General features: G+C 47.4%; 2 protein-coding genes across 3 annotated transcripts in view; one reads left to right on the top strand and one right to left on the bottom strand.

The window, feature by feature from the left end:
- Positions 1 to 2850, top strand: part of CD300LB (CD300 molecule like family member b) — a 10321-nt gene extending 7471 nt beyond the window's left edge. For both annotated transcript variants that reach the window (XM_054457482.2, XM_054457481.2), the window contains 2 exons: positions 270 to 342; positions 1017 to 2850. In XM_054457482.2, the coding sequence (XP_054313457.2) occupies positions 270 to 342; positions 1017 to 1179 (236 nt within the window). In that variant the 3' untranslated portion in view covers positions 1180 to 2850. The remainder of the gene's footprint in view (positions 1 to 269; positions 343 to 1016) is intronic.
- Positions 2851 to 43523: 40673 nt separating this feature from the next.
- CD300A (CD300a molecule) lies at positions 43524 to 62915 on the bottom strand. Its single transcript, XM_054459601.2, has 8 exons — positions 62596 to 62915; positions 55453 to 55791; positions 54639 to 54792; positions 51617 to 51711; positions 47772 to 47809; positions 47270 to 47371; positions 44070 to 44992; positions 43524 to 43595 (listed from the first exon to the last, which is right to left on the bottom strand). The coding sequence occupies exons 1-7, from the start codon at positions 62633 to 62635 to the stop codon at positions 44867 to 44869; spliced, it is 894 nt and encodes a 297-aa protein (XP_054315576.2). The 5' UTR covers positions 62636 to 62915; the 3' UTR covers positions 43524 to 43595; positions 44070 to 44866.
- Between the last annotated feature and the right edge of the window lie 3020 nt (positions 62916 to 65935).

Raw genomic sequence — 65935 nt, 5'->3', positions numbered from 1 at the left:
CCTCTCTCTCCCAGAATAAACTACAGTGCTTACTCCTATTTAATTTTTAATTTTTCTTGCCACACCTGAACATGATGGGGAAAAATGTCTGTGTGTTGAGATTGAAGTGACTCAGTAGAAGCACGAGGGGCTGTAGCAGGAGAGAAAAATCCTCCTACTCCAGGGAAAAGGGTCTTCTGGTGAGGGCTGGAAGGGTCGGGTGGCTTTGGGACCCATGCATGAGCTCCCAACTGTGCTAATAACCCATGGCTGACTTTCCCTGTGTCTAGAGGGAGCAGCTTCCACAACAGCAAGCTCACCTACCAACAGCAACATGGGGGTGTTCATCGGCTCCCACAAGAGGTGAGTCATGTGGTTCTTTCTCCTGCCCCTACCTGGGGTCCCTCCTAAGGGGAAGCCAAGCCTGGGAACTCCTGCCTGTCACCAAATGCCAGCACCTGTTCTAGCCAGAGTCAAGGCCCCAAACCCATCCTCCATCTCTCTCCTGCCCCCAACACTGCAATCCACCATCTCCCCACTCTAGCTGTCACCAGGAAACCACTCTGCAGAACTCTTCTCAGTGAGCATCATCCACCCAGTCAATCGGTCAACCTTGCATTGGTGGCCTCATGGGTGCCAGGGGGAGATAAGATACCACCCTCTGTGGTGCAAGACCTCAAGGGACACAGAGCAGAAGGGTGATTTACCAGCCTGGAGCTGGCATTAGCAGGAACAGAGGCAGGAAACACAACCTGTATTTGGTGACCTCTGGCACTTCTGTTGAGCTATGTACTTTGGGCAAAGAGGGTCCCGGAAGGTGATGTTAGAAAGGAAGACAGGCCCCGTGCAAAACCAGCCAAGGTGACTGTTGGAGGAGCCCTTGAGGTTGAACCAAGGAGGAGGTTTACAGGGATCTTCAGAGTGGGGCTGCCTGGCCCAGGGTCACAGGCTTTGGCTGGTGGCTCACAGGGTGAGGGGATGGGAGTGACATGGCCTGGGGATGCCCAGGGCTCTGACCACTGCATCCCCTTCCCCAGGAACCACTACATGCTCCTGGTATTTGTGAAGGTGCCCATCTTGCTCATCTTGGTCACTGCCGTCCTCTGGTTGAAGGGGTCTCAGAGGGTCCCCAAGGAGCCAGGGGAACAGCCTATCTACATGAACTTCTCTGAACTTCTGACTAAAGACATGGCTGCTTAGAGAGATGGTTCTGCAGAGCCTTCCTGCCCTGGACCACGTTTCCAGAAGAGGCTCGGGCTGTGGAAGGAACATCTCCGAGTCCTCAGGTTGCAGCGACTGAGATAGGGGCCCTGGGCCTCTGCCCTGGCCTTGGAGCTGGTGGGCACCTCCCTGTTCTGCACAGCTGAGGGACTTAGCCGGGTCCTCTCCCAAGCCACCATCACCTCCTGGGGTGCCAGCACCTGTTCTCTTGGTCGGGAGCTGTAGAGATGGAGCTCAAGCACTGGACGACTCTGTCCCCACTGCTGGAATAACTCGGGCACAGAGCATGGGACCAAAGTACAGAAAGAGGTTGGGGGAGACCCCCCAGCCCTAGACTTCCATCATTCCGGAGACCAACTCAACACTGTCTTTGCCTGAGAGCCTGATATATCCGTTTTTTAAAAATATTTTTTTCTAGCAAAGTTGGGTTTTAATGACTTATGTTCATAGGAAACCTGTCTGATCCCACACACAAGGAGGGTGATTCTGGGATGAGTTCCTGGTTCTAGGGCATGAGAAGCTGGATGGACTCTGTCCCCAGGGAGGACATGGCTCTGAGTCCACAGGGCTGAGGAGGCAATGGGAACCTCCCTGGCCCAGCCCAGTGCTTGGCCTCCCCCTCCCACCTCCTCCTCCTCCTGGATCCCCAAGCTCCCTGCCCACTCCCCCACCTCCGAGGGGCTGCAGCTTGGGAGCCTCCTCAGCGTGACAGCTCAGGTCTCCTCCCCAAAAGAGCCTGTTGGACCTCAAGAGCCACCTCCAGGTAGGGAAGGCAGTAACGAAAACCGTCGCAGGAAATGGCACCCTCCCTTTTCAGTGATGTCGAAATCTTGTTACTAATTAAAACTGTCCTAGGGAAGTGGTTCTGTCTCCTCACAGGCCTCACCCACGGCGATGAGGCCCCCGAATGTGGTCACTTTGTGCTGTACGGGTGAGGGGCCCTCACACCAAAGGGACCTTCCCATGTGAGATGTGTTCCCGCCCCCACCTGCCCACATGAAAACACACCACACATGTTCAGCATGTTGCCCTTTGGACACCCATGAGGACATCTCCAACCTGCTCTTGGTTCTAATAGGGAGTCCTGACTGTCAGCAGTGGATAAAGGAGAGGGGACCCTCTGGTCCCTAGCATGGCACCTGGAGCCTCCCCTTCCCACTGCGACTCTCTAATCCCCTCTTCTTGTCCTTCAGCCAAAGAGAAACTTTCTCTGACTTTGAACTGAATTTAGGGCTCTGGCCAATGATGGGCCTGAAAATTCCATAAAGGCCAAAGAGGAGAGTTTGAGCCCGGCTAAGATCCCCTCAGTCATTCTGTGAGGGACCAAGACCCACAGTCCACCAGCCCCGGGGCCCTGCCTCCTGGAATGCTTTCCTGGATCCAGCATCCCAAAGATCCGACCAGACGCAGGGAGGACGGCACCGCTCCGCGGGAGGGAAAGCCAAACCATGGTGCTTCACCAGCTGGACTCAAAGGGGCGAGGGGACATTGGCGCTTGTCAACGTGATGTCATTCTTTTCCCACCGTTTCTTCCTGTTGATATTCAATGAATCCCTCAATCTCTCTGGAGCTAGTGTGGCTGGGTTTTTATTCTTGTAGCTCTGTTAAGGAGAATCCACTGGAGTAAAGTAGGCATCTATTGTCTGTCTGCCCAACTACCACCCACCACGCATGCCCTTACACCACCACCCCTTGTACACATCTCTAGGAAATACCCCTTGGGGTTCCAACACAAGCTGACAAGCAAGGCTTGCCTAATACGCCCATTCTCTGGGGTAGGGAGAAAGACGGAAGTCAATAAATGAGTCACTAGTGCTGGCATTGCATTTTCCAGCAAATATGTTTCAGTTGGGAGCTTGGAGCCAAAGCCGTCATGCCCTTAAATAGCCACAGACCATGAGGATTTGGCATATGCTGATTTTCACACTTAATGGAACCAAAAGTTAGTGACGGGCTGGGCATCGTGGCTCCCGCCTGTAATCCCAGACCTTTGGGAGGCTGAGGCAGGTGAATCACCTGAGGTCAGGAGGTCAAGACCAGCCTAGCCAACATGGCGAAACTGCTGTCTCTACTAAAAATACAACAATTAGCTGGGTGTGGTGGTGTACACCTGTAGTCCCAGCTACTCAGGAGGCTGAGGCAGAAGGATCACTTGAACCTGGGAAGTGGAGGTTGCAGTGAGCTGAGATCGTGCCATCGCACTTCAGCCTGGGCGACAGAGGACAGAGCGAAACCCTGTCTCAAAAAAAAAAAAAAAAAAAAAAAAAAGTTAGTGGGCAGGTGTGGATCTTGAAAGAGCACAGCTTTTCCTTCCCCATGAGGCCCTTCCCACAGGCCTTTACTTCTGAACAACTGCACAGCCACACAGGAAGTTCAGAGCCGAAGGCAGCTGGCTAGGGGCAGTAAAGAGATAGCAGCGGGAAGGGCCCTCACCAGAGAGGCAGACATGGGTTCCTTCTTCTTCCCCTTTTTAAAAATTGTGGTAAAAAATGAACAAACAAAAAACACCTAACATGAAATCTGCCCTCTTAACAAACTCTTAGGTGTGCAGTAAAATATGATTAATTATATGCACATTGTTGTACAGCAGAGTTCTAGAACTTTCTCACCTTGCATGACTAAATCACGCCCATTGAATAGCAACTCCCTCTCCCACTCCTCCGCCAGCCCCCGGCTGCCACTATTTTACTTTTTGCTTCTATGAGTGTGACTAGTTTAGTTACCTCATGTAACCAGAACCATGCAGCCTTTAACCTTCTGTGACTGTCTCATTTTAGTTAGCATAATGTCCTCAAGATGCATCCATGTTGTTGAATACAGCAGGATTTCCTTCTTTGTTAAGGCTGAATAAAATTATATTCCATTGTAAGATAAAGAATACATGGCACATATACATAATGGAATACTGCTTAGATGTAAGAAAGAACAAAATTCGACTGGGTGCGGTGGCTCACGCCTGTAATCCCAGCACTTTGGGAGGCCAAGGCAGGCGGATCACGAGGTTAAGAGATCAAGACCATCCTGGCCAACGTGGTGAAACCCCATCTCTACGAAAAATGCAAAAATTAGCTGGGCCTGTTAGTGTGCGCCTGTAGTCCCAGCTACTCAGGAGGCTGAGGCAGGAGAATCGCTTGAACCGGGAGGTGGAGGTTGCAGTGAGCCAAGATTGTGCCACTGCACTCCAGCCTGGCGACAGAGCAAGACTCCGTTTAAAAAAAAAAAGAACAAAATTCTATCGCTTGTGGCAACATGGATGAGCTTGGAGGACGTTATGTGAATGAAATAAGTCAGGCACAGAAAGAGAAATACTGCATGTTCTCAAGTTGATCTCAAGACATAGAGAATAGAACAGTGGTTATTAGAGGTGGGGAAGTGTGTTGGGGGTTAGGGGATAGCCAGAGATTTGTAAACAGATACAAAAGTACAGCTGGACAGGCAGAATAAATCCTCGTGTGCTATAGCACTAGGGGGTGTCTATAATTGTCAACTTATTGTATATTTCCAAATAGCTAGAAGAGTAGATTTTGAATGTTTCCAACACAAAAGTGAGGTGATGGATATGCTGATTACCCTTATTTGATCATAATACATTATATACATGTATCAAAATATCACAATTTGCCCCATAAATGTCCGATTATGTGTCAATTAAAAATAGTAATAATTTTTAAAAGAAAATAAATAGAAGAAAAAACTGTGTTCTCAGCCTACTTTCAAGCACACTATAAAATATTTTTTTCTCATCCCTCACTAAACTATCATTCCATTGTGTATTAGCCTGTTTTCACACTGCTGATAAACACATACCCAAGACTGGGCAATTTACAAAAGAAAGAGGTTTATTGGACTTACAGTTCCACATGGCTGGGGAGGCCTTACAAGCATGGTGGAAGGCAAGGAGGAGCAAGTCGCATCTTACATGGATGGCAGCAGGCAAAGAGAGAGAGCTTCTGCAGGGAGGCTCCCGTTTATAAAACCATCAGATCTCATGAGACCCATTCGCTATCACCAGAATAGCACGGGAAAGCCCTGCCCCCATGATTCAATCATCTCCCACCAGGTCCCTCCTACAACGTGGGAATTATGGGAGCTACAAGATGAGATTTGGGTGGGGACACAGAGCCAAACCACATCACATTGTATGTACATATCACATTTTCTACAGAGCCAAACCACATCACATTGTATGTACATATCACATTTTCTTTATCCATTCATCCATTGATGGACATTTAGGCTGTTTCCATCTCTTGGCTGTTGTGAATAATGCTGCTTCCAATGACCATAGGCATGCAGATAGCACTTTGCGATCCTGTTTTCAGTTTTTCTGGATAAATACCCAGAAGTGGGACTTCTGGATCATATGATAGTTCTATTTTTAATTTTTTGAGTAACATCAATACTATTTCCATAATAGCAGCTACACCATTTTACCTCCCCACCAATAGGGCACAAGGGTTCTAGTGTCTCCACATTCTCACCAGCGTTTGTTGTTTTCTGTTGTTTTATACATGTTGTTTCTATACATATATATATATACAAATTCTCACCAGCATTTGTTGTTTCTGTTGTTTTATACATGTTGTTTTTATACACACATATATACACACACACAATGACTATTCTAACAGGTGTGAAGAGATATCCAATTGTGGCTTTAATTTGCATTTTCCTGATAATGAGTGGTGTTGAGCATCTTTTCATGTATTTATTGGCTATTTGTAGATTTCCTTTGGAGAAATGTCAAGTCCTTTGCCCATTTAATCGGGCTTTTTTTTTTTATTGTTTTAGGAGTTCTCTCTATATTTGGGATATAATTCCTTATCAGATATGTAATTTGCAAATATTTTATCCCATTGTGTGAGTTGCCTTTTTACTCTGTTGATATTGTCATTTGGTGCACAAATTTTGAAATTTTAGCCAGGCATGGTGGTTTGCACCTGTAATCCTGGCTACTCAGGAGGCAGAGGTGAGAAGATCACTTGGACTCAGGAGTTTGAGGCTGTGGTGCGCCATGATCATGCCTGTAAATAGCCACTGCATTTCAGCCTGGGCAGCATAGCAAAACCCCCATCTCTTAAAAAAAAAAGATATGAGTCAAAAATACATAATTTAAATTTTCATTAAGTTCCATTTGTCTGTGTTGTTGTTGTTGCCTGTCCCCTCAGCATCATGTCTATGAAATCACTGGCAAATCCAATGCTGTGAAACTTTTGCCTTGTGTTTTCTTCTGAGAGTTTTATGGTTTTAGATCCTACATTTAGGTCTTTGATCCATTTGAATTAATTTTTGGCTATGGTATTAGGGAAGGCTCCAATGTCATTCTTTTGCATATGAATTTCCAGTTTTTCAATTATTACTATTTTAAAAAAAAATCATTTCCCTTACTCTCAAGTAGGTAGTTTCTAGTCCAAGATTTTATCTGGGAGGTAGTGCCTTTGAGTATTCTGATCGTTAAGTGGAGTCTCAGACACAGCGCCCATTTTGGGTGGCCTAAGCCTATTGCTCCCCCAAGCCCTGCAGTTCATCCCCTAAATACTAGCCTCTCTGTAAGGTCAGCCACTGATCAGGGCAGCCACTGCTTCTTCTCTTGTTTCACTGTTAATTGCTGATTTGGGGCTTTTGGTTTGTTTGTTTGGCCTTGGTGGTGTCCTTGGGATTGGTTGATGCAAGTTCCTTCTTGCTCTGTGGTCATGGCCTCAGCACTGTCTCCATCCTAACGCAGCAGAGAGAGATCTCTGAAGTAGGCAGCAGAGAGAGATCAGCCCAGACACCAGACACAAGGACTTCTGAGGAAGAAAACCAGACCACTGATTCCAGAAGTTTCCCAGAGTCCCCCCCAATCACATCCCCTCGATGTCTCATTGGCTGCTTCAGACTCTGGTGACCACCCCTAGCTTAATCACTGACAAGGTGATTGGGACCAGCTTCCAGCTGGGACTATCTTCCCCTGATTCACATTTGGAAGGGTGGATGGCCAGACCTGGTGATGGCTCCATCCTGGAGTGGAGTTGGGTAGGAGGTGACAAAAACGCCTGCTGCAGAAGTCTTGCTGGACCCCGCCCCATTCTGAGCCTCCTCCTGGGTCTTTCTGGACGACTGTGCCTCCATCTTTGTGAACACAACAAGCTCCTGCCCTCACACCCTCTCCTGAGGCAGGTTGCAGGGGTCTCTGTGGGCTGTAGCATCAGGAACTTGACCCTTTCTCCCCCTCCTCAGCTTCTTAGCTCCATCTCCTCCAGGGCCACGGCAACTTTCTTTCTGCAAACAGAAGGCTCTGCAAGGGCACAGGCTCCTCATAGCTGAAGTCCTGTGCAAGCCAGCATCCCCCACCATCATCCTTTTGTCTCAGTACTAACCCAGGCAACTGTACCACTGGCAGAAAAAAAAAAAAAGTACTTTATGTTTAATACTGAATGTCAACTTGATCAGATTGAAGGATGCAAAGTATTGTTCCTGGGTGTGCCTGTTCGGGTATTGTCAAAGGAGATTAACGTTTGAGTCAGTGGACTGGGAAAGGCAGACCCACCCTCAATCCGGGTGGGCACCATCCAATCAGCTGCCAGTGTGGCCAGAATAAAAGTAGGCAGAAGAACATGAAAGACTAGATTGGCTAAGTCTTCCGGCCTCCACCTTTCTCCCGTGCTAAATGCTTCCTGCCCTTGAACATCGGACTCCAAGTTCTTCAGCTTCTGGACTCTTGGACTTACACCAGTGATTTGCCAGGGGCTCTTTGGCTTTCAGCTACAGACTGAAGGTTGCTCTGTCAGCTTCCCTACCTTTGAGGTTTTGGTACTCGGACTGGCTTCCTGGCTCCTCAGCTTGCAAACAGCCTATTGTGGGACTTTACCTTGTGATTGTGTGAGTTCATTTTCCTAATAAACTCCCCTTCATATATATATATCTATTCTATTAGTTCTGTCCCTCTAGAGAACCCTGAGTAATACAAGTACTAAACTTTATTCAGCTGCCAATTTCTGTTCTAAATCTATGTTTGTCAGGGAACAACTGGTCTGCAGATGCTAGTGGCTTTACCTTGGCTCTCCTTCCTTACTCACATGCAGGTAGTTTCTGGTCCACCATTTTACCTGGGAGGGAACGCCTTTGAGTATTCTGGCCGTAAGTGGAATCTCAGACACAGCTCCCCACTTTGGGTGGCCTCAAGAACATACCCAGGGAGGGAGTGTTCTAACCTCAGGGCATCCTCGGAGGCATCAATCAAAGACAGATGGGGCCGCAGGCCTGAGAGCAGGAAGCTGCAGAATTCTCCAAGGCACTGCTCAGGGTCCCCAGTCCAGAGGTCTCTTGTGTGTGGATATAGAATCTCGTGTGACCCTTTGACAGAGATGCCTCGTTGAGCCTTTGTGTCAGAGACACCACTTGTCATCCATTAATGATCAGCCATTTATCATGATGCAAGAGGAGGAAGAGAAAAGAGGGGGTTCCTGCAAGGCCAGAGCAGCCAGAGATGGTGAACGATGTCACCCAACATCTGGCTCCCAAGTTTATGCAGGAAGAAGGGAATGTTTTGCGTCTTCTGGCATTTCCTTTGGTAATATGTCCCTGTGGTGGCCCTTGGTGTGCTATGATGAGCCACCTGCAGCAGTCAGCACTAGGAAGCCCCAGTAGAGATTGTGTTACCAGTGTCGCAGAGAACTGACAGCCTCTCCCCTGCTTGGTGAACAGGTGCTCCCCCTGGAATCATATGACATCAATGACCCATCACATGATCACCCATCACGTGACATCACCCATCAGATGATCGCCCATCACGTGTGTCACCCGTCGCGTGATATTGCCTGTCATGTGACATCACCCATCACATGATCACCCATCACAAGATCACCCATCACATGACATCACCCATCACATGACCACCCATCACATGACATCACCTGTCACGTGACATCACCTGTCACATGACGTCACCCATCACATGACATCATCCATCACATGATCATGTGTCACATGACATCACCCATCACATGACTACCCCTACATGACATTGCCCATCACATGACCACCCATCACATGACATCACCTATCACATGATCACCCATCACATGACATCACCCATCATGACAGCACCCATCACATGACATCACTCATCACATGACATCACTCATCACATGATCACCCGTCACATGACATCTCCCATCACATGACATCACCCGTCACATGACATCACCCGTCACATGATCACTTGTCACATGATCACCTGTCACATAACATCGCCTGTCACATGACCACCCGTCACATGGCATCACCCGTCACGTGGCATCACCCGTCACGTGACATCACCCGTCACGTGACATCACCCATCACGTGACATCACCTGTCACGTGACCACCCCTACATGGCATTGCCCATCACATGACCACCCATCACGTGACATCACCTGTCACATGACATCACCTGTCACGTGACATCACCCATCACATGACACCATCCATCACATGATCACGTGTCACGTGACATCACCCATCACATGACCACCCCTACATGACATTGCCCATCACATGACCACCCATCACATGACATCGCCCATCACATGACCACCCATCACATGACATCGCCCATCACATGATCACCCATCACATGACATCACTCATCACATGATCACCTGTCACGTGACATCACCCATCACGTGACATCACCCATCACATGACACCATCCATCACATGATCACGTGTCACGTGACATCACCCATCACATGACCACCCCTACATGACATTGCCCATCACATGACCACCCATCACATGACATCGCCCATCACATGATCAACCATCACATGACATCACCCATCACATGATCACTTGTCACATGATCACCTGTCACATGATCACCTGTCACATGACATCACCCATCACATGACCACCCGTCACATGACATCACCCGTCACATGACATCACCCATCACATGACATCACCCGTCACATGACATCACCTGTCACTTGACATCACCCATCACATGACATCACATGTCACATCACATGACATCACATGTCACATGACATCACCCATCACATGACCACCCATCACACGACATCAATGTCCCAAAGATAAGCAGAACACTAAATTAATTCTGTAGAGTGAATAGGTGATGGAAAAATCCAACTCTAATCATACCCTACTCACCAAGCAGGAAAGACATGCATAAGCTTCACCTGAAAGTCTTATTTTAGGACATTGTCCTGACCACGAAGAGAAAAAACAAGGGCCTTGGAGAGGAAGGGCAGCAGGCCAGAGGCAGGAAGGAGCTGTAGCCAGGAGTCGGGAGCAATGGTGGGACATATGGGGGAGAAGGGGGACATTCTGTGGTTTATACCTGCATTCTGCTGATTATGTAATCAAGATGGAGCTCACAGTCCTATTCCCATCACTCTTTCAGCCAGGCTCTAAACATTTTATGCCACCGTTACCTCTCCTAATACTTAAAATTAATACCTAGCGGGAGGGGTGAGGGGAAAATGTAGGCAAAAGAAAACGACAAAGGAGACCCAGGTTGGAGATAGAAGGGCTTCATCACAAGCATCCAGACCAAGGTGGTGGCCACAAGCCACATGTGGCTCTTGAGCACCTGAATACATGGCTAGCCTGTGTCGAGATGTGCTGTAAGTGTCAAATACATACTAGGTTTTGAAGACATTATGAAAAAATAAGTTAATTTAAAATATCTCCATTATCATTGAAATGATATTATTTTGAATGCTTTGGACTAAATCAAATCTGCAATGGAAATTCATGTGGCTACTAGAAAATTTAAAATTACACACATGGCTGGCATTATATTTCCATTGGACTGTGCTGGGCTATAGACCATGTGGTGTCAGGATTTTGCAGGAACTGGAGGGAGGTTTACGAGGCTGCCCCCAATCCTACTCCCTTCCAGCCTCCTGGAACTGGATGGTGAGAGTGGAAGGGCCTGTCCTGTTCCCAAGTGGGGACATTTGGAAAGAAATGACAGTGACACAGCAACTCATAGCTGAGCACAGGCAGACTGGATGTCCACTGTATGCTAGACACTGAGCTGTGCTCTGGGGACAAAACATCATTCCCACAATCAAAGAGCCCACACCCACAAGCCATCCTCTTTCCAGGGTGACGAGAGCAAAACTCTGTCTCAAAAAAAAAAAAAAAAAAAATTAGATAGTGATGATGGGCACACAATTTTGTGAATCTTCTAAGAACTATGGAATCACATGTTTTAAAAGGTTGAATTCTATCTGTGTGAATATCTGTTTAAAAAATTTGCTCCAAAAAAATTAAATACAGTGAATTGGTTTGGCTGTGTCTCCACCCAGATCTCATCTGGAATTTTAGCTCCTATAATTCCCATGTGTTGTGGGAGGGACCTGGTGGGAGATAATTGAATCATGGGGGCAGTTTCCCCCATACTGTTCTCATGGTAGTGAATAAGTCTCACAAGATCTGATGGTTTTATAACGGGAAACCCTTTTCACTTGGTTCTCATCCTCTCTTGTCTGCCGCCATGTAAGATGTGCCTTTTGCCTTCCACCATGATTGTAAGGCCTCCCCAGCCACATGGAACTGTAAGTCCATTAAGCCTCTTTTTCTTTATAAATTACCCAGTCTCAGGTCTGTCTTTATCAGCAACATGAAAACAGACTAATACATACAGTAGTGCCAAGATTGAGAAACCTTACTCTAAACAAAGAATGTGGCTGGGCATGGTGGCTCATGTCTGTAATCCCAGCATTTTGGGAGGCTGAGGCAGGATGATTGCTTGAGCCCAGGAATTTGAGACCAGCCTGTGCTGGCAAGATCCCCCATCTCTATAAAACATTTAAAATAATAAATAAATAAATAAATAAATAAATAAATAAATAAATAAATAAGTAAATAAATAAATACAAAGGCTGTGATTCCAGGAACAGAATATTTGGTAATGGAACACAAAGAAAGACAAAGGCCAGGCAGGCCATTCGAGGCACCAGTTCAAGTCTATGCCCATGAGCTGCCTCCTGGCTGCTCAGGCAACCTCCCAGGTAGCTGAAATCAGAAAAACAGATGAGGGTCACAAGCACTCAGCTTCCTGGAAAGGAGTGTCCCCAAATAAATCACTTGAGTTATTGTAGGTTCTCAGTCTCTCTTCTTGTCTGGATGGTGGTCGGGTTCTAGATTTGCAGGAATGAGGACCAGACCCAGGTAAATTCACCAAAGTCGTATCCCAAGAGGAGATCTCCTAACCATGGCCTTTGCATCGTTTAACTCATCAACCTCAGAAGCACTGGGGGCATTGATCCAACCACATGAAACCAGGTTTCCATGGCCAATTTTAGGAGGCAGAATCATCCCCAGGGGCACAGGTAACATCTATCCATCTGCTGGGCCCCAAGCCCAGCACATTCTCCTTGACTCCCACCTCAATTTCACCACTACATGTCCTCATTAAATCCCACAAGAGGGAGGTCAGAAAGAAGTTCTGAACTTTTTCTGACCTCCCTGTAGTGGGATGAATTTGAGACTCAGCACAGGCAGTCAGGGGAGGGAAGAGGAACTTATATCATGGGTTGATAACAGCACTGCGTGACTTGTGCACTCGCCGCATTTTAAAGGCTGGCAGTACCCCATTTTCACAATGTCCATCTCATCTGTCCTCCCTGACAGCTCAGGGTGGTGGGCCAGGCTAGTCTTGAGTCCACACTGGACCAGGCTATAAATAGACTTGAGTCACCTTATTTGAGCTGAGTTCCTTTACCCGTGAAGTACCCTTTGAGTCATCCTTTGGGTACACCCCCTCACCAACCTAAACCTCAGTTTTTACAGCTGCAAGACGGATGGTGCATGACCTCCTCTTCCTCTTTCAGCTCCAACTTTCCATGACTCTGAGTCAGTTTCCATGACTCCCAGTTCAGGCCATTCCAGTCACCAACCAGGCTGGGCTGCCTCTGCCAGCACAGAATTTGAAGCTGGGGGGACTTGCTGCTTCAAAATATCTATAGTTAGAGAGTGGCTTTTTCTAAAGTCAACCTCTAAATCTCTGTCCCCAGGAGGAAGGATGTTTGCAATGACAAAGGGTGGAGGCAGGTGTTGGGCCCAGTACTAGGGCCCCAGTGATGGGTCCACATTTGAGATAACAGGGAGGCCAGAAGCTCTGCCCTTAGCACACCTTCCTTGCCAGGTGGAAGCTCCCAATGTAGGCTTTGGAGGTCTGTTCCCTCAGGCACATGGACTCAGGCTGTGCTTCATGCGTGGGTCTGGAGTTTGGAGCAGGCCTGGAAGAGACTGTATCTCAGATTTGTGTTCTCCAGGATGTTTCTCACCCAGCATTTTGGACACCGAGCATCTGATTGTGAGGATGGAGTCCGCACACTGAATGCATGTGATTCTCTGGTGAGCAGTGTAACTTGAACCCCAGTGGAAGACTGCCAGGCCATGGAGGTGTTGGCAGCAGCCTGGGACTTCAGCTGAAATGTGGCTCAGGCCACAGGGTCAGTCAGTGCTAGAAGTGACGAGAGGCCAAGCATTCCCCAGAGGCTTCGTGGGGGGCTGCACATTCACAGTGACCATTTTGGGTGCCAACCCTCATTACTATGGATGAGCAGCATGGGAACCTCTGAAGCTGAGGTCCAAGTGAAAGCAGGAGTTTCTCCCCAGTAAGTGATGAAGTATGAGGTTAGAAGACTCTGGGCCCCTTACTTCTCTAGGATTTTGGGAGAATCCTAGACTGCTGCCTAAATCCCTGTTCTTTCTCTCTGAGGCTTTTCTCTTCCACTCCATGGCTGGCTACATTAGAATGGGTGAGAAAATGAGGCATCCTAAACCTTTCAAGAGTAAGGTCACAAAGTCCCATTCAGGCCCAGGGACTTCCCTTCCTTGTCCCCTCAGTCTCATCCTGAGCCTCGTTCAGGATTCTGGGCCCAACTTCCCCTGCCTCTGAGGCTCCTAGGTCCCTCCAGAGGAGCAAAGACTGGTGAGATCTTCAAATCCTAATAAATGAGCCCCCAGGGTGGGGAGTAGATGCTTTGACATGTGGGCAGGGAAGATGCTGGGGTCTGGGGTTTTTCAGGGCCCTTGGATAGCACCAAGCAGAAGCAGCTGCCCCCTAATGAAAACATCCCTTCCAGGCCTCTCTCCTGTATGTGGCATCAACCTGAAAGCCCCTTCACATTAGGGGAAAGCAACAGGTTGCACATAGCCCTTGCTGGAATGCAAGTGACCCAGACTGGGTGACCCATCCTAGCAGTGTAAACCTTAATGGCTTGCTATCACATTGGTAAATCAAAGAGCAGGGATCAAAAATCAGGAGGAGGTGGAGCCAGGTGGCTGAATAAAAATCTCCAGCAGGCCAGGCACAATGGCTCACACCTGTAATCCCAGCACTTTGGGAGGCCAAGGTGGGTGAATCACTTGAGGCCAGGAGTTCGAGACCAGCCTGGACAACATGGTAAAACCCCATCTCTACAAAAAATAGAAAAATTAGCTCGGCGTGATGGCACATGCCTATAGTCCCAGCTACTCAGGAGACTGAGACACAAACATGTCTTGAATCTGGAAGACAGAGGTTGTAGTAAGCCGATATTGTGCCACTGGACTGTGCCTGGGTGACAGAGCAAGACTGTCTCAAAAAAAAAAAGAAAAGAAAAATGCCTCCAGGGATTATCCTTCCCCCCCACCACAGGAACACTAAATTGAACCACTATCCATACAAGAAAACACCCTCATAGGAACCAAAAATAAGCCTGGATGCCAGCTCAGCCACAAGGGGTAGAGCACCAAATGGGCTCCTGGGGTCCCCGATCACAGGCGTTGGGTCCTGGATGACATTTCTGGACCTGCCCTGGGCCATAAGGAAGCCCGCTTCCCTGAAGGGAGAGACTCAGGACTGGCAGTGTTTATCACAAGCTGACTACAGACCCCATGGGCCTTGAGTGAGCGTCGGCAGTAGTCAGGCAGTACTTGCTGCAGGCCTGGGGCAGTGGTGACCACAGGGAGAGACCCCTCTGCTTGAGGAAAGGGGAGGGAAGAGTGGGAAGGACTGTGTCTTGTGGCTTGGGTACCAGCTTAGCCACAGTAGAATACAGTACCAGGTAGACTCCTAAGGTTCCTGGCTCCAGGCCCTGGCTCTGGGATGGCATCTCCAGACCCACCTGGGGCCGGGTAAGAACTTGCCACCCTGAAGGGAAGGACACAATCTTGGCTGAATTTGCCATCTTCTGATTGTAGAGCCCTTGGGCCTTGAGTTAACGTGGGCGCTAGCCAGGCAGTGGTCACTGCAGGCCTTGGATGAGACCCAGTGCTATTCTGGCTTCAGGTCTGACCCAGTGCAATGAGTGATGGTAGCCATAGGGGTGCTTGTGTCATACCTCCCCCAGCTCCAGGCAGCTCGGCACACAGAGAGACCCCCTTTGTTTGGAGGAAAGTAAGGGAAGATAACAAGGGTCTCCGTCTGGTGATCCAGGAAGTTCTCCCGGCTCTTACCCAAGACCATCAAGACAGTACCTCTACAAATCTGCAAGAGCCACAGTGTTACTGGGCATGAGGGTGCCCCCTAAAGCCGATATAGCTGCAGTGACCAAAGACTTAGATCACAGCACCCAAGTCCTTTTGAATACCTGGAAAACTTTCCCAAAAAGGATGGGTACAAATGAGCCCAGACTGCGAAGACTACAAATAATACCTAACTCTTCAATGCCCAGAAACTCTTCAATGCCCAGACCCTAATGAACATTCACAAGCAAGACAATTCAGGAAAACATGTCCTCACCAAACAACCAAATAAGGCACCAGGGACAAATCCTGGAGAAACAGGGATCTTTCAGACAGAGAATTCAAAATAGCTGTTTTGAGGAAGCTCAGTGAAATCCAAGATAACTCAGAGAAGGAATTCAGAATCCTATCACGTAAATTTAATGAAGAGATCGAAATAATAAAAAAGAATTAAGCAGAAATTCCAGAGCTGAAAAATGAAATAGACATACCAAAGAATGCATCAGAGTCTCTTAACAGCGGAATTGACCAAGCCAAAGAAAGAATTAGTGAGCTTGAAGACAGGTTATTTGAAAATACGGAGTCAGAGGAGACAAAAGAAAAAGAATGAGAAAGAATGAAACATGCCTACAAGATCTAGAGAATAGTCTCAAAAGGGCAAATCTAAGCATTACTGGCCTTAAGAGAAGGTAGAGACAGATCAGGATAGAAAGTTTTATTAAAGGGATAATTACAGAGAACTTCCCAAACCTAGATAAAGATATCAGTGTTCAAATACCAGAAGGTTCCAGAAACCAAGCTGATTTAACCCAAATAAGACTATCTCAAGACACTTAATAAAAAAACTCCCAGAAGTCAAGGATAAAAAAAGGGTCCTAAAAACAGAAAGAGAAGAGAAATAAGTAACATAAAAGGGAGCTCCAAAACTTCTGACAGCAGGCTTCTTGAGGGAAATCTTACAGGCTGGGAGAGAGTGGTATTTAAAGTGTTGAAGGAAAAAACTTTTATTGTAGAATAGTATATCCAGTGAAAATACCCTTCAAACATGAAGGAGAAATACTTTCTCAGACAAACAAAAGTTGAGCAATTTTATCAACACTAGACCTGTCCTACAAGAAATGCTAAAGGGACTTGAGGTTAGGAATTTGAGACCAACCTGGACAACATGGTGAAACCTGTCTTCACTAAAAATACAACAATTAGCAGGGCATGGTGGCACATGACTGTAATCCCAGCTACTTGGGAGGCTGAGGCTTGAGAATCACTTGAACCTGGGAGGCAGAGTTTGCAGTGAGCTGAGATTGAGCAATGCACTCCAGCCTGGGTGACAGAGCGAGACTCTCCATCTTAAAACAAACAAATAAAAATAAATAAAAAAAGAAAGAAATGCTAAAGGCTAAAGGGAGTTCTTCAATCTTAAAGAAAATGATGTTAATGAGCAGTAAGAAATCATCTGAAGGTACAAAACTCACTATTAATAGTAAGTACACAGAAAAACAGATTCTAACCTCTGAAATTGTGTGTAAATCACTCATATCTTGAGTAGAAAGACTAGAAGAAGAATCTATAAAATCTATAAAAAATAATAACTATGCTTTTTTTTTTTTTTTGAGATGGGGTCTTACTTTGTCATCCAGGCCTGGAGTGTAGTGACATGACCTTGGCTCACTGCAACTTCTGCCTCCCTGGCTCAAGTGATCCTCCCACCTCAGCCTCCCAACTTGGCCTGAGTAGCTGGGACTACAGGTGCACACCACTACACCCAGCTATTTTTTGTATTTTTAGGAGAGACAAGTTTTTGCCATGTTGCCCAGGCTGGTCTTGAACTCTTGGGCTCCAGTGATCTGCCCACCTTGGCCTCCAAAAGTGCTGAGATTACTGGTGTGAGCCACCACACCCAGCCTAAAGCAACATTTAAGACATAGAGAGTATAATAAGGTATCAATAGAAACAACAAAAAATTAAAAAGTGGGGGGATGAAGTCCAAGTGTAGAGTTTTTTTCTATTAGTCTTATATTTGCTTGTTTGTTAGCTTGTTATTACAATCAGTGTTAAGTTGTCATCAGCTTAAAATAATGAGTTATAAGATATTATTTCCAAGCCTCATGGTAATATCAAATCAAAAACATACACATACAACAGATACACAAAAAATAAAAAGTAAGAAATTAATACATACCACCAGACAAAATCACCTTCAGTAAAAGGAAGACAAGAAGGAAAGAAAGAAGGAAGGAAGAGAAGACCACAAAACAACCAGTAAACAAGTAACAAAAGGGCAGGAGTAGTTTTTAGTCATCAATAATAGCACTGAATGTAAATGGACTAAACACTTCAATCAAAAGACATGGAGTGGCTGAATGGATTAAAAAGAAAAACTAGACCCAGTGATCTGTTGCCTACAAGAAACACACTTCGTCTATAAAGACATAAATAGGTGAATTAAAGGAATAGAAAAAAGATACTTCATGCAAATGGAAACCAAAAAAGGGTAGGAATAGCTATACTTATATCACATTACATAGATTTTAAGACAAAACTATAAAAAGAGACACAGAAGAACATTATATAATAATAGAGAAATTAATTCAACAAGAGGATATAGCAATTGTAAGTATATATGCACCCAACAGTGGAGCACCCAGATATATATAGCAAATATCTTTACAGCTAAAACAATATATCCTCAATACAATAATTGCTGGAGACTTCTACACTACACTTTCAGCATTGGACAGTGCATCCAGACAGAAAATCAACAAAGAAACATTGGACTTAATCTGTACTGTAGACCAAACAGACCTAATAGATATTTAAAAGAACATTTCATTCAGCAGCTGCAGAATACACAGTCTTCTCCTCAGCACATGGATCATTCTCAAGGATAGACCATATGTTAGGCCACAAAACAGGTCTTAAAACATTCAAAATAATTGAAATCATATCAAGTGTCTTCAATGACCACAAAGAATAAAACTAGAAATCAATAACAAGAAGAATTTTGAAAACTATACAAAATATGGAAATTAAACAATATGCCCCTGAATAACTAGTGGGTTAATGAAAAAAAGTAAGAAGGAAATTTAAAAATTTCTTGAAACAAATGAAAATGGAAACACGGCACACTAAAATCTATGGGATACAGTGAAAGCAGTATTGAGTACCTACATTAAAAAAAGTAGAAAAACCTCAAATAAACAACCTAATGACGCATCTTAAAGAACTAGAAATGCAAGAGTGAAGCAAACCCAAAATTAGTAGAAGTAAAGAAATAATAAAGATCAGGGCAGAAATAAATGAAATTGAAATGAAGAAAATGCAAAAGATCAATGAAACTAAAATAAATGAAATTGAAATGAAGGAAATACAAAAGATCAATGAAACTAAAAGTCATTTTGTTGAAAAGATAAACAAAATTGGCAAGTCTTTAGCCTGACTAAAAAAGAAAAAAATAGAGAAGACCCAAATAAATAAAGTCAGAGATGAAAAAGGAGACATTACAATTGATATTAACAAATTAAAAGGATCATTACAGGCTACTATGAGCAGCTATATGCCAATAAATTGGAAAACCTAGAAGTGGATACATTCCTAAACACATACAATCTACCAAGATTGAACCATGAAGAAATCCAAAACCTTAATAGACCAGTAACAAGTAACAGGATGCCATGATAAAAAGTCTCTGAGCAAAGAAAAGCCTGGGACTCAATGGCTTCCCTGTTTAATTTTACCAAACATTTAAAGAACTGATACCAATCCTACTCAAACTATTCTGGAAAATAGAGGATGAGGGAATACTTCCAAACTCATTCAACAGGCCAGTATTACCTTGACACCCAAACCAGACAAAGACATATCAATAAAAAAACCAAAAGTACAGGCCAACATCTCTGATGAATACTGATGCAAAAATTCTCAGCAAACTGTTAGCAAACCAAATTCAACAACACATTGAAAACATCATTTATCATAACCAAGTGGGATTTATCCCAAGGATGCAAGTATCATTCAGCATATGCAAATCAATGTGATACATCATATCAACAGAGTGAAGGACAAAAGCCACACAATCATTTCCATTGATGCTGAAGAGGTATTTGATAAAATTCCACATCCCTTCATGATTTAGAAAAACCCTTAAAAAACTGGGTATAGAAGGAAGATACCTCAACATAATAAAAGCCATACATTACAGACCCACAGTTAGTATCATACAGAATGGGCAAAAATTGAAATCCTTTACTCTAAGATCTGGAACAAGACAAGGATGCTCACTTTTACCACTGTTATTCAACATAGTACTGGAAGTCCTAGCTAGAGCAATTGGACAAGATAAATAAAGGCACCTGAATTGGAAAGGAAGAAGTCAAATTATCCTTGTTTGCAGATATGATCTTATATTTGGAAAAACCTAAAACTCCACCAAAAAGCTATTAGAACTGATCAACAAATTCAGTAAAGTTGCAGGACACAAAATCAACACACAAAAATCATTTGCACTTCTGTATGCCAACAATGAACAACCTGAAAAAGAAATCAAGAAAGTAATCTCATTTACAATAGCTACAAATAAAATACCTAGGAATAAATGTGAAGAAGTGAACGATCTCTACAATGAAAACTCTAAAGCACTGATGCAAGAAATTGAAGAGGATACAAAAAAATGGAAAGATATTCCATGTTAATCCATTGAAAGAACCAACATCACTAAAATGTCCATACTACCCAAAGTAATCTACAGATTCAATGCAATTCCTATCAAAATATTAGACATTCTTCACAGAAATAGAATAAATAATTCTAATATTTATATGGAACCACAAAATACCCAGAATAGCAAAAGCCAACCAGAGCAAAAAGAACAAAACTGGAGAAATCACGTTACCTGACTTCAAATTATACTACAGAGACATAGTAACCAAAACAGCATGGTACTGGCATGAAAACCTACACATAGACCAATGGAACAGAATGAAGAACACAGCAATAAATCTATATATCTACACTAAGCTCATTTTTGACAAAAGTGCCAAGAACATACAGTGGGGAAAGGACAGTCTCCTCTGTAAATCATGCTGGGAAAACAGTATATCCATATGCAGAAGAATGAAACTAGACCCTTCTGTTTTTCACCATATACAAAATGGATTAAAGAGGCCAGGTGTGGTGGCTCATGTCTGTAATCCCAACACTTAGGAGGCCAAGGCAGGCAGATCACTTGAGCTCATGAGTTCAAGGCCAGCCCAGGCAACATGGCAAAACCCCATCTAAAAAAAAAAAAAAACAAAAAACAGTTGGGCATGGTGTGTGGGCCTGTAGTCCCAGGAACTGGGGAGACTGAGGTGGGAGGATGGCTTAAGCCCAGGTGGTAGAGGTTGCAGTGAACTGAGATCATGGTACTGTACTGCAGAGAGGGCGATAAAGCCAGAACTTGTCTCACAAAAAAAAGGGGGGGGGGGGGGATTAAACACTTAAATCTAAGATCTCAAACTGTGAAACTACTAAAAGAAAATACTGAGGAAATTCTCCAGAACATTGGACTTAGAAAATATTTCTTGAGTAGTACCCCACAAGCACAGGCAACCTAAGCAAAAATGGCAAATGGGATCACATCAGGTTAGAAAGCTTCTGTACAGCAAAAGAAACAATCACCAAAGTGAAGCAACAATCCACAGAATGGGAGAACATATTTGCAAACACTCATTTGACAAGGGATTAATAACCAGAATATGTAAGGAGCCCAAATAACACAGTAGGAAAAAATATAATAATCCAATTAAAACATGGGCAAAAGATCTGATAGATATTTCTCAAAGAAGATCTACAAAAAGCAAACAGGTATATGAAAAAGTGCTCAACATCATTGATCATCAGAGAAAGGCAAATCAAAACTCAATGAGATTGTCACACATGTCCATGTGAAGAGACCAACAAACAGGCTTTGTGTGAGCAACAAGGCTGTTTATTTCACCTGGGTGCAGGCAGGCTGAGTCCAAAAAAGGAGTTAGCAAAGGGTGGTGGGATTATCATTAGTTCTTATAGGTTTGGGATAAGTGTACAAAGTACATTCTCAAGGGCAGGGAGAATATTACAAAGTACCTTCTTAAGGGCGGGGGAGACTATATTGTATCAGTTAGGGTGGGGCAGGAACAAATCACAATGGTGGAATGTCATCAGTTAAGACTATTTTCACTTCTTTTGTGGATTTTCAGTTGCTTCAGGCCATGTGGATGTATACGTGCAGGTCACAGGGGATATGATGGCTTAGCTTGGGCTCAGAGGCCTGACATTCCTGTCTTCGTATATTAGTAAGAAAAACAAAACAAAATAGTGGTGAAGCATTGGGGTGGTGAAAATTTTGGGGGGTGATATGGAGAGATAACGGGCGATGTTTCTTAGGGCTGCTTAGAGTGGGATTAGGGGAAGCGTGGGAACCTAGAGTGGGAGAGATTAAACTGAAGAAAGATTTTGGGGTAAGGAGTGATATTGTGGGGTTGTTAGAAGTAGCATTTGTCATATAGAATAATTGGTGATGGCCTGGATGCAGTTTTGTATGAATTGAGAAACTAAACGGAAGACACAAGGTCCGAATAAAAGAAGGAGAAAAATAGGTATTAAAGGACTAAGAATTGGGAGTACCCAGGACATCCAATTAGACAGTGTCCAAGGGGGTTCAACGTAATTATTTGCTTGGTTGGTGAGTTTTTGGGCTCTATCCTTGAGTTTTTTAACATTGTCATATACCAGGCCAGATTGATTTAGGTAAAAACAACACCATTCATTTAAAAATACACAGAGTCCCCTTTTTTTAGCAGTAAGTCGGGGCTTCAGTGATTTTGGAGGAAAGAGAAATGCAAAACCAGCAATTGTTTGTTAAAGAAGGATTAGAAACAGCTAAGAGAGAGTGAGTGAGATTGATAGTGTGGTGGAGACAGCTGCGAAGACACAGAGGGTGGCATAACAATAGGAACAAGAATAAGGTGAGTATAAAAGTAAAGAACAGGACTTCATCAGGGTGAAAGTATTGGGGTGTGTCCTGTCAGCAAAGATCATCTACCCACTCCAAGAGGGAGTCAAGAGTGGCGCATTGGGGATAGATTTTCACGATGGAAAGGAAATGAGAGGTTTTAAGAGGCAGGCTAATGGCTTGTAACCTACATGGAAGAAGTTATGAAATGACGACAGGAATAGAATGGGCCTGTGAGGCTGGAAGGAGTTTTTTTTTGTTTTTTTTTTTTTGTCTAAGAACCGTCTGCCTTGAGTGGAGATGGATTGATAGGTGGAAACTTCAGTGGGACAGTAAATAGGAGTGACCAATGAGGAGAAAAACTGGCCATGAGGGACAGAAGTTGGAACACTAGCTGCCTTTTTAGCTACCTTATCAGCATAAGCGTTGCCCTGAGCAATGGGATCTGATGCCTTTTGATGGCCCTTGCAGCGAATGACTCCAGCTTCCTTTGAAAGTAAAGCAGCTTTAAGAAGAGTTTTTATTAAGGAGGCATTAATGATGGAGGACTCGTGTAGTGAGGAAATTTCTTTCTGCCCATATAACAACATGTTGGTGCAGGATATGGAAAGCATATTTAGAGTCAGTATAAATATTGACACGTAGTCCCTTTGCAAGAGTGAGGGCCTGAGTTAAGGCAATGAGTTCGGCTTGCTGAGAGGGAGTGGAGCAGGGCAGAGCAGTAGCCTCAACGATAGATGTAGAAGATACTATAGCATAGCCTGAGAGATACAGCCGTGGGGGTCAGGTGTGGGATCCAGAACAATGTGGGAGGCCGGATTGAAGTCTGGGCCAGGAACAATGGTAATTGTGGGAGACTCAACAAAGAGTGAGTATAGCCGAAGGAGCTGGAGAGCAGAAAGTATATGCGTCAGGTATGAGGAAGAAAATAGATTTTGGAAGTTATGAGAACTGTAGAGAGTGAGTTGAGCATAGTTTGTGATTTTGAGGGCCTCTAAAAGTATTAAAGCAGTGGCAGCTGCCGCACACAGACATGAGGGCTAGGCTAAAACAGTATGGTCAAGTTGTTTGGACAGAAAGGCTACAGGGCGTGGTCCCAGCTCTTGTGTAAGAATTCTGACCGCACAGTCCTGTACTTCAGCTGTGTGTAATGAAAAGGGTTGGGATGAGTTTTTTAAGGAATGGAAAGAGGAGTGGGGAAAGGATTTAGGATTTATGGGGTCAGCTAGGTTTATCTAGAACAGAATAATGGGTTGCCGAGGGAGGTATTGAGGATAGGAGAGTATACAGGTTTGACATCACGGGGTGGATAGGCAAGACAATTTGGTTGATAAAGTGCAGATCCTGAACTAACCTGTAAGACTTTTCCGGTTTTTGGACAGGTAAAATTGGGGAATTGCAAGGAGAGTTTATAGGCTTTAGAAGGCCATGCTGTAGCAGGCGAGTGATAACAGGCTTTAATCCTTTTAAAGCATGCTGTGGGATGGGATACTGGTGTTGAGCGGGGTAAGGGTGATTAGGTTTTAATGAGAAGGTAAGGGGTGCATGATCGGTCACCAAGGAGGAGGTAGAGGTGTCCTATACTTGTGGATTAAGGTAGGGAGACACAAGGGGATGATGCGAAGGAGCCTTTGAACTGGGGAAAAGGGCAGCAATGAGGTGTGGCTGTAGCCCAGGAATAGTCAGGGAAGCAGATAATTTAGTTAAAATGCCTCACCTAATAAGGGAACTGGGCAGGTGGGGATAACTAAAAAGGAGTGCATAAAAGAATGTTGTCCAAGTTGGCACCAGATTTGGGGAGTTTTAAGAGGTTTGGAAGCCTGGTCGTCAATACCCACAACAGTTATGGAGGCAAGGGAAACAGGCCCTCAAAAAGAAGGTAATGTGGAGTGGGTAGCCTCCGTGTTGATTAAGAAGGGGACGGGCTTACCCTCCAATGTAAGAGTTACCCAAAGCATCTGTGATGGTCCAGAAGGCTTCCGAGGTACCTCATAAATATATATACCTACTATGACCCACAAAAACTAAAAGTAAAAAAAGCTAAAAAAATCAGGGGTCTCACTAACAGGCTCATTTTAACTAAAAGGGGGCAGCAAGGTGGACTTTTGAGCTAAACAGTGTTGTAGTCAAATGCTGAGTGAGTCACTTAACCTTCTTCCTTCGCTTCTGATCCAGCACAGTGGCGCCTAGGACTATGCATGGGACACGAGGGGTTACTCAATCAGTGATGTAGAGACGGCTGGCTAAGTCTTATACAAACTCAAGTTCTGTTCATACTGCACTCTGTAAGCCAAAATAGTTTCAAATGGATCAAAGATTTAAATACGAAGAAACTACAAAAGTTTTAGAATAAACTGAAATCTTTCTAAAGTTTTAGACTATTTAAAACTTTTAGAATAAACTGAAAACTGAAAGTTTCAGAATAAACTGAAAATATAAAATGAAATTTACAAAAGTTTTGGAATAATGGGTGAATTTATTAGAATCTTGAAATGGAGCATCCTAAGGAAAACTCAAACTTTATAAAGCAAACGATTGAGAAATCTGACCTCAGAGAAAATATGAAACATCACTGGGTGAAAACACCTTTGAAAGTTTTCAAAAAAATGACAAGCTATGGAGGAAATGTTGCAGGCATTTGACAGAGAGCTTATTTTCTTAATTTACAAAGCACTCAGAGGAACTCAGTAAGATAGATTAAAAGCTCAATGGCAAAATGGGCAAATGGATAGTTCACAGGAAAAAAAAAACTAAAATGGCAAATAAAGGAATGCAAATTCTGAAAATTATAAGGTATTATGTTCTCCTATCAGACTGAAAAGAAAATAGAGTGTGAAAATATCCAACACTAGCGAGAGTGTAGGGAAAGGGACACTGTTGAGCGTTCTTGATGGGAAGGTAAGTGGGTGTAAGGTACATGGATGTGCTTTGGTCAAGAATAGGTTGGCCAGGTGTGGTGGTTCACACCTGTAATTCTAACACTTTGGGAGGCTGAGGTGGGTGGATCACCTGAGGTCAGGTGTTTGAGACCAGCCTGGCCAACATAGTGAAACACCATCTCTACTAAAAATACAAAAAAAAAAAAAAAAAAAATAGCTGGGTGTGGTGGCTCGGGAGGCTGAGGCAGGAGAATCACTTGAACCTGGGAGGTGGAGGTTACGGTAAGCCGAGATCGCACCATTGCACTGCAGCCTGGGCAACAGAATGAAACTCCGTCTCAAAAAAAAAAAAAAACAAAAAACAGGCAGAGGCAAACATCAGGGCCAGCGTGACTCAGGGAGTCTGGCACACAGGAGCATAACTCCACTTGTTATATAATCTGTTTGTGCAAGTTCCTACCTGGCTCAGAGCCACTATTGTCTGTCAAAGGTATAGCTGCCCTGCTGACGCTGTACATGTGGCTTGGCATGGCTTGTGCCCAGAGGGAGAGGGTGAAAATGCTGACCCCGTAAGGGACAGCCAGCCTTGTAGGCTAGGGAATGCAGCTGTAAGCCTGGGAGCGGCAAGAGCCACAAAGCCGGAGCAGGCAGCCGAGATAAAGGTGAATCGTATGAGAAAGCTTCTGATGAAACTATCACAAGGACAGAAAACCACACACCGCATGTTCTCACTCACAGGTAGGAATTGAACAATGAGAACACTTGGACACAGGGTGGGGAACATCACACACCGGGGCCTGTCAGGGGGTTCAGGGCTGGGGGAGGGATAGCATTAGGAGAAATACCTAGTGTAAATGATGAGCTGATGGGTGCAGCAAACCAACATGGCACATGTATACCTATGTAGCAAACCTGCATGTAGTGCACATGTACCCTAGAACTTAAAGTATACAAAAAAAAGCTGCTGATGAAAAAGCTGCTGAATAAAACCATATTTTACCTGCCTACAGCCCCCTAAATATTCCTTCCGCTATTTGCCACCCATCCACCCACTGCCCTCAGACCTCAACGTGGGCTGGAACCTGACGCTTGGCGTGACAGTGGGCAAGAGCTTCTTGAAGGAAAATTTGTCAAGATCTATTAAAAAATGTCAATTCATGGACCTTTTGACTAATGCTCCACTATTGGAAATTTCTCCTAAACATATACTCAGATAGGCCAGGCATGGTGGCTCACACCTGTAATCCCAGCACTTTGGGAGGCTGAGGTGGGCAGATCACGAGGTCAGGAGATCGAGACCAGCCTGGCCAACATGGTGAAACCCCATCTCTACTAAAAATACAAAAATTAGCTGGGTGTGGTGGTGCACACCTGTAGTTCCAGCTACTTGTGAGGCTGAGGCAGAAGAATCGCTTGAACCCGGGAGACAGAGGTTGCAGTGAGCCAAGATCACGCCACTGCACTCCAGCCTGGGTGACAGAGCAAGACTCTGTCTCAAAAAAAAAAAAAAAGATATACTCAGATACATACCAAGATACGGGTACAAAAATACAAAAACATGGTCTGGGATGACCATTGCACATGGGTTTAATTTTTTTTTTTTTTTGTCCTGAGATGGAGTCTTGCTCTGTCACCCAGGCTGGAGTGCAATGGCGCAATCTTGGCTTACTGCAACCTCTGCCTCCCAGGTGCAAGCAATTCTCCTGCCTCAGCCTCCCCAGTAGCTGGGATTACAGGAGCTTGCCACTGCGCCTGGCTAATTCAATAATTTTTACTTTTCTTTTTGTGTGTGTGTTAAGAGACATCATCTGGATATGGAATGATACACACTTTTCTGAATTAATATGATTCTTTTTGTTGTTATTGTAGTTTGTTTGTTTTTGAGATGGAGTCTCGCTCTATCACCCAGGCTGGAGTGCAGCGGCATGATCTCGGCTCACTGCAACCTCCACCTCCCGGGCTCAAGCGATTCTCCTGCCTCAGCCTCACGAGTAGCTAGGATTACAGGCATGCACCACCATGCCTGGCTAATTTTTTGTATTTTTAGTAGAGACGGGGTTTCACCATGTTGTCCAGGCTGGTCTCAAACTCCTGGCCTCAAGTGATCTGCCCACCTTGGCCTCTCAAAGTGCCAGGATTACAGATGTGAGCCACAGGACCCGGCCAGAATTAATGGTATTTATTTAAAAGCAATGAGAACTATTTATTTGAAATTGGCAGAAGTTTAAATCATTTTTTTAAAGGTACCATTCCCAATGTTGGCCATGGGATAGGCTGAAGGATATTTCCATACCAGGCTGATAGGAGAATAAATTGCACCCAAATCCTATCAAATATACTACCCCTGGGCCGAGACATTTCTAAGAGTGTATCCTAAAGAAATAATTATGTGCAAGAATGGTCACACAATTGGTTATAATAGCAAGAAACTAGAAACATCCTAAATCCCCAACAGTAAAGATAGGGTTAAATAAATTACATTACATCCATAAAAGGAATATGATATAAATTTTAAGAGTATATGTTATTTGAACCCATTTTTATAAGGAAAAAATGTAGATATATGAACATTGTTATTTTCTTCTTTTTATTTGTCTGTGTTTTCTAATTTTTTTTACAACAAATAGATCTTTTTTCTATAGTTTTTAATATTCAAAAAAAATTTTTTTTTTTGAGATGGAGTCCAGTGTGTCATCCATGCTGGAGTGCAGTGGTGTGATCTTGGCTCAATGCAACATCCGTCTCCTGGGTTAGCAATTCTCCCACCTCAGCCTCCCGAGTAGCTGGGATTATAGGCCTGCGCCACCACACCTGGCTAATTTTTGTATTTTTAGTAGAGACGGGGTTTCACCATGTTGGCCAGGCTGGTCTCGAACTCCGGACCTCAGGTGATCTGCCTGCCTCAGACTCCCAAAGTGCTGGGATTATAGGCATGAGCCACCACGCCCGGCCTAAAAAAAACTTGTAACGCCTTCTAAATTGTTTACAAAATGAAATTGAAGCCTGTCAGTGAAGCTGATGTTCTGTGAGCTGGCCTCTCCCTCCGCCCTCACTTCCCACCACTCGAGGCCTCCCCTTTCTGCTCCAACAGGAAGGAGTGGCCAGCTCTTCCACCCCAGGCCCTGCCTCATCCAACCCTCTTGCCACGCACTTTGCTTTAGAGGCACCCGGCTTGCTTATCTTGTAAGACTCCATCCACCATCCAAGAGCCATTTTCTGGAAGCTACACAGGTGCCTACTTGCCCTCCACCACAGTGGGATGTGCCTGTCCTGCCTGCTCCCAGGACTCCTTGACTTTCTCTATCATTGTAACTCAGGACATTTTGTAGTAACATTTTGACACTTAATGTTATCAGGCTCCCCAACTGGTCTCCGAGCTCCTGCTAGACTGTGTCCCCATATAGGGAAAACATCATATATATTCGTTACTGGATGGATGGATGGATGGATGGATGGATGGATGAATGGATAGATGAATGGATGACTTAGTTCTTCTTCTAACCACTATTCCTGCTCCTGGCTTCCTGACAGTAACTACATGATTAGTTGGGTCTACCTACCTCTGATTCAAAATGTCTAAATAAGTTATTTATTCATAAACTTTTAAAAAATCAGAATGGGGTCAGGTGCAGTGACTCATACCTGTAATCCCAGCAATTTGGGAGGCTGAGATAGGAGGATTGCTTAAACCCAAGAGATCAAGACCAGCCTGGGCAACATAGTGAGACTCTGTCTCTACAAAACAAAACAAAACAAAACCACACACACATACACAAAGCAAAAGCAAAAAAATTAGCTGGGCATGGTGGTATGTGTCTGTAGTCCCAGCTACTTGGGAAGCTGAGGTAGGAGAATTGCTTGAGCCTAGGAGGTTGAGGTTGCAGAGAGCTATGATTGCATCACTACACTCAAGCTTGAGTAAGAGAGTGAAAACCTGTCTCAAAAAATAAAAATAAAAATTTTTAAGTTGAAAAAAATCAGAATGGGAATTAGTTGAGAAGATTCAAAGCAACACTCTACATAAATTCCATATAAGACTGCCAAATAAAGAGGTAGACATTACATTCTCCTAAGGGAAATGTTAAATCCGGAGGCTAAGGAGAAAGTTCCAGTTGACACCGTGTTGATTGTGGAGTTTCAGCTCTCTCATCATGAAGCTCCCCCTCCTCCCCTCACACTCCAAGATTTTCCTGAGGCTCTGAGAGGCCAGCTACAATCTCCGTGGGCATGAAGCTGCTTCTACGTCATTTGTGATGTGAGTGAAAATGGCCCCAAAGTCCCATTTCCCAGAGCTCTTTCTCTGACACTTGTAGAGAATCTTATGCAGAACTTTCTCCTGACCCTGTGTCCTTTGGGTCAGCTGATGGCCTGTGAGATTGATAATCTAGCAAGTTTGGACATTCGTGACACTCTTGCTAACCCAGGTACGGAATGCTCAGAGAGGGAGTTTTCCGATCCTGTTCTGCTTCTGTGGAAGGCAGAGCAGCTTAGCCCATTGATATTCTGCAGGTGACTTTGATCTTGAATTCAGTTAATTGAGTGTCAGGTGATTACCCACACCTGTCAGTCAAAGCGCCCTGCTCCTTCCTCATAACCCATCATCCCTTTTGTTTCCTGGCATTCCAGATTCTTCCACTGCACAAATTAACTCACAGATGCCAGCATCATGCTTCACTATATATATATATATTTTTTTTCCTGAGATAGAGTCTCACTCTGTCACCCAGGCTGGAGTGCAGTGGTGAAATCTCAGCTCACTAAAACCTCTGCCTCCCATGTTCAGGTGATTCTCCTGCCTCAGCCTCCCAAGTAGCTGGGATTACAGGCACCCGCCACCACACCCAGCTAATTTTTGTATTTTCAGTAGAGACAGGATTTCGCATATTGGCCGGGCTGGTCTCGAACTCCTGACCTCAAGTGATCCACCCACATTGGCCTCCCAAAGTGCTGGGATTACAGGCATGAGCCACTGCATGGGTGGTACGGCTGCCACCCTTATAGATTGTTCTATTATGTTATTACTGAACACTTGCTACCACAGCTTGCATAGGCAGCTGAGGTCACTCGGTCACCTGGTCAACAGCAGCCACATCTGCTGTTGGGTTTTACTAGGAAAAGAGTGGCTAGTTATGCTTTAATAGTTTATTAAGAAGGTCATCGTTCTTTATAGAATGGCTTAACACACCGGGCGCAGTGGCTCACGCCTGTAATCCCAGCACTTTGGGAGGCTGAGGTGGGCGGATCACAAGGTCAGGAGACCAAGACCATCCTGGCTAACACGATGAAACCCCGTCTCTACTAAAAATACAAAAATTAGCCGGGTGTGATGGCGGGCGCCTGTAGTCCCAGCTACTTGGGAGGCTGAGGCAGGAGAATGGCGTGAACCCAGAAGGCGGAGTGCAGTGAGCCGAGACCGTGCCACTGCACTCCAGCCTGGGTGACAGAGCGAGACTCCATCTCAAAAAAAAAAAAAAAAAAAATAGAATGGCTTAACAATTACTAAGAGAGAAAAAAAGAAGACAGGAAAGAAAGAGGAAAGGAGGAAGAAAGGGAGGTAATTCACATGCAGAGAGAACATTTTGGGATCAAGGACTCTACTCAATGCTTTCCTGTAACTCTCAACACTCCTGGAAGGTGGAACCTGCTGTTCCCATTTCCCACTTTCCTTCCCAGACGCATAGGAACCCAGGGCTTTGCCCTCAGCCTGGGCTTCAGGAGTAGGTCACGGGCTCCAATGCACCATGTGGCCAGATTTGCAGAATGTAGGTCAAAGGGGAGAGTCCAAAGGTCAAATTCAAAGGACCTGAGAACAGCAGCAAAGGAAAGAATCGACAGCAAAGAAATTTCGGACAGTGAGGATGCAGGTCAGGGGTGCTTAGAAAGAGTCCCAGAGGTGACAAAACAGCATGAGGATGCCCAGGGAGAGAGTGGCAGGGCCTTTTGTTAAGAGCTTGCATCAGCTGGGTGTGGTGGGTCACACTGCGGTCCCAGCCAGTCAGGAGGCTGAGGCGGGAGGGTTGCTTGAGACCAGGAGGTTAAGCCCAACTGGGACCACATAGTGAGACCCTGTCTGTATAAATAAATAAGAGTGGCCAGGTGTGGTGGCTTACATCTGTAATCCCAGCACTTTGGGAGGCCCAGATGAGCGAATCACCTGAGGTCAGGGGATCGAGACCAGCCTGGGCAACATGGCGAAACCCCATCTCTACTAAAATGCAAAAATTAGCCAGGTGTGGTGGCAGGCGCCTGTAATCCCAGCTACTTGGGAAGCTGAGGCAAGAGAATCATTTGAACCTGGGAGGCAGAGGTTGCAGTGAGCCTAGATTGCACCACTGCACTCCAACCTGGGTGACTGAGACTCCCTCTCAAAATAGAAATAAATAAATAAGAGCTTGCTTCAGAGCCTGGTGAGGGTGACCGCACTGGAGGGGCACTGGACCATTGCTGGAACAAATGAAGAAACTGAGACCCAGATGGCCTTGAATGGCAGCCCCAGACCATGCAGATCACAAGGGCAGAGGTGGAATCTAAGGCCTGTTCTATCTGACCCCAAACCCATGACACCAACCACAGGTGGGGTGGCTGCCCTTGCCTTTGACAAACTGCAGTCGGGGTGGGAAAATCTAGGAATTGGGAAGGGACAATTGGATATGAAATAAAGAAACTCAAGGTTAGAGAGGAGTTGAGTTTTCTTGTTTTTTTGTTTTGTTTGTTTGTTTGTTTTTTGAGACAGAGTCTCCCTCTGTCGCCTAGGCCGGGGTGCAATGGCACGATCTTGGCTCACTGCAACCTCCGCTTCCCAGGTTCAAGTGATTCTCCTGCCTCAGCCTCCCAAGTAGCTGGGATTACAGGCGTCCGCCACCACACCCGGCTAATTTTTGTATTTTTAGTAGAGACGGGGTTTCGCCATGTTGGCCAGGCTGCTCTTGAACTCCTGACCTCAAGTGATCCGCCTGCCTTGGCCTCCCAAAGTGCTGGGATTACAGACGTGAGCCACCGTGCCCGGCCAAGGAGTTGAGTTTTCTTTCGGCACAAAACATCCAAGGACTGGGCGTGCAGAGGGGCTGGAAAGCCATTCAGGAGTTTTCTGTCTGTTCCCCTGTTTCAAGCCCTCCCGGTTCTCAGCTGCATTGACCCAGAAAGTACAGAATTCCTTTGGCGTTGACAGACCAACCCCAACGATTCAACAGGCTTGGGATCCAGGGATGTGTGATTCCCCGCATGGCCACAGGGTGGAGATATGTGGCTATCAAATCTCTATGTTTTGGTTCCCAGGCAGAGTCAGGTCTACAAACTAGGGCTGGTGTTTGCCCAAACAGTAAACTTTAAAAACAAAGAAACATAATTGTGAGGTCATTTTCTAAACTGTGGATAATTCAGCCCTGAGTCATCTTTCTGAAAGGCTTGGGCTAATGAAAAAAATCTTTCACCTCCTTGGACCAATTGTGAACATATTGATGATTAACCTAACATTATTTAATCCTCCGAATATCTATCATGTTGGCATTCGACATGCCAAGAGAGGTGCTGTATTTTGAAGGTGAACCTGGATTGTAAAACAAAGACAAGACACAACTACCGGAAGGCTTCACCAGCTACTTTCAGAAAACACCAGAGTGGCACCTTTGTGTACCCAGCACATGCAAACAGAGACAGTGTCAGCAACCTGTTCTCAGATGGTTCTGGGGAAAAATGCATAGATAGAAACAGAGTAACAAAAAAGTGGCAAATTTAAAAAAAAAAAAGGGTAAATCTGGGAAAATGACATATGGGAGGTCTTTGTACCGTTTCCACAATTTTTCCTTAAGTTTGAAATTGTTTCAAAATACAAGGTTTTTGTTGTTGTTGTTGTTGTTGTTGTTAATGCTAAGATCCGGAATTCCTAGATTCAAGGTTCAGATTTTATTACCCAATGGAGTGGCATTTGTCATTTCAGGTAGCCTCTCTTGCCCGTGGCTCTTCCGTAAAATAAAGAAGGTGGCCAGGCATGGTGGCTCATGCCTATAATCCCAGCACTTTGGGAGATCGAGGCAAGAGGATCACTTGAGGCCAGAAGTTCGAGACCAGCTGGCCAACATGGTGAAACTCTGTCTCTACTAAAAGTACAAAAAAATTAGCCAGGCACAGTGGCATGTGCCTGTAATCCCAGTTACTGGAGAGGCTGAGGCAGAAGAATCACTTGAACCCGGGAAGCAGAGGTTGTAGTGAGCCGAGATCACACCACTGGACTCCAGCCTGGGTGACAGAGCAAGACCCTGTCTCACATAAAATAAAATAAAATAAAATAAAATAAAAAAGGCAATCTGTTGTCACTGCTGCAAAACATTCTGTTGTGTGAATAAACCCCTCAGCTCACCCATTCCCTGAAAAAAACAAAAAGAATCAAGTGGAATGTTCTCTCTGCATGTGAATTACCTTCCTTTCTTCCTCTCTTTGTTTTTCTTTCCTTCTTTCTTTCTTCTCAGTAATTGTTAAGCTGTTCTATAAAGCACCATGACCTTTTAAATAAATTATAAGAGGAGGCTGGGAGTGGTGGTTCCTGCCTGTAATCCCAGCACTTTGGGAGGCCAAGGTGGGTGGGTCACCTGAGGTCAGCAGTTTGAGGCCAGCCTGGCCAACATGGTGAAACCTTGTCTCTACTAAAAATACAAAAATTAGTTGGGCACGGAGGCATGTGCCTGTAATCTCAGCTACTCGGGAGGCTGAGATGGGAGAATCGCTTGAACCCAAGAGGCAGAGGCTGCAGTGAGCCGAGATCGCGTCATTGTACTCTAGCCTGGGCAGGAGAGCAAGACTCTATCTCAAAAAAAAAAAATTAAAATTAAAAAAGAGAAGCATAACTAGCCACTCTTTTCCCAGTAAAACCCAACAGCACATGTGGCTGATCACAGAATGTTGAGGTGACCGAGTGACCTCAGCTGCCTATGCAAGCTGTCGTGGCAAGTGTTTAGTAATAACATATTAGAACCATCTGTAAAACACTGGGGTGGCCCCTTTGTGTACCCGGCTCATGCAAACAGAGGCAATCTGGCTGTACCAACCAGACTCGTAACTGTTTAACCGGTAAAGCACGACGCTGGCATCTGTCTGTTAGTTAATGTGTGTGGTGGATGAGTTTAGAATGCCAGTGAATAGAAAGGAGCAGGGAGCTTGGATTTACAGGGGTCCGTAATCTCCTAAGGCTCAATTAACTGAATTCAAGATCAAAGTCACCTTTGATATATGAATAATCAATAATCAATTTGATGAAATATTACATAATCAATTTGGATAAGTGATATTTGAAATAATATTTTTATTTATTCTCCCCAATATTTATTTACCCCCAAAATATTATCAGGCTGGGTGCAGTGGCTCATGCCTGTAATCTTAACCTTTTGGGAAGCCGAGGGGGGAGGATGGCTTGAGCCCAGTAGTTTGAGACCAGTGTGGGCAACAAAGTGAGAGTCCATCTCTACAAAAAATCAAAAAAATTAGCCGGGCATGGTGGCATGCGCCTGTGGTCCCAGCTACTTGGGAGGCTGAGGCAGGAGGATCACGTAAGTCTAGGAGTTTGAAGGGACAGTGAGCCATGATCATGCTACTGCACTTCAGCCTGGGACTGTCTCAGAAAAAATGTATATGCACACACACACACACACACACACACACAAACACACACACACACACGGAAGTCCATCAGTCCAATAGGTACTCACTGTGTTATCAATGAGACATTTGACATCCTGTTATTTGCAGTAAGTCTTAGACTCAAAGCCCATTTCAGTTTGGACCGGCCGGTCCCGAGGGCTCCATGCTTGTCTGTGGTTGCTGTGCTGGGCAGCACTGTCTCCTGCAGGTTCTCTTGGCAACTCCAGGTCGGCCCAGCCCTGGGTCCCACCAGCTCGCGCTCTCTCCCCTCCCCATCTCCGCTTCAGGCCACCATTTTTCTAGTCTGAGACTGGACAGTTTCCTCTGGCTCCTCGTTATTTCCTCAAATCTGTGGTCTACGCACATTCCTACCTCTTTCAGCAAAGACTTGAAGGTTTTGAAACTACCTGGTCTCCTCTGCTTTCTGCTGTCTCACCCTTTCCCGGAATCAATGGAGGGGTGGAGTAGATTAGAAGGAACCACAGGAACTACAGAAATGCATCAGCTAGGCCGGGCGTAGGGGCTCATGCTTGTAATCCCAGCACTTTGGGAGGCCGAGGCGGGTGGATCACCTGAGGTCAGGAGTTCGAGACCAGCCTGGCCAATATGGCGAAACCCTGGCTTTACTAAAAATACAAAAAATTAGCTGGGCGTGGTGGCGAGCATCTGTAGTCCCAGCTACTTGGGAGGCTGAGGCAGGAGAATCACTTGAAACTAGGAGGTGGAGGTTGAAGTGAGCCGAGATTGCGCCACTGTACTCCAGCCTGGGTGACAGAGCGAGACTCCATTTCAAAAAAAAAAAAAAAAAGAAACGCATCAGCTAGCATTTCGAAACTATTTTCCCACCATAAAGGGTTTTCTTTTTTAATTTCGCTGTGTGTGTGTGTGTGTGTTGGGGTGGGGAAGAGCAGTAGTGGGGAGCTCCCTAATGGAGAAAGGACACCCCCCACCCCTACATCCACCCGTAGGCAACGATCCGGGGCTGGCTGATTCCTCTCTTCAGGTGAGGGCTCAGATTATGCAACGTCTTCCTCTTCAATGCTTTAGTGTAAGAGCAGTGAGCAGAGGCCAGCTCAGGAGATGGTGGTTTTGATAGGAGGACAGGGGAGTAAAGGGCAACAGGGAAACAGGCTGTGCATTCTCGGTGGCCAGGGGTCGAATCTTATAACAGTTATGTTCATTCTTGTGTTGCGTACTTGTAGTACTTTGCTATCATTTTATCCTCACCACAAACATAGAAAGAATTATAGAGTTATTTTTCCATTTTGTAGAAAAAAAAAACCTGAAGGTCAGGTAACCTGTGACTTGCTCTGTTTCCTTTCATTCATAAGAAGCAGAAAGGCAAAGCCAGGCGTTGTGGCTCACGCCTGTAATCCCAACGTTTTGGGAGGCTGAGGCGGGAGGACTGCTTGAGCCCAGGACTTTGAGACCAGCCTGGGCGACATGGTGAAACCCAGTCTCTACAAAAAATACAAAAATTAGCCAGGTGTGGTGGTGCACATCTATAGACCCAGCTACTCAGGAGGCTGAGGTGGAAGGATCTATTGAGCTTGGGAGGCAGAGGTTGCAATGAGCTGAGATTGCACCACTACACTCCAGCCTGGGCAACAGAGCGAGACCCCAGAAGTGCCTCCTGAGAAACCAAGGAAAAAGCTTCTCCTCACATTGCAAAGAAACAATGAGTTCAGATGGGACTGATCCCATTTGTCCTGAAATCCCCAGTCTCACCTCCCGCAGTGCCCAGTCCATGGCTTCCTGCATGTGTTTAACTAAGAATTTAAAGTAAGAAAATGAAATCTAGTTTACATGTTCTCACATGTCCTTTTTTTGTCTTGTGTGTATGTATGTTTATGTATGTACACACACACACACACACAAGCACAAAACACAGAGTGTTTTTAGAAAACGGCAAAATGCCAAGTAGAGCCACTTCATAAGATCATATTATTTATTTCGTATGCTCGTTTCTGTGAACTGACATTGTACACATAATGTGTCTTTTTTTTTAAGTCCTCTGCCTCTAAGTCACAGATCTTTTTCTCTTTTTTCTTTTTTTTTTTGAGACAGAGTCTTGCTCTGTTGCCCAGGCTGGAGTGCAGTGGCAGGATCTTGGCTCACTGCAACCTCTGCCTCCCAGGTTCATGTGATTCTCCTGCCTCAGCCTCTCGAGTAGCTGGGACTACAGGCATGCGTCACCATTCCTGGCTAATTTTTTTTTTTTTTTGTATTTTTAGTGGAGACGGGGTTTCTCCATGTTGGCCAGGCTGGTCTCGAACTCCTGACCTCAGGTCTACCCGCCTTGGCCTCCCAAAGTGCTGGGATTACAGGCGTGAGCCACCATGCCCAGCTGACACAGATCGTTTTGTGTTTCACATCTAAGTCTTTAAATCCACTAGAACCTACCCCTATATATGCAGTTAGGTAGAGATTCAGGTTGTTTTTCTGCACAGAGGAAGCTGGTTTTCCCAGCTTCATCCACTAAGCAATCTATCCTCTCTCTGATGACCCGTGGTATTACCTTTATTATTATACTTTACACTCCCATATATGACTAAATGAAATACAGTTCGTATATGGTATTGTCAGTGGCATGTGAACCAGAACAACTCCATCTTAAATAGGAACTGGGTAAAATGAGGCTAAAACCTACCGGGCTGCATTCCTAGACAGTTAAGGCATTCTAAGTCACAGAACGAAATAGGAGGTTGGCACAAAATACAGGCCATAAAGACCTTGCTAATAAAACATGTTGCAGTAACGGAGCTGGCCAAGACCCACCAAAACTAAAATGGTGACGAGAGTGACCTCTAGTTGTCCTCACTGCTACACTCCCACCAGCACCATGACAGTTTGCAAATGCCATGACAATGTCAGGAAGTTACCCTATATGGTCCGCAAAGGGGAGGCATGAAGAATCCACCCCTTGTTTAGCATCTCATCAAGAAATAACCATAAAAATGGGCAACCAGCAGCCCTTGGGGCTGCTCTGTCTACGGAGTAGCCATTCTTTTATTCCTTTACTTTCTTAATAAACTTGCTTTCATTTTGCACCGTGGACTCGCCCTGAATTCTTTCTTGCGCAAGATCCAAGAACCCTCTCTTGGGGTCTGGATTGGGACCCCTTTCCCGTAACATATTTCTCTGCCCTGTAACAGTATGAACCATATGGTTTGCTCATACACTGGTTGAACTAAATGGAATGCAATGATCTGTACTTGCTCTTTCTGTTTGCCATTGATCTGTCTGTTTGATCTTGTGCCAGTGATACCACATCGTTTTTATTCCTACGTCTTTGTCCTTGTGTGTGTCTTATCATCTAGCGGACAATTTCCTTCTTTTTAACTGTTTTGAAAGGTTGAATTAGCTATTTATAGACCTTTATTCCACTGAATGCATTTTAAAATAAGCTTATTATGTTCCTCAAAAAAATTCCTTTTTATTAGGAGTGTATTGAATGTATTGATTTTTTGTTTGTTTGTTTTTTTGAGACGGAGTTTCGCTCTTGTTGCCCAGGCTGGAGTGCAATGGCATAATCTTGGCTCGCTACAACCTCCACCTCCCGGGTTCAAGCGATTCTCCTGCCTCAGCCCCCCAGTAGCTGGGATTACAGGCATGTGCCACCACGCCTGGCTATTTTGTATTTTTAGTAGAGACGGGGTTTCTCTATGTTGGTCAGGCTGGTCTTGAACTCCTTACCTCAGGTGATCTGCCCGCCTCGGCCTCCCTAAGTGCTGGGATTACAGGCGTGAGCCACCGTGCCCGGTCGAATGTATTGATTAATTTGGGAAGACTCGACATCTTTGTGTCATTAAGTCACCTGAAGCAAGAGCCTAAAAGATCTCTCCATTTATTCAGATCATCTTCTGTAACCTTTGTTGGAATTTTATTGTTCTCTCCATAGAGGTCTTATATAGTCTTGGTGATATGGTTTGGCTCTGTGTCCCCACCCAAATCTCATCTTGTAGCTCCCATAATTCCCATGTGTTGTGGGAGGGACCCAGTGGGAGATGATTGAATCATGGGGGCGGGTCTTTCCCATGCTGTTCTTGTGATAGTGAATGGGTCTCATGAAATCTGACGGTTTTAAAAATGGGAGTTTCTCTGCACAAGCTCTCTCTTTGCCTGCTGCCATCCACACAAGATGTGACTTGCTCCTCCTTTGCCTTCTGCCATGATTGTGAGGCCACCCCAGCCACATGGAACTATAAGTCTGTTAAACCTCTTACTTTTGTAAATTGCCCAGTTTCAGGTATGTCTTTATCAGCATCGTGACAATGGACCAACACAGTAAATTGGTACCAGTAGAGTGGGGTGTTGCTGTAGATACCTGAAAATGTGGAAGTGACTTTGGAACTGAGTAACAGGCAGGGTTTGGAACAGTTTGGAGGGCTCAGAAGAAGACAGGAAAAGTGGGTAAGTTTGGAACTTCCTAGAGACTTGTTGAATGGCTTTGATCAAAATGCGATAATGATACGGACAATGAAATCCAGGCTGAGGTGGACTCAGATTGAGATGAAGAACTTGTTGAGAACTGTAGTAAAGGTGACTGTTGTTACGTTTTAGCAAAGAGACTGGTGGCATTTTGCCCCTGCCCTAGAGATTTGTGGAGCTTTGAACTTGAGAGAGATGATTTAGGGTATCTGACGGAAGAAATTTCTAAGCAGCAAAGCGTTCAAGAGACGATTTGGGCACTATTAAAGGCATTCAGTTTTATAAGGGAAGCAGAGTGTAAAAGTTTAGAAAATTTGTGGCCTGACAATGTGATAGAAAAGAAAATCTCATTTTCTGAGGAAAAATTCAAGCTGGCTGCAGAAATTTGCCTAAGTAATGAGGAGCCAAACGTGAATCCCCAAGACAATGGGGAAAATGTCTCCAGGGCATGTCAGAGGTCTTCATGGCAGCCCCTCCCATCACAGGCTTGGAGGCCTAGGAGGAAAAAGTGGTTTTGTGGGCCAGGCCCAGGGTTCCCCTGCTCTGTGCAGCCTAGGGACTTGGTGCCTTGCATCCCAGCCACTCCAGCCATGGCTAAAGGGGGCCAACGTAGAGCTCCGGCTGTGGCGTCAGAGGGTGCAAGCTCCAAGCCTTGGCAGCTTCCATGTGGTGTTGAGCCTGCAAGTGCACAAAAGTCAAGAATTGGGGTTTAGGAACCTCCACTTAGATTTCAGAGGATGTATGGAAACACCTGGTGTCCAGGCAGAAGCTTGCTGCAGGGGTAGGGCCCTCATGGAGAACCTCTGCTAGGGCAGCATGGAAGGGAAATGTGGGGTTAGAGCCCGCATACAGAGTCCCTACTGGGGCACTGCCTAGTAAAGCTGTGAGTAGAGGGCGACCATCCTCCAGACCCCAGAATGGTAAATCCACTGACAGCCTGCACCATGCACCTGGAAAAGCTGCAGACACTCAATGCCAGCCCATGAAAGCAGCCGGGAGGGAGGCTGTACACTGCAAAGCTACAGGGGCAGAGCTGTCCAAGACCATAGGAACCCATCTCTTGCATCAGCGTGACCTGGATGTGAGATATGGAGTCAAAGGAGATCATTTTGGAAACTTAAGATTTGACTGTCCTACTGGATTTTAGACTTCCATCAGACCTGTAGCCCCTTTGTTTTGGCCAATGTATCCCATTTGGAATGGCTGTATTTACCTAATGCCTATACCCCCATTGTATCTAGGAAGTAACTAAATTTCTTTTGATTTTACAAGCTCATAGGTGAAAGGGACTTGCCTAGTCTCAGATGAGATGTTGGACTGTGGACTTTTGAGTTAATACTGACATGAGTTAAGACTTTGGGCGACTGTTGGGAAGGCATGATTGGTTTTGAAATGTGAAGATATGAGATTTGGGAGAGGTCAGGAGTGGAATGATATGGTTTGGCTCTGTGTCCCCACCCAAATCTCATCTTGTAGCTCCCATAATTCCTATGTGTTGTGGGAGATGACTGAATCACAGGGGCAGGTCTTTCCCGTGCTGTTCTTGTGATAGTGAGTGGGTCTCATGAGATCTGATGGTTTTAAAAACGGAAGTTTCTCTGCAGAAGCTCTCTCTTTGCCTGCCACCATTGATGTAAGATGTGACTTGCTCCTCCTTGCCTTCTGCCATAATTGTGAGGCCTCCCCAGCCATGTGGAACTGTGAGTCCAGTTAAACATCTTTCTTTTGTAAATTGCCCAGTCTTGGGTATGTCTTTATCAGCAGCGTGAAAACAAACTAATACACTTGGTAAAAATTAATACGTCAATTTTGGGTGTAGAGGGATAACTAGTAAGGTGGAAATTAAAGATTGCTATTTCAAGCTGGGCATGGTGGCTCACACCTGTAATCCTCACACTTTGGGAGGCTGAGGCAGGAGGATCACTTGAGTCCAGGAGTTCAAGACCAACCGGGCAACCTAGTGAGACCTCGTCTCTACAAAAACAATAAACAAAGTTAGCCAGGCATGGTGGCCTGAGCCTGTAGTCCTAGCTACTCCAGAGGCTGAGGTGGGAGAATTGCTCGAGCCTAAGAGGTGGAGGCTGCAGTGAGCCCTAACCAAGCCACTGCACTCTCAGTGCACTCTGCCTGAGTGACAGAGCAAGATCTGTCTCAAAAAATAAATACATAAATAAAAAGATTGCAATTTCTTTTTTTTTCCTTTTTATTTATTTATTTTTGAGATGGGGTCTTGCTCTGTTGCCCAGGCTGGAATGCAATGGCACGGTCTCGGCTCACTGCCACCTCCACCTCCCAGGTTCAAGCAATTCTCCTGCTTCAGCCTCCCAAGTAGCTGAGATTACAGGTGCATGCCACTGCGCCCAGCTAATTTTTCTATTTTTAGTAGAGATGGGGTTTCACCACGTTGGCTAGACTGGTCTCAAACTCTTGACCTCAAATGACCCCCCCACCTCGGCCTCCCAAAGTGCTGGGATTCAGCGTGATTAACCATGCCCAGCCAAAGATTGCTATTTAAAGTTGCCATATGCTTGGCAATATCTATCAAAATTACAAGTGCACGGACTTTGAATTTCTCCAACTTCACCCTTCAGCTGTCTATGAAAATGAGCAAAATGGCACGTGTATGTCATGGCACAAACAATGGAATGTTATGGGAGGTTCTGCAGCATTTATAGAAGAAGGTGAAATAATCTCTAAGATGGTTGTGACATGAAAATACTACTGTGCAGGAATGGTGGGAATGGGGAGGATATCCCCATATATGGGAATGGGGAGGAGCATACACATATAGGCCGTATATACATGTATATATGTGCAAATGATTATCTCAGGGGAGAAACATAAGAAACTATTAACCTTGTTTATCTCTGGATGCCTGGTGACAGAAATAATGAAGGGACTGACTTTTCACTGTATATTCTCCTGCAAATTTTGAGTGTGGGCAGGACATGGTAGCTCATGCCTATAATCCCAGCACTTTGGGAGGCTGAAGTGGGTGGATTGCTTGAGCTCAGGAGTTCAAGAGCAGCCTGGGCCACATGACGAAACCCTGTCTCTACAAAAAATTAGCCAGGTGTGGTGGCACATGCCTGTAGTTCCAGCTACTCAGGAGGCTGAGGCAGGAGAACTGCCTGAGCCCAGGAGTTCAAGGTTGCAGTGAGCCATAATTGTGCCATTGCACTCTAGCCTGGGCAACAGAGGAAGACCCTGTCTCTGGTTTGACAAAGATGGTTCTTCCCAGTGTCCTTCGGTATGCAGAGCTTCCTGGAAGGGAGTTGGACAGTAAGACTTCCAGAAGACTATTGCAAGCCAGCCCACTCCCTCCTGCTATGAGGCCTCCTTAGAGAATGGGGGTGGTCCCAACTGAGACTCTCTGGCAGGAAATGATATGAAGGACTCCCAAAGGGCTGCCACCTTCCAAAGGGCAAATGGTTTATACCGGGGAATCCTCCACCAAGCCTTAGAGATTGACGGGGCAGGGGGCTGGGGCCAGTGTGTGGCTGTGGCTGCAATACCCTCCTGCCCCAGCCTCCCCCTGCCACTCCACCCAGTTTTATGGTGGAGGTTGTGGTTGTTATAGCAGCTGGCATTGATAACCAACTGACAGCCTAGACATTTGCATTTTACAGAGGACTTACTTCTAATTGATAGAAATTTAGACTGAATTAAAGAGAAAATACTATTTCAGAGAATTAAAGTTCACTCCCATCGAGGAGAAGGGGTCCTTCGAACAACCCCCTGAGCCTTAGAGTCAGTCTGGTGCCACGTGCCTCTGTGTTTTAAACCACCCTGCAGAATTTTGTGTCTGGAAACAGGAACCCGAGAAGGGTTACTGCAGATCGGGACTGGAACATGACTGGGCTCAATTCGAGTGAAGTCAACAACTATTTCTGGGTTCCCCTCCGTACCAGGCACATGTCTAAGCCCCGGCCCACATTATAGGCTTCATGGCAGCCTCACCTTTCAGATCCAGGAGTCCACATTGCACAACTCCAGGAGTTCCAGGTTGAGCAACACAGCGAGACCCTGCCTCTAAAAAAGAAAAATTAAAATGAAAAAATAAAAACACAAAGCTGTTGGCAGCTGCCACAGACTCAAGACAGCCTGGACAACTCTTTGCATCAAATTTCAAATCTCCCGACAAGAAAACTGTTGTGTTTTCCATCATGCAAACTGCCAGGCATGGTGGCTCATGCTGTAATCCTAGCACTCTGGGAGGCCAAGGCAAAAGGATCGCTTGAGCCCAAGAGTTCAAGACCAGCCTGGGCAACATGGCGAAACCCCATCTTTACAAAAAATAAAAAAGTCAGGCATGGTGGCACGTGTTTGTAGTCCCAGCTACTCAGGAGGCTGAGGCAGGAGGATCAGTTGAGCCCAAGAATTCCAGGCTGCAGTGAGCTGTGATCGTACCACTGCACTCCAGCCTGGGGGACAGAGCGAGGCCCCGTCTCAAAAAACACACAAGCAAACAAACAGACATCATGGCGAGAAACAGCTGTGACCCACCTTCTCCCACTCAGTGAGGACTTCTCTTAGGATGTCCCCAACCCACTGCACCCACAAGGCTTCTCTGCACTCATCTGGTATCAAAGCTGGGAGCTTTCTTTAGCAGAGGATTGCAGACACATAGCAGGCATTGTTTAAATAACTTTTTACTTCTCCCTCAATAAGATATTTGAAACTGTTTTTATATTTCATATTAAAAATAAACCTAAGAGTCCAGAGGAACTTGCCACCAGTTCTGGAGCCATGAGCAATTTTCTCCTCCCTCTGGCCTCAGTTTCCTTGTCTGTGAGATGGGGAGGATCTTTGATCTTGATCTTTAGTGGGTCCCCCCACCATGGCCCCCATGTGAACAGATCTCCGCTTTGGCACTCTCTTCACTCTTCTTGACAGTTCTCCCCAACTCCCAAGCAATTCCAGACGTTCCTAAGGGGCTGTGATTGACAACGCTGTTGGCAGCTGCCACCTACGTGAGCCACATCTTTTCCTGGAGCCACGCAGGAAGAAGCTTTGTCCTCCATACACAGAGCCAGGATGAAGCAGGGGCAAAGGGGAAATAGGCAACAGGCGCTGGTGGCTGGGAGTGCTTCCTGCTGCTCCCGGAGCCCCCAGCCCTGCTGGCCCTCAGGGAAGCCAATCGAGCTGATGGCAACAGAGGGACGGCCTGGGAAACCCAGCTGCCTGTCTGTTGGTCACTGTCATCGAGGGCAGGCTGAGAAGGACGTGGGCCAGGGATAAGGGAGCCATCCCTGGACTTCCTGGGGCCCATGAGAGCTCCGATGGCGAGGCAGGACAAAGGCCTATGTCTTCCTTATCACACTGTAATCTGAATCTGGTTCCTCCTCCCGGGGCCTCTGAGCAGCTATCCTGTTGGTGTTAGAATCAAACACCACCGAGGCATAGTGAAGTTCTTCCCTGGGGGCGGCCTGCAGAGAGAAACCAAGAAACCAGAGGCTTGGGAGAGGCAAGGGAAGGAAGGACCCCCAGCATAGGACGGAGGAGGGAGGACACCTGAGGGGCCTTGGTGAGGCCTCACTGTAGAGGCTCCACTGTCCTGGCCTCTTTTTCTCTATGATCCTGTCCACCCAGCTGCTCCTCCCCACCTGGGCAAGCAGCAGCACAACATCCCTAGCATCAGAGGCAGGAGGCTTCGGGGGCTCCTCGGGGCTGACCCAGCCTGGTCCATTCTACAGTGAAGAAACTAAGGCCTTGAGACCTGGCTGGGCTCCCCCGAGACACCTCTGTGCTTCTCTTAATGAAACATTCTCGTGGCCAGGCGCAGTGGCTCACGCCTCTAATCCCAGCACTTTGGGAGGCCAAGGCGGGTGGATCACTTGACGTCAGGAGTTTGAGACCAGCCTGGGCAACATAGTGAAACCCAGTATCTACTAAAAATACAAAAACTAGCTGGGCGTGGTGGTGGGCACCCATAATCCCAGCTACTTGGGAGGCTGAGGCAGGAGGATCGCTTGAACTGGGGAGGCAGAGGTTGCAATGGCCGAGATTGCACCACTGCTCTCCAGCCTGGCGACAGAGTGAGACTCTGTCTCAAAAAAAAAAGAAAAGAAAAGAAAAGAAAAGAAAAGAGAAAAAAAGAAAAGTTCTCACAAAGAAGCAGCCATGGATCCCTTTCTGAGGTCCCTTTCTGCAGAGGACCCCTAGTTCTCTAGGTGGAGTTGAAGCCAGTACAGGGGTACTGCGTTGGCCCTGCAGCTCTGATTAACTTGCTGTACTGTGGGCATGAGTCCCAACTTGTACCAAGGGGGCTAGGAGAAGAGTAAGACCATGTCCCATCCACTTTAGATCATGAGACAACAAGTTAGAACAACAAGGCTGTTGCTGGTCCCAGGCCATGCAGCTTTGTGGACACAAGATCATGACATGCAAGGAAGGAGTCAGGCTTGACCATCACAGGGGCGCTCAGAAACTTGGCCAGGAGCTGGCTGGGTGTGGTGGCTCAGTCCTGTAATATCAGCACTTTGGGAAGCCAAGGCAGGTGGATCACTTGAGGTCAAGAGTCCGAGACCAGCCTGGCCAACATGGTGATGCCCCGTCTCTACTAAAAATACAAAAATCAGCCAGTGCAGTGGCATGTGTCCATAGTCCCAGCTACTCTGGAGGCTGAGGCTGAGGCAGGAGAATTGCTTGAACCTGGGAGGCCGACATTGCAGTGAGCCAAGACTGTGCCACTGCATTCCAGCCTGGGGGACCGAGCAAGATTCCACCTAAAAAAAGAAAGAAAGAAAGAAAGAAGGAAAGAGAGAGAGAAAGAAAGAAAGAAAGAAAGAAAGAAAGAAAGAAAGAAAGAAAGAAAGAAAGAAAGAAAGAAAGAAAGAGAAAGAAAGAAAGAAAGAAACTTGGCCAGGAGCCACCCAGAACCCTGGGCCCACAGACCACCCTCATCCTCATGCAGACAGCTGGCGGGAGGTTGGGGAGGGGTGCGGCTATCAGGGGACCCGGAAGTGGCAGGTCTGGATCCCCTCTTCCCCTGTCAGGTGCAAAACGGCGGCCTGGGGAGAACAGTACCAGGCTGGAGATATCCCAGGGAGTTGGGCCACTTTTCCAGGCAGACCAGTAACAGTGTCCCCTGTCACCCTGGTGCCAGCCCTCCATGGCACCACACAACATGTCTGAGGGGCCCCTTCAGCTCCCAGGCCTGGGCGGTCCTTTAAGCATCCCTGCTGATGCTTACGTCTCTCCCGATCCTCTCTGCCAAGACACCCCCAGCTTCTGCTTGAACTCTCCCACTAGTAGGTGGGTCACGACCCAGGGAGGCAGCCCCCATCCCATTATCCCAGTTGAAGGTGGCTGCGCCCAAGTGTTGCCCCACAGTGGGTCACAGACAAAAACCTGGAAAGCAGAATTGATACCAAAGAGCTGATGAGACCAAAACAGTGACAAGTCACAGGTTCTCACCTTGGCTCATGATACACAGCAGGTGCTTAAACCATGCTGGACTTCACGGACTGTCAGAGCCATAGCTGCTGGCCACCCCCCAACCCCCCAGCCACAATGACACCAAGCCCTTCTAAGGACCTCTGCTCTGGCAAAATCTACACTTGCTCCATCTCCGTGTGGCCCTGTCCCTGACAGGCACAAGATCACCAAGTCGATCCCTTCCTTCCCCTTCTGCCCCCCGCTCCTAGGGGTGCCCTGGCACAGCCCAGGGGCCACATGCCCAGAAGCCGGGCTATCGCACTTACCAGAGTGCTGTATTCCACCTCCACCTCCCTTGGTGGTGCTGGCTTTTGAGGCCACATCAGCAGCTCCAGATTTGCGTAGTGCAGCTCACTCTGCTCGGCAGCCTGGGTGGGCAGGAGGTCCCAGGTGAGTGTCCACAGAGCCCTGCAGCCTCTGTCCCTGCGTCTCTGCATGTGTCTCCCCTTCCTCTATGCTCTGAGCGCCTCAGCCCCCACCTTCCCCTTCCTGCCTCTACCTCACTCTGTCCAGTATTTGAATGTTCCCCAGGTCAGCTCGGCTGGGAGGGACTCCCTTCATTCCATTTGCCCTGGTAGGGAGGGGACAGGCTGGCCAGAACTCAGAACAAGACCCAGTGACCACATCTCCCAGCATCGTTTGTCCCGCTCTGGGCGAGCTCCCGGCTCCATCCATCCTCCTTTGGCCGATGGGACTGTCCAACTCCCCAGCATCCTCTGTACCCTCTGCCCAGCCACCTGATACACCTCCTGCTGAAGCCCCCCTTACCTGCTTGGGGTTCTGGGACAGCTCTGAATGGTCACCGGCTAGAGACAAGAGGAGAGGAAGGAGGTTGAATCCCGGAACAACGGCCAGGATGGAGGACCCTATAAGCCTTCTGGGAAAAGGCCTTTCCCTAGAGACCTCAGCCCTGGGGACCTATCCCTTCAGGCCTGAAGCATGGTAGGAACTCAAGGGTTTGTTGAGTGAGTAAATTAGTGACTTAGTAAATGAATGAATGAACACAGGATGAGTGAATAAATGGAGAAATAGAAAGATTCCAGCTGGGCCGGGCGCGGTGGCTCACGCCTGTAATCTCAGTGCTTTGGGAAGCCAAGGAGGGCAGATCACTTGAGGTCAGGAGTTCGAGACCAGCCTGGCCAAGAGGGTAAAACCCTGTCTCTACTAAAAATACAAATATTAGCTGGGCATGGTGGCACACGCCCTGTAGTCCCAGCTACTTCTTGGGAGGCTGAGACAGGAGAATTGCTTGAACCTGGGAGACAGAGGTTGCAGTGAGCTGAGATCATGCCACTGCACTCCAGCCTGGACAACAGAGCAAGACTCTGTCTCAAAAAAAAAAAAAAAAAAGAAAGGAAAGAAGCATCCCAGCTGGAGGAGAGGGACCAAAGCAAGCTTTCAACACGGGATCTCACACAAATGTTTCCAGGGGAGAAAGGATACCACTGAAAAGCCCTGTGCATCTGGGGCTTAGGGCTGCATCAGACTGTGGGAAGTTGCAGCTTAGGGCTGCATCAGACTGTGGGCCTCTACTCTCATCCCCGTGCCTGAGGTCTGCCCTCCCAGACAGCCCACCTGCCTGCTGCCCCAGGCCATACGGAAGGAGGCCTGTCAGCCCCAGGGACCCCAGCTCAGGCTCACACAGCCCTTGGCTGCCGGCACCTGCTCTATAGGGGTGCTGCCTGTGAGCACAGCCCTGTACACCCTAACCCTTTCACCCTGGGAGCCTGGACCTGGTGGGCAGTGGGTGACACACATGCTGCTGATGCCCTTGGTTAGGTCCACAGCCAGGCAACCCCAGAGCCCACTGTACTGGATGCCATGGGGATCTGTGGGCTCCTCCCCCAGAATCAAAGGGGAGGAGCCCACAGTTGGGAGACACAAGACCACGTATAGTGACGGGCTTGCTGAGCCACAGCTGACCTAACGGAGCATGCAGCCGGGTACTCTGGGGTGCAAAGTGCTCTGCTTCCAAATGCTTTGTGCAGGCACCACACTGCCCTCCCTGTCCCCACCTGGGACAAGTGTTCTGATGGGAAGGAGAAAAAGAGCTGGTGGGGAAGAGACAGGAGTTCAACGCCCGGGAAGGAGGGTGGTAGTGAGAAGGTTTGCGGGAGCCAGCGGTAGGGGAAGTTCACTGAAGGTAAGACCCAGTCTACCCCAGTCACAATGGTGTCCCCAGGGCCCAGCATAGGCCTGGCACACAGTAGGTGCTCAGGACAGCTTTGTTGTGTGAATGAATGAACGACAAATGTGGGCTGGGAGAAAGAGTGGGGAGTAGGTGTGATGAGGCTGGTGTCAGGTTCCAGGCAGGGCAAGAGGAAGTCAGCCCCAGCCACACAGTCAGGGGATGGGGCGCGGACTTGCAAAGGAGGGGACAGAGAGTCAAAAATGTTTGAATAGAAAGCCTTTATCTTGTTACTGAGGATGGGTTACAGGAAGCTTAAGACACCAGTAAACTCTGCAGTCTGTGATTTTTAGAATATTTAATAGCTGGGAACATGGTACCATATGTTAAGTGCAAAAATGTAGGTTTAAAAGAGAATGAGTGGTATGAGGCCAATTTGTTAAGACATCACAGATGCATGACTGGGTGTGATGGCTCACATCTGTAATCCCAGCACTCTGGGCTTGAGCTCAGGAGTTCAAGACCAGGCTGGGCAACATAGTGAAACCCCATCTCTAAAAAAAAAAAAAAAAAAAAAAAAAAATTTAACAATTAGCCAGACGTAGTGGTGAGCACCTGTAGTCCCAGCTACTTGCGAGGCTAAGGCAGGAGGATCACTGGAGCCCCGGGCAGTGGGGGGTCAAGGCTGGAGTGAGCCAAGATCATGCCACTGCACTCCAGCCTGGGTGACAGAGTGAGACTCTGTCTCAAAAAAAAAAAAAAAAAAAGAGAAAAAAAGAAATCATAGATGCATTTATATAGGCATAGAAAAGAAGACTGGAAGGATATACCTCAGGGGCCAGTGGCTGGTTTTCTCTAGGTTGTGGGGTTTTTAGTTATCATCGATGATGGGGGATTTATTTCCTTCTTTGTGCTTTTACTCATTTTTCAAATTCCCTACAATAATCACATACATCCTTTTTAAGCAGGCAGGAGGCTCTTTGAGGAGCCAGAGCCTTTCTGGGTGAAAGGGCACAAAGGAAACTGAAAGGGGCTCAGAACTGAGACAAACCAGTGGCATCCACGTGGGTGCTGAAGTTTCGGATGGGGTTACCAGAAAATGACACATGCAAAGCAGATGGGAAAGAGGAAGTGGTTTTCTTCCCATACACCCTGCACAGATCTACTGAGGCTGATTTCTCCCCCAAAAGCCTGGGTGCCACAGGAGGCACTGGGGGTGTGTGTGAGCAGTGCCCGCCACCAAGCATGCACCAGCTTATCCCGCAGCTATGGGACAGGATAACCCCATCTCTTCCCACCCCAGTCTCACTGAAGTCTTGGAAGGCTTTGGACAAAGATTCCCCTGAGAATCTTATGCCTGTGGAATCTTCAACTCTCCGAACAGGGAGGAAGCTTCAGGCTTACACTTGACCTCGGCCAGGGATCTGCAATCTAGAGGACTGGTGGCCACACCTCCACTTGTTCTTCTGTTCCTGTGCTTATTCAATTTGCTTATCAGCTATTTATTGATCATCTACTTACTGAGTGCCAAGAGTTCCTGTTCTCTCTTTTAATCTGAGCTCAGAGGAGGGCAGCTGGACTAGAGATTGCCTGGAGGCCCCTGGGGTGCCCGCTGCAGCTGGAGATACTGAATAACACATTAATTTGACAAATATTTGTTCTGTACCTCCTTGAAGCGCATGCCTGTGGGAAGGCAGGTGAGGACACCACCAATGACAATCTGGTCCCCAAAAGGCTGTGACAGCAGAGGTATAGCCAGGAGGGGCCCCAAGCCACTCTTTGGAGTCAAAGAAAAGGTCCCAGAGAAAAGAAACTCTGAGGACCACTGTTGGAGTCCACTGGGAGTGAGCTGAGGAGAGCAGGCAGGGGAGGCCCTCCAGGTGCCCAGAGCAAACCCAGAAGGAGAGGAGAGGCTGAGGTTGAGGCTCTCTTAAAGGAGATACAAGAAGTTGATTTCCACGGTGCACGGACGGGGAGAGGGAGGTGGGTAGAGCCAGATCGTGGAGGGCAGTGACTCCTGTAGAGACCTGGACTTTTTATGGTGAGGGAGACCATGCAAGGGTTTATTTTATTTTATAGACATGGGGGCCTCGTTGTGTTGTGCAGGCTGGTCTTGAATTCCTGGGTTCAAGCAATCCTCCCATCTCAGCCTCCTGAGTAGCTGGAACTACAGATGCACACCACTGAGCCCAGCTCACCATGCCAGGGTTTTAAACAGAAGAGGGTCATTGCTTCATGGGGCAACCACCCTTGGGCTGGCAGTGGGAAAGCCTCCTGCTTGGGAGCCACCTCCCACAGCCTGTAACCACCACGCACAAGGATGCCTCCCATAGGACCTGCCCTGTAGGATCACCCAGGATGTGTGGTCTGGGTGTCACATTTCATAGCAATACTGTGGGACGAGGACATAGCTTTGAAGATGAGTGTCTGTGGTCAGGGCCTGACCACCCCAGGTGGGGCAGAGGGGTGTGGGGAGCCAACTCACCTTTGACCCGTTTCTGAAACATCCTCCAGGCTAGCAAGGAGGCCCCCACCAACAGAAGCAGCAACAATGCCAACAGGGAGAGGAGCAGCGGGAGCCTGGAGGAGGCACAGGATGGTGAGGATGCGGCCAACTTGCCTTCTCCAACTTACTTTTTTATTTTTATTTTTTGAGACAGGATCTGGCTCTGTTACCCAGGCTGGAGTGCAGTGGTGATCATGGCTCACTGCAGCCTTGAACCCCTGGGCTCAAGTGATCCTCCTGCCTCAGCCTCCTGAGTAGCTGGAACTACAGGCACAGGCCACCACTGCTAATTTTTAAATTTTGTGTAGAGACTCAATCTTGCTATATTGCCCAGGATGGTCTCAGACTCCTGAGCTCAAGCCACCCTCCTGCCTCAACTTCCCAAAGTGCTGGGATGACAGGCATGAGCCAATGTACCTGGTCTTCTTCTCTAACTTTTTAAGTAGATAGATAAGGTTAATTAAAAAAAATACAGTATAAAGCCCCCTTTCTACACACCCCCCATTTACACATTCCCCAATTTCCCCACATATACACACATGCTGTTCTTAAGAACCTTCCAGAGTTTCTTTATGTGTATATAAGCAAATATGAATGTACAGGATTTCCCTTCTCTTTTCACACAAAGGAGGCCTCGTCTAACACTATTCTGGTTTTACTTAACAATACATCTTAGAGGTCTTTCCATGTCAGTACATAAAGAAGTCCCTCACTCTTTCCTATAGCTTCGGGGTATTCCAACACACGGATAGACCATGATTTATTTAAATGTTCCCACTGAATGGGCATTTCCCCCAGTCCTTTGCAATGGTAAACGTTGCTTATAAATTGCCTTGCAGCTCCACCTTTTCACACCTGACCATGCAGCAGCAGATTGACTAGGAGGCTGACGCAGCCCAGCTTCAGGCCCCTCCATTGCTTGGGCTCCTTCCTTCATGCCTATGTTTGCATTCATAATTTTCTCGTCTTTTTCTTAGATTACCCCACCAACCCACCCCGCAAATTGCACAACCTTCAGGCCCCACAGAACCCAGCGCTGCCACCTATGTGTATCTACAGAGTAAACTTCTGGAAGTGGCATGTTTGAGCCTGAATTTTGCCTTGTCTTATATGTTGGCAGAAGCCTGTGGAGGGGTTTCTGGGAGTTGTCCAGTAAAGAATCTGGCTGGCCTTCCTCCCTGGCTCTTAGGAGGGAGGCTCTAAATCCTTGGAATTTCCTAAAAATTAGGAGTGTCTTTATTGTTCATGAATCACACCTGGACTTTGGTAAGAGATGAGACAATAGGATGGGGCTGGTTACCAGAAAGACCAACCACGTAATTAGAGATTTAGAGCCCTGAGCCAGCCCAACCTCCCAAAGAGGGACTGGAGGTGAAGACAGTTCAATCACATCATGCCTGTGTAATGAAACCCCAATAAAAACTCTGGACACCAAAGCTTGGAGGAGCTTCCTGGTTGATAAATATATTGAGGTGCCGCAGGGAGGGTGCAGGTGATGCTCCCTGATTCCACCTGGAGAGGGCACATAAACTGTTTGGGATCCTCCCAAGCCTTGTCCTATGTGTCTCTGCATTGGCTGGTCCTAATCTTTATCCTTTATCCCTTATGATAAAACTGTAATTGTAAGTATAATGCTTTCCAGAGTTCTGAGTCTAACAAATTATTGAACCTGAGGGGGTCCTTGGAACCCCCAAATTTGCATCCAGTTGGTCAGAAGTGTGGTGGCCTGGGGATCCCCAAAGTTCAACTGGCATCTAAATCAGGGCGGTCTTGTGGATGTGGAAGCTCTTCACCTGTGGGGTCTGCACTAACTCTGGGTGGCTAGTGCCAGGATTGAACTGTGGGGTTTTGTGCTAGAATAGGGAGTCCGTGAATCCCAGAAAAGGTTTGTGACTGCACGTGTTTTTCTGGGGAGAGTGTCCATAGATGTCAGATTCTATGTGGGGCTGGTAACCCCCCAAAAAGGTTAAGAACCACTATTTAGAGAGGAGAACTCAAGGCTCTGGAGTCACATAAACCAGAATTGGAAGCTTAGCCTTAGCCTCTTGTAGCTACTTGACTGGGCAAATTGTTTAACCTCTCTGAGTCTCAGTTTACTCATCTGTAAAATGGGGATTGATGTGGGTTGGCTGTGTCCCCACCCAAATCTCATCTTGAATGGGGATTGATGTGGGTTGGCTGTGTCCCCACCCAAATCTCATCTTGAATGGGGATTGATGTGGGTTGGCTGTGTCCCCACCCAAATCTCATCTTGAATGGGGATTGATGTGGGTTGGCTGTGTCCCCACCCAAATCTCATCTTGAATGGGGATTGATGTGGGTTGGCTGTGTCCCCACCCAAATCTCATCTTGAATTGTAGCTCCCATATAATTCCCACGTGTTGTGGGAGGGGCCTGGTGGGGGATAATTGAATAATGGGTGTGGTTTGCCCCATACTGTTCTCGTGGTAGTGAATAAGTCTCACGAGATCTGATGGCTTTATAAGAGGAAACCCCTTTCGCTTGGTTCTCATTCTCCATCTTGCCTGCTGCCATGTAAGACATGCCTTTCCCCTTCCGCCTTGATTGTGAGGCCTCCTCAGCCATGTGGAACCGTGAGTCCATTAAACCTCTTTCTCATTATAATTTATCGACTCTTGGGTATGTCTTTATCAACGGCATGAAAACAGACGAATACAGGGAATGACGACAGTACAGGGCTGCAGTGAAGAGCAAGTGAGAACACTCATGTGAAGCGTCTAACACGGGCCTCACAGAATGTCACCAGCCCTCAGTAGCTATCACTTTCCTTCCATCTGCCCCCCAACTTCTCCCCGACCTGAGCCCCCTTCCAAAGCCAAGGGCAGGTCCAAGCCGGGGTGTTCAGACTATGGCTTCCAACCTGGGCCTGGGGCAAAGGGAGTGATGCACACCTCCAGCTGGCCCACATGGCCAAGGTCCCCGCCCTGGTCTCCTCCTTAGCACAGGGCCCCCTCCATGTCTCAGGGGCTAGGGTGCTTACTGTGAGTTCACGACCTCCTCATTTTCCTCCTGGATGCTAGTACTGTGGGTGGCACTCACTGCAAACAGGGGAGTGGATGATACAGGTGGAAATGCAGTTGTGATTGTTGAGGTCTTGGCCGCAGTGACACTTGTAGGTGTCATTGACGTTGATGCTGGTGGCAAAACCACAAGTCAGACCCAGGGAGCTGTCCTCTGGCTCTCCCACCACTCAGGATGCCTTTTTGGTTTGATTTCACACAGAATGCCCACTAAGGAAGGGGGCAGAATACAGGACCCCAGGGCCAGAGTCTCTCCAGGACCCTCCTGGGCCAATTGGGCATTTCTGAACAGGACCCAGGTGCCACTCCCAATGGTCCTAATTTTCCATCCTGCTGATGAGGGTCCAGGTGCTCCTGCGAGACCCCATGCTGCAGAGGAGTCTGTCTACACTGCAAATCTGACCTGTCATGTGGTAAGGCTCCCCCTGAGGGCAGCAGCTTCCCATCTGGCCCCCCGGACTCTCTGTTCAGCCCCACCCCTCCCTCACACAGCTGCACTTCCATGGGGCTGAGCCACAGGTGTGCTCCTGGCTCCTTCACAGGCAACGCTCTCTCAGCCTCCCTGTCACTGGACCCTTCCCTTCTTCAATACTGGGCAGACATGTCGGCTGCTCCAGGAGAGACCCCCTAACTGTGTTCCCCTGGCCCCCACCTCTCTCTCTCTTACACACATCCACACACACACACACACTGCTTCATGTCTCTGATCTGATTCCTGCCCCAACAATTCCAACCTGAGCCTGTGTTTAGGCGCTGAGGGGAGGAGGGGCTCACCTGGGAACACGGACACCTCAACCTCGACAATGGGATCATGAAAGTCTCGGAGCAACGGTGTATCCACCCCACACCAGTATGTGCCTGCATCCTCCTCTGTGAGATTCTCCAGGGTCACTGTGAAGCTGAGGTTTGTAGGACTGTCCCTGATGGACACTCGGCCGTTCCTTTTTCCTGCTGGCCCTTTGGTCTCCACAATCTTGTCACATCGGAGAATCTGTGGTGGTCTGCACCAGTATTTGTTGCGAGTCCCGTGTTCCTCCTTATAGTGACACTGCACACTCAGGGATCCCCCCACGGGGCCTGCCACGGTGTTGGGGCCGCTCAGAGCAAAACAGCCTGGAAAACACAAGCCCGAGTCCCGGCTCCTCCTCAGATGAGCCTGGTCAGCGGTGCCCTGGGGTCAGGGCCGCATGGACCCTGGGGGTGTGGAGGGGGCAGCGGCAGGCAGACAGGCCTTGTCCACCCAGGAGCGGGGACTGAGGGTGAGAGGCTCCCTCCGTGCACAGGTGGAAGTGGGGCAGAGGCTTTCCATGGAGACTGGCAGAGCTCAGGCTGGGCCCTGGGGTCACCTCCTCCAAAGATTCCCCAACTCCACATCAGCACCCCCAGCCCTCAGCCCCTGATTCCTTCACCTCATATCAGCTCCATCAGCCAGATCACAGCTTGAGCATTCTCTTTTCTACTCCACCACCCTCAAGATTTTGCTCATAGCAGCCCCTTTCTCCAGCCCCCTGCCTCCTTTCCCTTACGCTTCCCACCACTCTCACCTGCCAGGGGCCTCCTGCTTCCAAACCTGCCAGGACCATAAGAGCTCACCCCTAAGCACCTGCCCTCCCGGGAGGGCCACCCCAGCCCTGGGCAACCCCGCAAGAGGAAGACCAGCCCACATACTGATCTGGTCCCACCAGGGGGACAAACCCGGGCAGTAATAGGGTTGTCAAGCCATTTTGACAAGAATACTGGCTGGGTACAGTGGGTCATGCCTGTAATCCCAGCACTTTGGGAGGCTAAGGCAGGTGGATCACTTGAGGCCAGGAGTTCGACACCAGCCTGGCCAACATGGTGAAACCTGTCTCTACTAAGAATACAAAAATTAGCCGGGTGTGGTGGCATGCGCCTGTAATTGCAGCTACTGGGGAGGATTGCTTCAACCTGAGGCAAGAGAATTGCTTCAACCCTGGAGGCAGAGGTTATGTTGAGCTGAGATCGTGCCACTGCACTCCAGCCTGAGTGACAGAGCAGAGACTCCATCTCAAAAAAAAAACCTCACAAATGCAGAAGGCTCGCTGACGAAAACTTTCATTTATCCTGTGTCTTAGTTTGCCCAGCTCTCCTAGACTTAAATCTTGGAAATAAATGAGCTTCCTTGAAAATTATGTCTATCATTTTCCCGAATAATTCGCAGATGCAAAGCGGGGAGAGTAAGGTGATGGCTCGAAGCTAGTGTCAGCCGCCAAGCAGAGGACACACGGTCCCTGCCCCGGGCAAATGCGCAAGTGCCCGCTGGGCAGTTGTGCGTGCAGTGTCTCACTGCCCTTGTAATTCTGTGGTCCCATATTGGCCGGGGATGGTGGGAGTGGGGCTTGCTCTCCTTTCCTCGGGTTAGAACTTTTTTTTTTTAAGGTGGAGACTCGCTCTGTTGCCCAGGCTGGAGTGCCATGGCGGGATCTCGGCTCATTGCAACCTCTGCCTCCTTGGTTCAAGCGATTCTCCTGCCTCAGCCTACCGAGTAGCTAGGATTACAGACATCCACCATACCTGGATAATTTTTGAGTTTTTAGTAGAGATGGGGTTTCACCATGTTGGCCTGGCTGGTCTCAAACTCCTGACCTCAGGTGATCCGCCCATCTTGGCCTCCCAAAGTGCTGGGATTACAGGCATGAGCTACTGCATCTGGCCAAAACTCTTTAATTTTACTTACTGTTTCAAATGCTTAAATCTCCTCACACATGAGACTTTGGGACCACTCGAATGAAAGCCTCAAGGGGATAGGGGTCTCGTTCTTATACCTTCAACGTCTACAGGTGCCTTGCACATGGTAGGCCCTCTATAAAAACTTCAGTGCAAGCTTCTCCTCGACCCCATCGACTTCACACCCAGCCATGGCTGCCCAAAGATAAGCTCCTCGGTGCCTCTCCCAGAGTCCCATCCAAACCTCCAAACCTCTCCTCGCCTGGATGTGCAGATCCCCTGCAGAGAAGGCCTTTCTAAGCTTGTCACAGGTGTGATGTTTCCTGCTACTCTCCCTGGCAATTGCCAGGATAAAGCAGAAATATCCTCAGAACCATCTGCGTTTACATCTCTACCCTATTACGTATCAGCTGTGTGTTCCGGGGCAAGTTAGTTAACCTCTCTGAGCTTCAGACACCTCGCCTATAAAGTGGTGACAATTGTCCCTGACTCATATGGCCTTTGCAGGTGTTAAATGAGATCACAGGTGTAAGACGCCTGGTAAATAACATTAGGTTGGATCACATGAAATGGCTGGCATTCAACTTTTTGACCAAGACAACAGGGTTTCACATGACTCGAGCTAATAAAAATAGACAACCTTTGGGCTGGCCTAAATAAGACATGACAAGAGAAAAGGACCACAGATGAAGAAAGAATGAAGAGTCAAGATATTTTGCAGAAATTCTCTACATAAAATTCATAAACTTAGATGAAAGTGATTTTCTAGAAAAACACACAAATCACTAAAATTGACACATATTAAGTGCTTAATAAGTAAATGGAGCCTGGGCAACATGGTGAGATTCCATCTCTACAAAAAAAATACAAAAATTAGCCAGGTGTGGTGGTGCACACGTGTGGTCCCAGCTACTCAAGAGGCTGAGGTGGGAGGATCACTTTAGCCCAGGAGGTGGAGGCTGCAGTGAGCTATGATCGCATCACTGCACTTCAGCCTGGGTGACAGAGTGAGACCCTGACTCAAATAAATAAATAGGCCAGGTGCAGTGGCTCATGCCTGTAATCCTAGCACTTTGGGAGGCCAAAGTGGGAGGATTGCTTGAGCCTAGGCGTTTGAGGCCAGCCTGGGCAACGTGGTGAGACCCCCATCTCTACCAAAAATTCAAAAAATTAGCCAGGCATGGTGGCACGTGCCTGTATTCCCAGCTATTCAGGAGGCTGAAGCAGGAGGATCACTTGAGTCCGGGAGGTGGAGGTTGCAGTGAGCTGTGATCACACCACTGCACTCCAGCCTGGGCGACAGAGTGAGACTCTATCTCAAAAACACAAATAAATAAATACTGTCAGTTCCCAGCCCTCCTTCACCCACGACACTGTTCCTGCTCCCTGTCCTGACCCGATTCCCTGCCTCTCCTGGGCTGCGAATCGTCATCTTTCTTTGTCCATGTTTTGGCTTCTCTCCTGACCTCAGTGACCCCACCACCTCTGCCCACAGCACCCAATCCTGTCTCTCGTCCTACCTCCAGTGTCTGACTTCCCTTTGGATTTGGTTTCTCTCTCCCCCTCTCTCTCTCCCTCTCGCTCTCTCTCTTTCTCTCTCTCCTGATTAACTTCTCTCCTCTGAAATCTTGGATAAAAAACTGTCACCCAATCATCTCCCCAAAGCTCTGTTCCACCTGTGAAGGTGTCATTATAATTTAGAGATTGCGAAGTGTCAGAAAACCCTCCATTTACTTCCCCACTTACCTGCAACGATCACACGGATCCCCAGTGCTCCCAGGCTTGTGTTTCTGCTCTTTCTCTCTTCCAACCGGAATTACCACCTCCAACCCCTCTAATCATAAACATGAGACTGGGGACCACCTTGGGGCCAGGGTCTTCTACCAGGATATTCCTCTGTCATCTTAATGTTTTCCTTTAGGGTCACAGAATCTTGACCCGTTAACTCTCAAATAAATGACTGAATTGTCCAACTCAGGAGGTCAGAAGAGGAACACACACACCCACACACAACACAGAAAGAACCAGGTCATCTTTCACGAATTGGTGAATTCACAGAAATCAGTGAATTAAGAAACAGAAAAACAGTGGAGTTAGTATATACATTAATAAATGGATTTTTTGTAAGGGGTAAATGATTAATTATTTTATTTCATTTTTTTGAGACAGAGTTTCGCTCTTGTCGCCCAGGCCAGAGCTCAGTGGCATGATCTCGGCTCACTGCAACCTCCGCCTCCTGGGTTCAAGGGACTCTCATGTCTCAGCCTCCCGAGTGGCTGGGACTACGGGGTGCGCGCTACCATGCCTGGCTAATTTTGTGTTTTTAGTAGACACGGGGTTTCACCATGTTGGCCAGGCTGATCTCAAACTCCTGACCTCAAGTGATCCACCCGCCTTGGCCTCCCAAAGTGCTGGGATTACAGGCGTGAGCCAACGTGCCTGGCCTCAAACAATTAATTAGACTAGTGGGTAGCCAGACCAAAAATAAAAAAGACACAGATATAAAATTCAAAAGAAAAATAACAGTTTAATTTGCAAATCTCTACAAATAAGTCTGCAAACCTAGGTGACACTGATGATTTTTTAGGAAAATATAAATCATCAATGTAGGCCAAGAATAGACTTTTTTTTTTTTTTTTTAAGAGACGGGGTCTTGCTTGCTATACGGCCCAGGCCAGTCTCGGACTCCTGGGCTTAAGCTATCCTCCCACCTCAACCTCCTAAAATTCTGGGATTACAGGTGTGAGCCACTGCACCCAGCTAGATTTTTTTTAACGTAGACCAAAAATGATGACTGTTATTAAGAAACTCTTTCCCTTCCATCAAAAGAAAAGAAGCAAAACTCAGACAGTTTTACAAGTTAGTTCTCTCAAAACTTCAAGGAACAAATAATTTCAGTTTTATTTAAACATTTGCAGAGAACATGGAAACAGGGAGATCTCCCTAATTCTTTCCATGAAGCCAGCATAATATATCAAGACAAACATCTGACCAGATCTCCTAATGTAATTCACCTCCTTCATAGCTGAAAGGATAAAAATAATAATAATTTCTATAAATAATAAAAATGGTATTTTGTGGGGGCCGGAGGCCAAGGCTGGCAGATTGCCTGAGCTCAGGAGTTCGAGACCACCTTGGGCAACATGGTAAAACCCCGTGTCTACTAAAATACAAAAAAATCAGCCGGCAGTGGTGGCGGGTGCCTGTAAGCCCAGCTATTCAAGAGGCTGAGGCAGGAGAATCGCTTGAACCCAGGAGGTGGAGGTTGCAGTGAGCCGAGATCAAGCCACTGCACTCCAGCCCTGGGTGATAGAGTGAGATTCTGTCTCCAAAAAAATAAATAAAAATAAAATAAAAAATGTTTTGTAGGGGCCAGGTGTGGTGGTTCATGCCTGTAATCCCTGCATTTTGGGAGGACAAGGTGAGAAGATCCCCTGATCCCAGGAAGTGAAGGCCAGCCTGAGCAACATGGTAAGACCCTGTCCCTAAAAAAAATTAAGAATCCAGCTGGGTGTGGTGGCACACACCTGTAGTCTCAGCTACTGGGGAGGTTGAGGTGGGAGGATCACTTAAGCCCGGGAGGTGGAGGCTGCAGTGAACCGTGATTGCACCACTGCACTCCAGTTTGGGTGACGGAGGGAGACCCTGTCTCAAAAAAATAAAAATGTTGGCCAGGCTTGGTGGCTCACGCCTGCAATCCCAGCACTTTGGGAGGCCAAGGTGAGTGGATCACCTGAGGTTGGGAGTTTGAGACCAGCCTGACCAACATGGAGAAACCCCATCTCTACTAAAAATACAAAAGTGGCCAGGCGTGGTGGTGCATGCCTGTAATCCCAGCTACTTGGGAGGCTGAGGCAGGAGAATCACTTGAACCTGGGAGGCGTAGGTTGCAGTGAGCCGAGATCGTGCCACTGTACTCCAGCCTGGGCAACAAGAGCAAAACTCCATCTCAAAAATAAATATATAAATAAATAAACAAAAGTAAAAATGCTTTGTGAATAGTCATTGGTGGATCCCTTCTTCCTGATAATGAGAAGCTCTGGTCCTTTTTCCCTGAGTCAGCAACAAGGCAGGGACAACCACTACCACTACGTCCGCTGGGCCTCATTCTGGCTGTACCAGCCAATGAGTCAATGGGAGAAAGAGAAACAGATATCAGACAGGAACTGAAACCTCCCCATGCACAACGATCCTATGAAACAGAAGAACACCCAAGAGAATCGCAGGAACACCTGTTATGGGAAGATGACCCGTTTCCAAGTCAAGACACCAAAAGTAATAACCTTCCCACAGACAAGTAGTTAGCAAATATAATTGCAGAAAACCTCCGATCTGTAAGGAAAGCAACCACAAAGATGTAAAATATCCTAGGACTAGGCCTGAGGAGTCTGCACGGGACCTGTCTGAGGAGAGTGGTGGAACTGACTGAAGGCACAGCAGGTGACTCTGCGGGAGGAATCCCCTGCGCTTGGACAGGGAAGAAGACTCAACCCCACGCTTCTCCCTAAAGAAGATCTCAGCGCTTCTCTGCCCGATCTTTTCCCTCCTCGCCCTCCCCACCACCCTTTCTGTCCCCTCTGTCCCATATCCCCTTCTTGGAGAGGACTGACCCCTGGTTCTCAGGCCCACGCAGGGGCTAACCCCAGCCAGGCCTGCCTCGGGACTTCCCCTGCTCAGGCTCCAGCCGCTGGGCTGCCCTGGTTAAATCTCCTCATTCCAGAGACTATCGACCTGCTCCCCACCCCGACCCTAACTCCCTCACCGCCCCACCCCTCCTCCACACCCTGCACCTAGTGAGCCGGGCATCTCCCCCACCCTCCCCACACCCCCCTCCTCCACACCCTGCACGCACTGAGCCCGGCGTCTCCCCCACCCTTACCTCGCAGTCAGTGGCTGCCACTCTCCACACACTCTGCCTCTCGTCCCCCTTCCTGTAAGAATTCAACTGAAAACCTAAAAGGTCCCTGTTCTGCACCCACCCCTTATCACTCGCCCCGCTATGGCTCAGCCAAGGTACGTGGGTGCAAAAGCGGGGAGAGGCTCTGACTCCTTCCTCTCCCGGGGTGTGGCCCTTCATCTGTCCATCTTATATGGTGGACAGAGCGCACCCCATTCTGCGTTCTGCACCGAGTCCAGACTCGGAGCGTCTCGTGTGACACCTGCCCTGCGGCCCTGCCCCTCGCACCCTCCCTCCCTGCTGCAGACTTTCCTGGGCAGGGAGACTCTCACCTGGGTCCCAGAGAAGCAACAGAGCCCAAGGCAGCCACATGGTCCCTTCCCCAGCACAGGCGGCACTTGCAGCAGCTCCAGGCCCCAGCTGGACCCGAGGGGAGAGTCACGCCTCCAAGGCCCCCCGACTTCTGCTTTTCTTGGTGCCGCGCTGCTTCCTTGTTCAGCTTCTTTTGGTTCTATTCCTGGAGCCGGTCAGAAAATGGAGGACGCTGGGGACCCCCGACTAAGGCTCCCCAGGAACGGCACGTCCTCCTTAGCCCAGGTTGAGGCTGCAGGTTCCTCGGCTATTTCTAGCGATGAGACCTCTCCCTGTAGTGACTCCGTAGCTTGCAGGACTGATCCCCGACTCTCACTTCCCCAGGTCTCCTCCTAGTGGAAGGCCCAATAACTCCTCCCTCCTTTCCTTGTGGTCAAGATGGGCAACCCTGGGGGCGCGGCCCACTGAGCTGGCTCCTCTCACCCTCGGTGGTGCCCACGAGGAGGCCGCCAGGGGGAACTCCCCTTTCCTGAGTCCCTCCCTGAGTCCCTTGGGGGTCCAGGCCTGGGCTTCGGGGCTCAGGGAAGGGGAGTTGTCATCGTGGCCCCAGAGTCCCTGAATGGTTCCTAGTCTTGGAAATGTGTCCTCAACTTGACACGGAGGTCCTCCAGCCATGTCTTCCTTTCTATATAGCCCCATTGGAGCCAACTCGGGGCTGGGCACAGAGCAGGGACTCGGCGAGCCTGCAAGGACCCCTTTCTTTCCTGATCCACACAGAGTTCAGACTCTAAACACACACACGCTCACACACTCACACAAACACACACACTCACACACATATTCACACACACACACACACTCTCACCCACACACATTCACAAACTCTCACACTCACATACACACTCACACAAACACACACATTCACACACACATACACACAAACACATTCACAAACACACACACACACACAAACACACATTCATGCACACACACACTCACATATACACACTCACACAAACACACACAGGCACTCTCACCCACACACATTCAAAAACTCACATTCACACACACAAACACAAATTCACACACACTGATACAAACACATTCACACACATACACACATTCACACACATTGAAACACATACACTCACATTCACACAACGCACTTACATATGCAACTGAAATATACTCACACATTCACACACACAAACTCACACACACACTGACACATTCACACACAGGCACATACACACACACACAGTCTCTCACACGTGCCTTGAGTAGGTGCCCCAGCTGCACAGAATGACCAGGCAGGCACAGGAAATGCCACTCCTAATGTGTAATGTGTCACCTGGGAGCTTGCAGTCCCCAAGCTCAGAGCGTCCACCCACACAGAGCCCTGTGCCAGCTATGAGATCCCAAGAATGCCCTTCCCTCTGGCTCTTTTTGGAATTTTTCACTTTCCTCTTCCTTCTGGCCACAGGAGCACCTTGCCCAGGAAGGTGTCAGGAAGCCAAGGAGACCTGTGGGCTCTGCTGCTGGAAGATTCAAGGACAGAGCCTGGTGGACATTGTGGAAATTTTCACTATGATGCAGTCATAGATTAACTAAAGCTCATTAAGATCCAAGACACTTTGGGGCCGGACGCGGTGGCTCACTCCTGTAATCCCAGCACTTTGGGAGGCCGAGGCAGGCGGATCACGAGGTCAAGAGTTCGAGACCAGCCTGGCCAACATGGCAAAACCCTGTCTCTACTAAAAATAAAAAAATGTGGCAGGTACCTGCAATCCCAGCTACTCGGGAGGCTGAGACAGGAGAATCGCTTGAACTTGGGAGGCAAAGGTTGCAGTGAGCCGAGATCGTGCCATTGCACTCCAGCCTGGGTGACAAGAACAAGACTCCGTCTCAAAAAAAAAAAAAAAAAAAAGATCCAAGACACCCTGGATCATGACACTGTTGAGCTGAACATAAAAATGCAGGAGATGCGTCATATTCGGTGGCTTATGTGGCCTGATCATTGCAAAGTTTCTCAAAAATTATTTTTTGATTCAACCATGACCAAAAAGGCGCTGCTGCAGTCTTGAACGTCCAGGCCAGATAGAGAAGCAGAAGGCTAAGTTCTGGCGTGGCTTGTCCACTTACCACCGAATGACCTTGAGCAAAGCCTGTGGCTTCTGTAAAACATCAATAATGACAGCTCCTCTGCGGGAATAAATATTATAATGATTATACACATACTGAAATGTCAGTGTTCCTTAACATCCTCAGGTCATTTTTTTCTGAGGGAATACATCTCTACTTTTGATGAAAGGTAAAAGGAAAATTGGACTCCACAGGAAGTGTGCTTTACACTTTAATCTATGGGATGCAATTCTCCTTAGGCACATAGAGAAACACCTGACTTACTGCAAAGGAGAAGGGATCGGGGACTTAGACCCTGCCACGCCCATCCTGCTCACCCCATCCTGTCCACAAACCCAGAGGAAGAAACAAAATGGTGCAAAATAACCACAAAACATGAGAGAATTCAGGAAGTTGCACATTCTGGCTGTGTCCCGGTAGCCATCGGGTGACATGACTCGGGGGAGGAGGAGCTGAGGCCACAGGGCTGAGGCCCATTTCCCAGGGGTGGGGGTGGGAGGTCGTCCCACAGCAGCCACAAAACTTCTGATCAGCTCTGGAGTCTCTTCCTGGTGTGGACACACGTGCTCAGAGGCCAGTGAGGGGTGCTGGTGGTGATGCGGGGTTGGGGGCATTCTGGAAAGACCTGTAGCAGCAGCATTGAGTCCTGTGAACCATCCAGTCCTCAGAAAAGATTTGGGGAGTGGATGGGCTGTGGCATTTCTCAGCAAAACTTTCCTTTTGAAAGCAGCCCAATCTCTAGAGCCACTTTCCCATCAGGGCAGCCTGGCTGTTCCCCATCTACTCTGTTCCCCACCCACTCTGTTCCTTCCTCCCCCTGAGCTTGAAGCAAGGAGGGCCTTGGCCCCATGGGTGCCACTCAAGGGCGGCCCAGAGGCTGGGCACGCAGAGCTGAGAAGCGGGATCAGGGCGGCGTGACTGTGGCCCCCTCATCGGGACGAACAGCTTGACAGCTGCTGAGCACAGGATGGAAAGTGGGGGCAGGCTGACCTCTGGGGGGAACCTACTGCCTCTTGGTGCTCTTGCTGTGTGTACTTTGAATTGTGTACTCAGAGTCTGAATAAGATTTGCAGGTGGAAGGGCATTAGGGACGGACAGAGGTTTGGGACTAGGAAGATCTCGCTTCCTTTCTCCAGGAGCCTGGGTGAGACCAGCTGCAAGAGCCTGACGCTACCTGGGGACTGCCCATGCCCTGGCCTCCTGCCCATCTCTGGGGAA

The sequence above is a fragment of the Pongo pygmaeus genome, chromosome 19 (assembly GCF_028885625.2).
Source record: "Pongo pygmaeus isolate AG05252 chromosome 19, NHGRI_mPonPyg2-v2.0_pri, whole genome shotgun sequence".
NCBI lineage: Eukaryota > Metazoa > Chordata > Mammalia > Primates > Hominidae > Pongo > Pongo pygmaeus.
The sequence above is the reverse complement of the archived record's forward strand: the minus strand, read 5'-3'. Positions and strand labels throughout refer to the sequence as shown.

Excerpts from the sequence above, each read along its gene's own strand:
- CD300A (XM_054459601.2), bottom strand. The coding sequence starts at position 62,635 with ATGTGGCTGCCTTGGGCTCTGTTGCTTCTCTGGGACCCAG. Across the intron at positions 55,792-62,595 it reads GTTGCTTCTCTGGGACCCAG|GCTGTTTTGCTCTGAGCGGC; the intron begins GTGAGAGTCTCC and ends TGTGTTTTCCAG. Across the intron at positions 54,793-55,452 it reads TGAGGTGTCCGTGTTCCCAG|CATCAACGTCAATGACACCT; the intron begins GTGAGCCCCTCC and ends TTTTGCCACCAG.